Source organism: Peromyscus leucopus, chromosome 20 (genome assembly GCF_004664715.2).
Source record: "Peromyscus leucopus breed LL Stock chromosome 20, UCI_PerLeu_2.1, whole genome shotgun sequence".
In the NCBI taxonomy this organism is placed as follows: domain Eukaryota; kingdom Metazoa; phylum Chordata; class Mammalia; order Rodentia; family Cricetidae; genus Peromyscus; species Peromyscus leucopus.
In genome coordinates, this window is record NC_051080.1 from 3,282,335 (window position 1) to 3,343,282 (window position 60,948).

Genomic DNA, 60,948 nt, shown 5'->3' on the forward strand with positions numbered 1-60,948 from the left:
GTAACTTTAGGGAATGGGGGGACTTGCTGTGTCCTAACCTTTTGCCCTCCTGTGTGTGTCCGTCCCAAAAGTAAACTGTCACCACTGCCCTCCTCTCCTCTAAGGGGGGACAGCGGTCCCTCAGGCTTCCTCCTCTCTCTCCAGCCAGATGACTTTCCGTGTGGTTGTTGGCGATCACAACCTGAGCCAGAACGATGGCACAGAGCAGTACGTGAGCGTTCAGAAGATCGTGGTGCACCCCAGCTGGAACAAGGACAACGTGGCTGCGGGGTAGGCAGGACACTAAACCGGCTGTGCGCTGGGGTGGGGACCCCCGCCTGGCCACTGGGCCCCCGTTTCCCTCACTTGTTCTCAGAGGGTGGGGGGTAGGGGGGGAGTGGGGTGATGGAGGGATGGCCTGAAACTTCCTGTGTGGCTTTTGTAGCCTGGCCTTGTTGAGTGGAGCCTGGAAGACAGCCCCATGTCCTGCCTCAGGCCATGTGCTGGCCTCTCGGCCAGGAGCACACCTGAATGCCTGAAGAGCTTCGGGTTTATCTCTTGTGGGTGGGGCCGCACAGCTGGATCATGGGAGGACTTGTCTGTTTTAATGTCTCCATTTTTCTGGGGGTGGGTGTTTTGGTTTGGTTTTGGTCTTTGGAGAGTCTCTCATGTAACTCAAGCTGGCCTTGAACTCACCGTGTAGCCGAGGTTGCTTGCACCCTGCCTCCTCCCGAGTGCAGGGGTTCTAGGATCTCAGCACCACCCAGGGCTTTGTTTGTTCTTTGTTATTTACGCCCTCTGTGGAATATACTTCATCCATACAAGGAAATTTTGTTTCGTTTTGGTTTGGCTTTGGTGTGGGAAAAGGAACCTAGAGCCTTGAAAATACCAGGCAAGTACTCAACCCCTGAGCCCCACCCCAGCCCTGGGGAATTTTCTTAAGGTGGGTTGTAAAGTTTTGGAAAGGTAATCATTAACTTGGTAGTTAGGGAGCTGCCCTTAATGGGACAGTCTGGTAAGCCCAGCACTTGAAAGGCTAAGGCAGGATCATCAGCAGTTCAAAGTCATTATCAACTACATGGTCAGAACAAAGACAGCCTGTGATCAGAACGACCCAGGTTCTAAAACACCTAGCCCCATGTCTACCAAAAAATAAATAAAAAGTAACACAAGAGCCGGGAGGTAATTCAGTGGCAAAGTGCCTGCCTGACATGCTTGAGGCTCTGGTTCAATCCCTGGCACTAGAAAAAAAAAAAAATGGTGGTCACAGAAGGGGATGTTGGTGCAAGATTGTGACCCAGTCCAACACCGGCCTACGTGTGACCCTGAGCGTGACGCCCCCCCCCCCAGCACCACAAAAGATTAAAAAGGTCTTCTGTTCTGTAGAGAGTGTAGGGGTGGCTTCAGGTAACTGGCATAATTCTGACAGATGTTTCAGACTCGTCCCTGTTGAGAACTCTGTAATGGAGATCACACCACCTGCGGGTTTTCATGGCTCTGGCTGTCCACCACCCCAGGGGGCGGAGCAGAGCCAGGCTGCAATTCCAGCGTCCTACCAGCAGGTGGTGCTGCTACTCATCGAATGTCCCGCAACCAACTGCTTCCGAGTTTACCCCTCCTTTAAGTGTGTGTGTCTGTTTGTCTGTATGTGTGTGTCTGTGTCTGTGCGTGTGTGTGTCTGTGTGTCTGTGTGTCTGTGTGTCTGTGTGTTCACGTGTGTGCAGGTCCAGAAGTCATCAGATTGCCCAGAGCTGGAGTTACAGGCAGCTGGTGCTCAGGACTGGACTTGAGTCCTGTGAACAGCAGACCTGACCGTGGGTAAGCCACCTCCGTCTCTCCCACAGCTATGACATCGCCCTGCTGCGCTTGGCCCAGAGTGTCACACTCAATAACTACATCCAGCTGGGGGTTCTGCCCCAGGAGGGAACCACCCTGGCAAACAACACTCCCTGCTACATCACAGGCTGGGGAAAGACCAAAAGTAAGTCGTACATGCTCCCACCGTACACCACTGGGATGTTGATGAAATGGGTGAGCTCCTTGGGCATTATTTTCTATGGTTCTAGACATTTACAGCCAGAGACAGACGACCTAGAGAACCACAGATCAAATCACTGATGCAGTTGAGTCAGAGGTTCACAGACTCTCATAACCAAAGAAAGAAAAGAAAAACTTAGCAGAGAAATTATTTTGTGCTGGCCCTTATCTTATGCATTAGGAAATTGGGCAGAAAAGAAAGCAAAGCACTTGGTCATGTGACTGGTTACAGGTCTCTGCCCCTGCACAGACAGGTACCCCACTGAACTGAAGTACACAGACCTGGGTGGCTGCAGATCCAGTCACAGGGCAGAGGAGGCCTCTGGTCCCCTCTCCACATCTTGGCGGGAATGTTACCCAAATGACGTGGAAAGATGGGAGAGCTGTGAACAGAGGCGTTAGGAACGTGGAAACAGAAGCCTGGCAGCCACAGGCAGGAGGCGGGTTCCGGGAGAAGAGTCGAGGCCTTACTTGAGCACAGTCTATTGGGAAAGCCGGGGGCAGACACAGACAGGCCTCTAATCCAGCTCTCAGTTCCTGTAATAGCACCGTGGTTCTCCAACGGGAAAGGACCGTAAGGGCCTAGAGAAATGGCATCAGATGCAAAATGGCTGTGAAGACTCAAAGGAGCCAGATAAAGGAAAGCTGTACTAAGCTCCTTTTAAAAATGATTCGTGTTTATTGTTTTTAACTATGCATGTGTACGTGTCTGCACATGTACGAAGTGCAGGGCCTGCAGAGTTCAGAAGAGGGTGTTTGCCCAGAAGGGTGCTGGGAACTGAACTCAGGTCCTCGTCAAGAACAGCAAGGGCTCTTAACCAATGAGTCATCTCTCCAACCCCTGAACTCAGCTCTTAGGAAGTGGGGATAAATCGCTGTGGCACAGGCCTCTGGTCCCAGCACTCAGAGCCCAGAAGCAGGCGGATCTCTGTGAGTTCAAGGCCAGTTCTAGGACAGCTAGGGCTACAGAGTGAGACCCTGTAGAAGAAAGAAGAGGAGGAGGGGGAGGAGGAGGAGGGGGAGGAGGGGGGCGGAGGAGAAGGAAGAGAGGGCAGTAAGACGCTGGCTACCTGAGCTGTGGAAGGATTCCTCCCTGTGCTGACTTCCAACGTGCCGTCCCGTTCAGCCGACGGGCAGCTGTCTCAGAGCCTGCAGCAGGCATACCTGCCCAGCGTGGACTATACCATCTGCTCCAGCTCCTCTTACTGGGGCTCCACAGTGAAGAGGACCATGGTGTGTGCCGGGGGAGACGGGGTCCGCTCGGGATGCCAGGTGAGTGCCCGCCGTGAGCCCCTCTGGACTCTCCGCCTTTTGCTCGCCCTCAGTCCCTCACCTACTCTTGCACCCATGGATGGACTCAGCTGTCTACTCTGTCTCAGGACCTCAAAGTGGGAAGGACTATGAAAATGCCTCGTTCCTTAGCCTTACCTCAAAAGCTGCTCTGGGGCCCTAACGCTCCCGTGCTTATGTACGTGTATAGTCTTTAGAAGTTGCTTGTGACCTAAATTCTTTTAACGGTAGCTGTGGGGCTGGGCCTGTGGGGAGGGTGGAGGTTAACTGTGTGAAAGGCAGCTTCCAATCCCATTGTACATCCCCTTTTCTTGCACGTCCTCGCCGCTGCCCTTTCCTCTGGTGTTGGCAGGAGTGGGTGCAGGTGGGCACAGCAGAGGCACCCGCACCAAGCAGTTCTATGTCTTACACAGTGCAGAGAATTCTCAACTCAGATAAGACATATCACAGTAAACCATATCACAGGTTGCTCAGTGCTTCAACCTGGGTGCATGTCTCACACATGCCAGGAACTGTGCTGGGTGCTGGGAATCCAGAGAGGGTTAAACAAGGACAAGTGAGCCAGGCGGCGGCGGTGGCACATGCCTTTAATCCCAGCACTCGGGAGGCAGAGCCAGGCAGATCTCTGTGAGTTCGAGGCCAGCTTGGACTACAGAATGAGATCCAGGACCGGCACCAAAACTACACAGAGAAACCCTGTCTCGAAAAAAGGAAAGAAAGGAAGGAAGGGAGGGAGGGAGGGAGGGAGGGAGAAAGAGAGAAAGAGAGAAAGAGAGAAAGAAAGAAAGAAAGAAAGAAAGAAAGAAAGAAAGAAAGAAAGAAAGAAAGAAAGAAAGGCAAGTGAAGGAACCTAGAGCAGTATGGCGTTGTATCGCTGCGGAACCAAGGGTGGTGTCGTAACACTGTGGCTAAACATTTTGGTAAAGACAAACAGAGTCACATGGCGGCCCCCGATAGTCACTACCTCTCTCTGTCTGCTGGAGTCGGGAAAGACCTACCTTCCCCGAGAACTGCAAGGAGTCTTGAAGGTTCAGACCAGTGACCCAGGTGAAAAGAGGAAAGTCACTCAGAGGAAGGGGCGACATGGAGGAAGACATCCGGCTCACAGCACCAGGGGAACAAGAGGTCTTTCCCTTCGGCTAGAACGAGCTAGGATCAGAGGCGCCCAAGCCATGTCCAGCCTGCCACCTGGTTGTCTATGGCCGGTGAGCTATTGGCTATGGTTATAACCTTTGGAAATGGTTAAAAAAAAAAAAAACCCAAAGGATAATCTTCCAGCTGTGAGCCCAATGACACAAGCATAAAGCCTGGGTTCCCTCAGTGTCACATAGATGGGACGTGGATGTGTGTGTGTCTATAATCCTAGCACTGGGGAGGCAGGACGGAGGCCCAGAGCATCAAGATCATCTTGGGCTACAAAGCCAGGTCAAGACCAGCCCAGGATACTTGAGATATTATCTTGAGAACAGAAAAAAAATAAAACAAGAAAATGGAGCTTGGGAGAGAAAGCCAGGTGAGATGCCCTTGGGAACAAATGTGATCCCTCACCTCAAGGAAAAGTTGCGGAATAGTAAAGAGAGTGGGTTGGGAAAGATCCACAAGAACAGGAAGGCTTGACTGTTCCAGGGGTGAGTGGAGGAGAGAGAACACACCCAGATCCAAGGGAGGGCTGTAGACGAGAGAGAAAAGCATGCAACCGGATCTACAGACCCGGAGAGAGACTGACACGTCATCCCCTAGCTGCGATGGATGAGGGCTGTAACTGTTGGTCATGGCCAGAGTATCTGTAGACGGTGAGGTCAGAAACACAGTTGACAGGTAAGGATGGAAAGACATTCTTCAGGGAATGTGGGTCACTCTTCAAGAACCTGGACGACATTAGAGACCGCAGTCGTGGAAAGACGGCTCTTTCACTGGGGAAGGAAATTGAGTGACAATGGGCAGAGAGGAAGGTGTCCTGGAGACCAAGAAGGATAATGGACGGCCCACGATCCCAGGAAGGAAGGGAGGAATGGAATGGGAATCAGAGTCCAGGTGGAGCTGGCTTTAACTGGGGGCGGGGAGTGGGAGGTGGCAGATGTTCCCAGAACGTGAACAGGTTTGTAGGCAGGTGTTATGTTTTATTGCTTCTGGTTACTCATGAACTAGGAAGTCAGCTTGACTGCTTAAAATGAAGGGGCAAAGGTTGCGCATGCCTGGGATAATTACAGTGAGCGGGAAAGGCCTGTCCTTCATGGCGGTGAGGTTGGCCTAGGCTCCACTCACTCTTTCTCAGAGACCTAGTCAGAGGGGGTGGATTAATTCTGGACTGGGTTCTCTACCTGACCTAGTCAGAGGGGGTGGATTAGTTCTGGGCTGGGTTTTCTACCGGCCCGTGGCAACAGCACAGGAATTGATTGCAAGGCCCCAGCTTTGTGGAAGGGGCGGAGAAGTCTGCAGGAGGCTTGAGTGCTGGTTACAACAGGAGGGAAGGACCAACGGGTCTCGTGTAGCCAGTGCTTTTCCAGTTTCACTGCTAAAACTTTCACCGCTAAAACACTACGATGTCGGGCGTGGTGGCGCAGGCCTTTAATCCCGGCACTAGGGAGGCAGTGGCAAGTGGACCTTAGGGTTCAAGGCCAGCCTGGGGTACAAAGTAAGACCCTATCTCAAAATAAAAATAAATAACAAGAACAATAGTACTTTAAAAGAGAGACAGGCTAATGCACAGTACAACCAACTTCTTCCAGGTCTCCTTTCCTTCCTCAAGTCCTGAATAATTCACACACACACGCTCTCAAAGGGCCTTCAATTCTGAAGGTCTAGAGAATTTATTTTCCCCAAACTGATAAGTCTTTGTAATAAATGTGTCTCTGGATCCTTTCTTACTGGAGATCCCCCAGATAGTAGGCCTTTGAGGTTTTCAGAGGCCTAAGTGAGTCCCCTCCTCCTCCGGGAGGATCTGTGGCTCTCTCTGGCTTCAGTTTATACATCCACACCAGGTTCTTTTGCAGCTTCTCAGAACTTCTGACCTAGATCTCCAGCCACGCCTTCCATCTCGTCCAGCTCATTCCCTTCCCATGCCAGTCAGCATCAAGCCGTGGTGTCCTACACTCTCCGTTCTCCCCCATTCCATTAGTTCTGAAATACTCGCAGAAAATTGTTGGGGGGTGTGGTGGAGAGATGACTCTCTGGCCGCCCAACATCATTAACTTCAGCTCCAAGGGGTCTGGCGCCCTCTTCTGACCGCAGGGGGCTCTAGGCAGGCACGTGATGCAGACACACACACACACACACACACACACACACACACACACACAGGCAAAACATTTGCACACATGAAATAAATCTCAACTTTCCTCCCCTTGATTTGCTAGAGCATGGGTAGGAGAGATTTGGTTGTGTGTGTGTGTGTGTGTGTGTGTGTGTGTGTGTGTAAAATCGTCTGAAAACATTTTTCCCTGAGTAGTCAGGGCTGCAGTGAGCTCTTTGAAGAATTAGCTCCAGTTTTAATTTTCTGGTCACTTCCCCTAGCTCTTCTTGTGCGTGTTTCTCTGTGTGTGCAAGTGTGTGTTGGGGGGGGGGGCAGAGGACAACCTGTGATGTCATTTTCAGCCACTGTCTACCTTTATTTTTGAGACAAGGTCACTTACTACCCCCTAATTTACAAAATAAGCTAAGGTCCAGGGTCTGCCTGCCTTCACCTCCCCAGCACTGAGATTATAGGGGGCTTTTTTTTATTTTTTAAATCTGGATTCTGAGGATCAAATCCAGGTCTTTGTGTTGACTTTAACCACCTTCCAAACTGAGCAATCTCCCCACCTCCTTTTCTTCTGAAGTTTAATTTTTATTAATGTTAAACATATTGCTTGTGTTCTCAAATGAGACTACGCATCTTAATAGTGAATAGTAGAAAAGAACAAGACAGTCATTTGTCGTATTGACACCATCCCCTCCCCAGAGGACACCACTTTCAGCTAACCTTTTTTTTTTTTTTTTTTTGGTCAGGGACTCTCTATAAAGCTCAAACTGGTCTGGAACTCACTATGTAACTCAAGCTGGCCTCAAACTCACAGATTCCTAAACTCTAGGATTACAGGCATGTGCCACCATGTCAGCTCAGCTAACCTTTTGAAATCTGCTTCCATAGGTTAAATATATTAGCATACATTTACACGCACGCACGCACAGGGCTAGAGAGATGGCTCAGCTTCTTGCTCCTCCAGAGAACCAGAGTTCAGTTCCCAGCACCTGTCAGGTGCCTTACAAGCTACACTTGCCCATATCTCCGGATCCAGGGGGCCAGACTCTCTCTGGCCTCCACATGTGCATACACATAATAAAAAGTTAAAAGTAAATTCAGCCAGGCATGTAGTTCATGCCTTAAAAAGCTAATTAAAAATAAATGTATGTATGGGCACTGTGGGCATGTCTGGCCCTTGGGGAGGCAGCAGAGTCATGGACAGTGGGAAGCCACCACATGGGTGCTGGGAACAGAACTGGGAGTCTCTTTGAGAGCAGCAAGTGTTCTTAGCTACTGGGCCATCTCTCCGGTCCCCTCAAAGCCCTGTCTGGAGAAAGAGAAGGGGACAGGGAGAGAGGAGGGGGAGAGAGAGACTCGTGCGTGCCTAGCCTGTGTGAAGGAAGCCATGGGGTCCACTTCTAGTCCCACCTGAGCAAACAGCAGCAAGTGTTAGAGCCAGTCAGCAAGCTGGCTCAGCAAGCCTGCCAGCCTGAGTTCAGCCCTCAGGACCCGCCATGTGGAAGGAGGGCGCCAACTGCGGAAAGTCCTCCTCTGACGGCCCTGGGGAAGAGCGGCAGAGATCTGAACCTGCGGGCCACCCCTGTTCCCACCGCGGGGTCCAAGTTGGACCTCCACTTCCTGTGCATCCACACAATGGAAGTCTTCCTCTCTCAAGGCCATCCTTAACCCCACCCCACCCCACCCCTGCAGCACTCATGTCCTGCCTCGGATTTGGGGGTCGGTGTCTCATTGCTATCTTTCCCCTCCAGAGTGGTGCATATAACTTCAAGTTATTATTGCTTTTTTAAAGTGTGTGCGTGTGTGTGTGTGTGTGTGTGTGTGTGTGTGTGTGTGTGTGCTCGCACCTGCGCCCTGGCGCACAAGTGGGAAGTAAGTGAGCTGCACTTTTGGAATCCTGTTGCTCTTTCTGGCAGGGTGACTCTGGAGGTCCTCTCCACTGCTTGGTGAATGGCCAGTATTCTGTCCATGGAGTGACCAGCTTTGTGTCCAAACTGGGCTGTAACGTCTCTAGGAAGCCCACAGTCTTCACGAGAGTCTCTGCTTACATCTCCTGGATGAATAATGTGAGTTCCTGAAAATGCTGAGCTGAGGCTCCCCCGTGACCCAGGCAGTGTCTGCCTTCGGCAGGGAACCCCAGGCTGGGGAAGCCTTGTCTCCCTAACTCCCTTCCCTCCCTCCACAGGGGCTCCCCTTCACACCCCTCGCCCTTTATAGTTTACTCTAATCGGAATCAAGCACACAGGTTGCTATCCGGAATCAAAGCCAAGGGGGGCGGGCTTCAGAAAGACCCGCACTCCAAGCACCCAGCTCTCCCTGAAGCGTGCCCTAATTTTCACCTGTGAAAGATGTCTTACTGCCTAGCTGTTCTAGCCAGGGAGCCACACAGCACGTCACTGTGCCTTCCAGCCACCAACCACGTTCTGGATCCTTGCTCCATGAATCTTGGCTCACAGCCATTTTAACATCTGCCCTTGCCGGTCTTAGCTATGTGGCTAACCCTGAGGTGTCTTGTCACATAGGAACCCTGTTTTCTGTTGACCACCCCATAAACCAGTGCATTGCCATACTCACCTAGAAGCCCCAAGGAAGTCAAGTGGGCAGAGGTTACTGACTGAGAACATCTTTTCCTTCAGGTCATAGCCTCCAATTGAACATTTTCCCGAGTCAAGACAACGAGTCAACATTTGCCTTCCCAAGATGGTTCTTAGCTCTGCGATGAGACTTGAAGTCAGCAGGAAGGAAAGAGGGTTGGGGTCATCACTCGGTGGTAGAGCACTTGTTTAACATGTACCGAGCCCTGGGTTCATCCCCAACACTGCAACGGGGGGAGGGGGGGTGCGGGTGGTGTGGCTCAGCAGTGGAAGCCTTGTCTAGCATGTGAGAAGCCCTGGGTTGGGTTCTCCAGCACCCAGGGAAAGGAGGGGGTGGGGAGGAAAGACAATTCTGAGACTATTGAACCAGATACAGAAAGGCAAATAAAACTGAATGTATTATCACATTGCGTGTTTGTTTTTATGATTAAGCACCCTACAGGAAATCCAGTTGTGAGTCCTAAGGTGAATTTCACCACAACCATGGCCTGGCTCTTCCCTTTGCTCTGTATTGGGAACAAGTGCTCACTCCAAGGATGTCCTAGAGGTGTGGGGTTAGGAGGTCAGGTGCCAGCAGACTAAGGGAGCCGAGACAAAGTGGGAAGGGGAGGGAGGAGAAGAGATACCAAAGAGAGAAAAGAAAGGGGTGAGAGGGAGGGGGAGACCAGAAAGGAAGAGGCAGCCATTCAGGGCTGGAGTTGAGCGTGAATCAGCACTTTGAGGTGGAGACTAAAATAGGCAACCGGATCTTGAGCTCTAGAAACCCCACACAGCCAGGAAACCGATAACTCTGTGTTGTCCTGACCAGCTCAGGGTGTCAGGAATGGCCTGGGAGAAACAGAGGGGAACCGAAAGGAGAAGTTTTGGCCAGTGAGAAGCAGCTTTTCACAGCAATCACTAAAGAGCAGATGGAAAGGTTGGGGGAGGAGACCTGCAGCAGGGGGGCTGGCTGAGGCAGATCCCCCCCTGCCTGCAGCAGGAGAGACAGTCTCTACATCCGTGTGTGTGTGTGTGTGTGTGTGTGTGTGTGTGTGTGTGTGTGCTATGACCTCTACCCCAGTGTGTGTGTGCTATGACCTCTATATCAGTGTGTGTGTGCTATGACCTCTACATCACTATGTGTGCTGTGACCTCTACATCACTGTGTGTGCTATGACCTCTACATCACTGTGTGTGCTATGACCTCTACATCAGTGTGTGTGTGCTATGACCTCTACATCAGTGTGTGTGTGCTATGACCTCTACATCAGTGTGTGTGCTATGACCTCTATATTACTGTGTGTGCTATGACCTCTACATCAGTGTGTGTGCTATGACCTCTACATCACTGTGTGTGCTATGACCTCTACATCACTGTGTGTGCTATGACCTCTACATCACTGTGTGTGCTATGACCTCTACATCACTGTGTGTGCTATGACCTCTACATCACTGTGTATGTGCTATGACCTCTACATCACTGTGTGTGTGTGCTATGACCTCTACATCACTGTGTGTGTGTGCTATGACCTCTACATCACTGTGTGTGTGTGCTATGACCTCTACATCACTGTGTGTGTGCTATGACCTCTACATCACTGTGTGTGTGCTATGACCTCTACATCACTGTGTGTGTGCTATGACCTCTATATCAGTGTGTGCTATGACCTCTACATCAGTGTGTGTGTGCTATGACCTCTACATCAGTGTGTGTGTGCTATGACCTCTACATCACTGTGTGTGTGTGCTATGGCCTCTACATCACTGTGTGTGTGTGCTATGACAGGCTGGACTGGAGTCAGGATGCCTGAATTCCTGTCCTAATTCCACCACAGAGGATTTGGGGTAATCTAGGAGAATTATCAGTCCTTCCTGTTACAAGAAACAGTTTTTGTTTTATTTTCTTGTTGTTTTCTATCAAAGGTAGTTAGCCCATCAAAGGCCATGGTCCTTAAACCAGCCCACGCCATCTTGTGGCATGCCTGTTTGCGTGGCCCGTAGGCATCCCCAAGCTTGATCTTACTCTTCCCTCAGCACCAATGAGTCAATTGCACCAGAGAGCTTCTTAGTCCGGCACAGTAGTGCACATCTGCAAACCCAGCACTCGGAAGGCTGAAGCGGGATTGCCTAAGTTCAGGCCCTGTCTCAAGCAAACACTAAGAAAGAAAAGTGTTTCTTAGGAGGTAATAGTCAGGACACTTTGCTGAAGTTGTGACGTCCTGGGAGTGACACCCTGGCTGCCCTTTTTATCTTCTCCCAGCATCTCAGCAGGACCAAGAGTCTCTGTATTTCTCTGCTCTTTCCTAGTCTATAATGAAGTCCTTCCATTTTCTTAATCTGCCTTTTCCAGGCCATCATCGAAACTAATGTCCATTCCCTAACTACCTAATGCTTGAAAAATTTGTATCCATCTCCATAAACGAATCAAGCGCATTACCGGATGATCATCCGATTGCCAATCTACCGCCACACTAAGCACCTCGAGACCGGGGGTTGCCTTTTATGCTTGGCTTTCCGGTGTACTGCAATGCCTGATGCACTGCTGACCTTGAGTGCAGTCTCTATTTGCCTGAAAGAAACTGAGAGCAATGGCAGGCAATTTGGGGCAGGCCTCCAGCTTCCCTCTGCATCCCACAGGAAGTCAGTTATGACATCTTCCTTTCCTTGAGGAGATTTTACCAGCTCTCTGAGGTTCTGGAATAAATGGTTACCCCCAAACCTCGTATCCATCCATGCCTTTCAGCTAGCCCCTCTAAGTGATCAGGCGGAACGTCACTGGAAGAAGACCTATCCCCCAGAGAAACCATAGTTGTAATCTCTGTTGCCCACCCCAATTTGTATAATCTGTGTCTAAATTCCCATTCTGTGTCCGTCTAACGTGCTGTGCTTTGACCCGAAAGGCTTGCTTGCCACTGTCCAGTTCAGGCTTCTCCTGGTCTCTCCTCCTCAGCACTTTATTTATTCCTTTTTGGCTTTTTTGAGACAGGGTCCCTCTGTGTAGCTCTGGCTGTCCTGGAACTCACTTGGTAGTCCAGGCTGGCCTCCAACTCACAGAGATCCACCTGGCTCTGCCTCCCAAGGGCTGGGATCAAAGGTGTGCGCCACCACCGCCTGGCTGGCTCCTCCTTCTCCTCAGTACTTTACTCATGACATCCCCTTTCCTGAGGACATCATCGCTCTTTCCAGTCTTCCTCTCAAATCCAGATCTGGATTCTGCCCACCTTCTGTCCCTACAATTTCCAGGCTTACAGCCAGCTAAACATGCAACCCAGGCTGAGACATCAATATCCATACAGCCCATGGGTGGTTTCTGGTCCACTAAACGTCCTCACTGAGTGGAACTCAGTCTTTTCTGTCCCCTCCTTTCAGTCCTTTTCAGGTCCCGTTCAGCTTTTGGGAACCAAGGGTACACGTTCGAAGACCCTGTTCAACGGGCATCCTTTTCCCACCCCAGGGCCAGCGTTTCCACGTTGGTCTTGTGCACCCACCAAAGTCCACCATAAACAAGCCTTTCTTGGCCAGCTTCCTCAGAACAACCCAGCTGCCCTCTCAGCTCCAAATGCCCCTGTGGACGCCAGCCTGTTGCCTGGGGAAGCACTTGAGGCTGGACAGTGGTCTGCCACTGTGGTCCTCCCGGGCAGCTGGACGGTGGCGTGCCCAGTGGCTAGCTGGACGGTGGCGTGCCCGGTGGCTGGCTGGACGGTGGCGTGCCCAGTGGTTAGCTGGACTGTGGCGTGCCCGGTGGCTGGCTGGATGGTGGCGTGCCTCAGTGGTCCTTGCAGGGAACTGGATGATGGTATGCCCAGTGGTTAGCTGGACGGTGGCGTGCCCAGTGGTCTTTGCAGGGAACTGGACGGTGGCGTGCCTCAGTGGCTAGCTGGACGGTGGCGTGCCCGGTGGTTAGCTGGACGGTGGCGTGCCCAGTGGTTAGCTGGACGGTGGCGTGCCTCAGTGGCTAGCTGGACGGTGGCGTGCCCAGTGGTTAGCTGGACCGTGGCGTGCCCAGTGGTTAGCTGGACCTTGGCGTGCCCAGTGGTTAGCTGGACGGTGGCGTGCCTCAGTGGTCTTTGCAGGGAACTGGACGTTGGCGTGCCTCAGTGGTCCTCCCGGGAAGCTGGATGGCGTGCCCGGTGGCTGGCTGGACGGTGGCGTGCCTCAGTGGTCCTCGCAGGGTGGGGTGGGGTGGTCCAGGCCGCCCAGGCCCTGCAGGCTGCAGGCAGGGTGTGAAGGCCCGCCCCTCCGGGCCTGGCGCGAGGCATGCTGGGAGGCCGCACTTCCTCTCGGGGGCCTCTAGAAACCACAGGACCGGGCAGCGCCCCCGCAGCCGGCAGGATGGCAGAGGGCAAGGCGGGCGGAGCCGCGGGCCTCTTCGCCAAGCAAGTGCAGAAGAAGTTCAGCAGGGCCCAGGAGAAGGTAGGCAGCCGGGCCTCGGGGGCCCGGGCCCGGAGAGGGGTCCTGCGCCCAGACACCCAGGGGGAGCGGGTGGCTTTGAACACGGGCCGAGGTGGGAGCAGCAGCCGCAGCCGCGGGGACGGCTGCCCCCCGGGAGCCCTCTGCAGCCCTCAGCCTGGCCCAGAAAGGGCGACAGGAAGGCACAAGCGCTGGTAGCCCCCGGGGTCGCAGACTGTGTCCCAGCCGTAAAGCAAGGAGCGCGTTTCCCAGGTGATGAACCCATCGCAGGGTCCTGGCCCCCCCCAGAGTAAGTGACAGCGGCCCCGGGGCCAGTGAGTCGGCCCACTTAGTTTGTTTCAGGGATTCACCGAGGACCGGGATAGTCCACACAGTCCCCCACACCCCCCCTGAGTGTTGTTTAAGCTGGTGTGAATGGAGCCAGTGGGCAGGAGCAGAGACGGTTCGTGGCATCCTAGGCTGTGTGTGTACCGAGTTCAAGACCAGCCTGAGCTACAAGAGACTCTATGTTGGGGGTGAGGAGGAGCTGTGCCCCGTGGCCTGTCCTGCTTCTTAGGCCTTCCCTTGGTGGTGACCCAGGACCTACGTGTGCCCTTCCTGAAACGGCCACCTATTCAACTGACCCCTATAACTTGCCCATCCATTCAGATTATAGGGACAGCCAGGCGAGGTGGCACAGGCCTTTAAATCCAGCACTCGGGAGGCAGAGGCAGGCAGATCTCTGTGAGTTCGAGGTCAGCCTGGTCTACAGAGTGAGATCCAGGACAGCCAGGACTACATGGAGAGACCTTGTCTCAAAAAAAAAAAAGAAAGAGAGAGAGAGTTATGGGGACACTCTTCACGGTTTATTTGCTTGTTTTTTGAGAAAAGGATCTTAAAATGTAGCCCAGGCTGGTCTTTGAATCCTGCAGCCTCGGTCTTCAAAGTTGCGTGTGTGTGTGTGTGTGTGTGTGTGTGTGTGTGTGTGTGTGTGTGTGACTGTTCTCAGCACGCTTCAGTTGTTTATTTTTGGAGACAAGAGTTTCTTGTACTCCCAAACTCACTATGCCTTTGAACTTCCCGTCTCCCTGCCTCCCTCTAGCTTCTGAATACTGGGATTACAGGCGTGTGCCCTCACACCTTTTGGCCGCTGGGGTTTGAACCCCGAGTTTCTGCCAGCTGAGTTCCATCTCAGCCCTTTCCCGACGCCGTTAAAGGTATTTTGATTTTGCCATCCGGAGCATTGTCTTTGCTCAGCCACCGCCTCCCGACCCCCGAGTAGAAAAGGTGGTTGTGGGGAGAGGCAGGCGCTAAAAGAAAAGAGCGCACGTTCTTCGTGCAGTTACTGTCTGTGTAAGATCTGTGTTACCGTCCGGAGGTGGCACACTGGCCACCGGAGAGGATTAAGGGCGGCCGGCTGTGCACAGGCCATTGCCAGGGGAGACCGGTGGGACATAGTTGTAGATGCAGTTCTTGGTGTTGGCCTCCCGCGAGGGCGGGGAGGGGCTCATGCTAGCCTCCCTCAGCTGGAAGGCACTCTTACACTTATCGGAGGAACTGCTGACCACCCACAGTTCCCATTTTAAATTCAGCCAGTACTAGGAAACCTTCCACCCAGTCCTTGCCCGCTAAGTTCCCACAGACGTGCACATCTTAGGCAAACAAACAGACTCTAAGCTTCCGGCAGACAGGAACTCCTCTAAATCACCTCATAATGCCCCCTGGGTCCAGCTCAGCCTCCCGAACAAAGGAATCTATTGCAAATATTTGACACATTAGACTCTTGGGGATATAGGCTGCATAAATGTTAACAGGGAAAAGAACAGAGGAGTGGTTTTTAAAAATGCCCTTGCTCGGGGGAGACCCGGGCAGTCCGCCACAGAGAGCTAGCTCACAGACAGGGAAGCAGCTGACGGAATGTGAGGATGCATCCTCGCGCTGCATTCGGTGGGAACCGGGAAGCAGAACGGAAGGGTGCTTCACTCTGTTGTGTTCAACAGTCGGCAGGCCTCTTCCCCCTTCAGAGGAGCATGAGCCTGTGCAGAAGTGGTTCCTCCTCAATCAGCTCCTCCACAGAAAGGGTCTGCGGGGACTGCGGCCGCACAGATGGCCGCACAGATGGCGGAGAGGCTCATCAGGAATGTGGCAAGGGGAGAAGAAGGAGGTAGGAACTGAACTTGGGCCACCAGGCTTAGCAGCAAGAGCCATGAGCGGCTGAGAGCCATGAGTGGCTGAGCCACCTTCAGCCCAGAGTGTCGTCTTCACGGGGACAAAGAAGTAGGCTGAGGATTTTTTTCCCCATGAGACAGGGTTTCTCTGTGTAGCTTTGCACCTTTCCTGGAACTTGCTTTGGAGACCAGGCTGGCCTCGAACTCACAGAGATCCGCCTGCCTCTGCCTCCCAGTGCTGGGATTAAAGGCATGCGCCACCACCGCCCAGGCAGGCTGTGGATTTTTAAAGGTGTGTCCCTCCTACTCTATAGAAGAGTTAGAAGAATGAGTCAGAAGACCCTGGAACATGTCCCACCCACATTCACCAAGTGTCACCACCTCTCACATTCACTTGCTAACCCTTACTTCTGCTCTCCAAGTATCTGAAATCTAGCTTGTCAGCTGCCTGGCCAGGCTCACTAGAGTCGAATTCTCAGGGCAGGACTTTAGGGATTGCTATTGTGAGCTTTCATTAGGAATTGATCATGAAGTGGAATTTAGCCAGGTGTAGTGGTATACACACCTGTAATCCCAGCTCTCAACAAGCTGAGACTGGAGGGTCACTGTAAGTATGAGGCTAGCCTAGGCTACAGAGTAAGACTGTCTCAAACACTCTAACAGACACACATACAAATGTATTCTTTCAGCAGACATCTGTTGCATATATACACATCTTGTTCCTTCAAGGGTCTAAGAACATCTCCACTGCAGTATGTAACCCAACACAGACACCTGTTGCTATAGCAACAAGTGACTTCAGGCCCAGAGAGATGATAAATATTTCCAGGTTCTCTCTTTCACCTTTCCAGTTAATGGTGGGTCTGTGGCCACACCCTGAACACGCCCAGTCCCATCTGATCTGGTAAGCTAAGCAGGGTCCATCCTGGTTAGAACTTGGATGGGACACGCCTGGGAATTCCAGGTGCTGTCTGTGCAGCCCTGGCTGTCCTGGAGCTCGCTCTGTAGACCAGGCTGGCCTCAAACTCAGATCCCCATCTGTCTCTGCGTCCCAAGTGCTGGGATTAAAGGTGTGCGCTGTAGTCTTTAAAAAAAAAAAAGTGGAGCCCGGCAGTGGTGGCGCACGCCTTTAATCCCAGCACTCGGGAGGCAGAGCCAGGCGGATCTCTGTGAGTTCGAGGCCAGCCTGGGCTACCAAGTGAGTCCCAGGAAAGGCGCAAAGCTACACAGAGAAACCCTGTCTCAAAAAACAAAAATAAATAAATAAATAAATAAGAGTAAAATAAAAAGTGGTGGTGGGAAGATTCTCAGCCTCCGTGCCCCATGAAGCCCTGTAGCCTGGGTCTTCTGCTGTGCTCTGTGTTGACTCTAAATGGAGTTTTCTCGCTTTCCACCCCCACCTAAGAAACAGTAAGAGGGCAAAGGAAGGGAGGAGCAGCCAAAGGAAGTGAGGACTGTGCCACCCCCACCAAGGTGGTTTTTGCAACTTTCTGGGGAAGAACTGTGTTTGTTGTTGGCGAGGGGGAGGGTGGAGCCGGGGAGGATGGAGACCGCACATCTAGGGAGGGTAAAGAGGAGGTGGAGTTAGAGCCGACAAAGACAGACATGGCCGAAGGGAAGGAAACACCTGCCGCCACGCATAGGCAGGGAAACAAAACTAGACCCAGCTAAGCCGGGCACGGTGGTGCCCACCTTTAATCCCAGCTCTCCGGAGGGAGGCAGGCAGAGCTCTGTGAGCTCAGATCTCTGAGTTTGAGGCCAGCTTCATCTACGTAGTTCTGGGACAGTCAGGGCGACACAGTGGGACCCTGTCTCAAAAAGACAAGAAACAAAACCAAACAAAAACTAGACACAGTTATCAGGCAGCTGGAGAAAGCAGCCTACATACATAGTCTCTTTTAATCCCTCAGTAGCTTCAAGACAAAAATGTCTTTCACTGTGTATCCCTGGGCAGAACTATCTTATAGCCAGTCCATAGGAAGGCCACGGTATGAGTTACTATGTGTCTGCAGAAGCCTTGATCTTTTGTCGGAGCTGAGGACCAAACCCAGGGCCTTCTGCTTGCTAGACAAACGCTCTACCACCGAGCTAAATCCCCAAACCCTTTTTTTGGTTTTTCGAGACAGGGTTTCTCTGTGTAGTTTTGGTGTCTGGCCTGGATCTCACTCTGTAGACCAGGCTGGCCTCGAACTCATAGAGATCCACCTGGCTCTGCCTCCGGAGTGCTGGAATTAAAGGTGTGCGCCACCGCCGCCGGCAGAAGCCTTGATCTTAATCACCACAGAGAGAGCATAAGATGTGAGCAACATTAACCAACTCCCCTCTCCCGTAAGACTGCAGAGGCGGGTCAGAGTGTCCACATAGAGCCTTCTGCACAGGTCTAAGACACAGCTCCGTGATTCAAATCCCTTCATAATGAGATCCCAGTCAGCCTATCTAATTCATTGGCTGCCCCTCCCATAACACACCCCGAACGAGCCACACCCTCCCAGAAGCTGTATGAAGTTGCACACACCCACATTTCTCACTTGTTAGTCAGGACCCCTCTTGCACTCAGTCTTTATACATCTCAGTCTAGCAAAACCCCACATCCAGGCCCATGCACCTGTTTCACCTCCTTCCTACTAAAGGGACTGGATGGCCTTCTGCTGGGTTCTGAGCTATAGAAAAAGGCAGAGTAAGTATCCAAGGAGTGGAGATTTAGAAGGGAACAGAGACACATGAATACAAAGAATTAAAAATAGTGGAAAATCATGCAAGTACCAAAGTGTCAAGCACTTGGAGGGAGTCATGGACTTGTTGACGGGATAAAGCAGGTAGAGATTAGGGTGAGGAAGGTTTAAACCGGCGTTTATTATTTCCTTATTTACATTTGTTTTATACTTGTACAGCAGACAAAGTATAGGAGTCATTAGGATATTCAGCAAAGAGAATGAAGTCTGTGACAATTAATAGTGGGGCTTATCCAGGAATCTTCTTTTTCTTTTTTTTTTTTAATTGAAGAAATTTTTCTACTCATTCTACATATCAACCACAGATTCCCCTCCCATACCTCCTCCCAATCCCCCCCCCCCGTTTTCCCCCCACCAACCTACCCTCCACCCCCTCCTCCAAAAGGGTAAGGGCTCCCATGGGGAGTGAACAAACCCTGGTACGTACATTCAGTTGAGGCAGGACCAAGCCCATCCTCCCTGAACCAAGGCTGAGCAAGGTGTCTAACCATAGTTAATGGACTCCAGAAAGTCAGCTCCTGTGCCAGGGACAGATCCCGATCCCACTGCCAAGGGCCCCTCAAACAGACCAAGGTACACAACTGTCTCCCATATGCAGAGGGCCTAGTCTGCTCCCGTGCAGGTTCCGAAGCTGTGGGTCTAAAGTTCATGAGTTTATTCGGGATTCTTAAAACAAAGAAAGAAAGAATAAACGGTTGCCTAGTAAGGCCTGCTGAGAGGAATGCGGAGAGCTGAAACTCAGGAAGGGTCAGGGCACTAGGGACTGTCCTATGCTCCAGTTACCAGTGGTCCCTAATGGACTCGTCGTGGGTATCTAGTAAAGGGGAGCAGATGAGGAAGAACTGTTAGAGGACATGAAGCCGCATCGTCAAGACCTAGTGCAGCGGGCTGGAGAAGACACAGTAAGTGCCCGGTCTCGGGCTCTGCCAACGAAACCAGAGAGAATAGGTGTTTCCAGAGGCAGCACAGTAGAGACTGGGTGAGAGGAAGAGGCAGAAGTTGATCCCACCAGGGGGATCTGTTTGGGGTGTGCACGTGTGTGCCGCATCACACACGTGGAGGTCACGGACAACTTTCGGGAGTCAGTTCTCTCTTCCACCATGTGTGTCCCGAGGATCCAGCTCAGGTCATCCTCAGACCTGATACAGGTCCTTTACCCATGAGCACTGCCCAGACCTCAGTCCTTTCTTCCTTCTGGATAGGTGAGTGGCCCTCTGAGAACAAAGGGTCTTTCCTGTTCCCACGACTCTGAGACTGGAGTGATGGTTGGCACTCTCCTTCCTTAGTTGATGAAAGATAGACATGGGTACCATTCATCTCCAGCTGGGCTTGAAGTGTATTGTATCAGAGGTTCTTAAGGTTTTCCACGGGGCCTTCAGGAGAAGAGTCCCTTGCTCATCTCTCTAACCTCATCCATAGAGAGGAAACGGTGACAATGGCTGGAAGAGGGACTCTTAATTTAAAAGAATCTTCATGGCTCATGTTTATCTTTAACAGCCAGGCATATTTTCTCAATAATCTTGTTTCAGTGAAAAGTCCTCTTCTATGCACTTTTAAAATCAGTTTAAGAACTGGGTGTGGTAGCACAGGCCTTAATCCCAGCAGAGGCGGGCAGATCTCTGAGGTTAAGGCCAGCCTGGTCTACAGAGCGAGTTCCAGGACAGCCAGGGCTATGCAGAGAAACCCTGTCTCAAAAAACAAACAAACAAACAAATCACTTTTTGGCTGGAGGTGCGGCTCAGCCCAGCACCAGAGCAAACATTCAAAACACATTGCTCAAATAATGAGATTCCAGAAAGATACAACTTATTTATCAAAAGGGGGGAGGGGACACGACACTGTGAATGAGAATGAACAGGCAGATACCCCCCATACACACACACACACATACACACACACGACCCCCCCATACACACACACACATACACACACGACCCCCCCATACACACACACATACACACACACGACCCCCCCATACACACACACACATACACACACACGACCCCCCATACACACACACACACACACACACACACACACACACGACCCCCCCATACACACACACACACATACACACACATGACCCCCCCATACACACACACACACACACACACGCCCCCCCCATACACACACACACACACACACGACCCCCCCATACACACACACACACACACATGACCCCCCCATACACACACAGACACAGACACACACACACACGACCCCCCCATACACACACACACACAGACACACACACGACCCCCCATACACACACACACACACACACACACACACACACACACACGACCCCCCATACACACACACACACACACACACACGACCCCCCCCCCACACCCACACACACACACGACCCCCACCCCAGGTCTCCCACTCTGAGAAGACCCACAAACCAAACCTTGTTTTTGTTAGCAGTGTGTCACATTCCTGACCCTGCTGAGCAGAGGGGAGACTGGATCTTTAATTACACCCAAGGCCATCAGGTAAGAGACTTGACTGTAACCATGCGGCCTTTCTGTCTTTTATTCCAGGTTCTGCAGAAATTGGGGAAAACTGTAGAAACCAAAGATGAGCGATTTGAACAGAGTGCCAGCAACTTCTACCAACAGCAGGTACCCTGGAGGGCGGAGAAGGGAAGTATGGAGGGCGAGTCCCTGCAGACTCTAGAGGCGGGCATCTTCTCAGCCTGCGGCTCTCCTTTTCTCTGCGGGCAGTGGGACTTGCCTTTGCTGTTGCTGTTGCCCTGTGTGGTCAACAAGGGCCCAGTCTTCTCTGCATTAGCCAGGCACGGTGGCTCTCGGGCATGCCTCAGCACAGAGACTGCTGAGGTTCTTGGTAATACACAAGTTATTCACTTAAACAGACATCTCATGGCGGTGCACTTCCAACACTATTGAGTGTCGGGTCAGATGTCACAGGCCAGGAACACAGGACTGCTGGGCCCACACCAGACTCCAGCAGTCGTTTGCGGCCCTGCCCCATTTATTTCCCTGCAAAACGTATGTTCATGAGCACAGATCAGAAAGTATATGCAGAAAAAAGAAAAGGGAACAGGCATGGTCACTTATAATCTCAGCACTGGGGAGGCCGAAGCAGGAAGGTCACAAGTTCAAGACCAGCCTGAGTTACAAAAACAAACATAAAGCTGGAGAGTTTCAACCATAGAACCCACAGGGTGGAGGCAGGGAACCGAGTCCTGCAGGTTGTCCTTTGATCCCCATGTTTCCTTGGCTCTGAACACACACACACACACACACACACACACACACACACACACACACACAAAATAAAAAGAAAAGAAAATGATTTTTAAAACAATAATGATTCTGTAGGCTCTAGCCATTCTTATTTCATATCCTAGAGTTGCGATATCTGTGTGTATAAGACCTAAATATAATCTGTTATGGTTAAGTGTGAAGTTTCTAAAAAGATTATTTTAGGGTTGTTTCTTCTTGGGGTTGGATTATACCAAAATCTTCTTAGTTACTTGACCCCGCTTGGCCGGGTGCTGGAATGGACCCGGGTCCTCCGGAAGAGCAGCCAGCGTTGTTCACCCGCATCTCTCCGCCTTCCGCCCTGAAGCCTGCGTGTGTGGAGAGTAGAGCTTGTCCACGGTCGCCTGGATTGATGTTTTGTTGTTGTTGTTGTTGTTGTTTTTGTTTAATTTTATTTTTTGAGACAGGGTCTCTCTCCATAGCTCTGGCTGCCCTGGATCTCACTCTGTAACCCAGGTTGGCCTCAAACTCACAGAGATCCACTGCCTCTGTCTCCTGAGTGCTGGGATTAAAGGCGTGCGCTACCATACCCGGCTTTTTGCTGGCTGTTGAATGTGTTCTGTTGCCTGTGTTCTCTGTAGATGTAGAGATGTGGGAGCTTGATTAGATTGAGGTTTTCACCTTTGTTTGGTAGCAATAATATTCATAGGTGTCCTTAATTCTCCCACCAGGAGTCTCATGCCTGCTTGTCTCCTTTCACGCATGATGTGAATAGCTGTGAGCCATGACTGGTGAAGAACCAGCTCTTTATTTTCAGCATATGAAATTCATTCTCTGACAGTTGCTCACATGTGTGTACCGTGTTTTGATCATTTCAACCCCCCTCCCCCATCCATTTCAACTCCGTATCAGCTGTCACCCTCGGCTGCCCAGTTCTTTTAAGGCCTTCCCGCTTTCCTGGGTTCCAGAGTAATCCCCATGGTTTGTTTTGAGACTGTATCTCATGAAGCCCATGCTGGCCTTGAACTCACTATATAGCTGAGGATGGCCTTGAACTTCCAATCCTTCTGGGATGATCGGCGTGCGCCACCACGGGCAGCTCTGTGCACACTAGGCGAGCGCTCTCTGTCGAGTGCCCTCTCTGAGTATTGTTTCATTGCCGCCCTCTGGCCTCCCCTCACAGGACAGGAAGAGGTGTTTTTCCTCAGGAAGTACTGCAGTCTGTTCCTTTGTAGTTGTGATGACACTCGCTAAGGTTTGGGGGCGCCATCTCCTATTGTTCTGCAGAGTGACTGAGAGCCCCCAGCAAGCACCTTCTGTCCTCAGTCCCGAGTCTGCTGGACCCAGGTCCGCAGAGCTGCCTGCTGTGGTGAAGCTTCTTCAGAGAGTAGTTCATCAGCGGAGGCTGGGGGCTGTCTGTATGGCGGGGAAGCACTAACTCAGGCTCTTTAGGGCGAAGTTTCAGAGGGCAGCCGTGATGAGGTCAGCAGATCTGGAGACATTTATAGACAGGGAACGGAAGCCAGAGAATGGAGTAACCTGCCAGTTCACCAGACACCCAGCCGAGTGAGAAGACAGGGCTGTGTTGATTAGCCCAGACATTCAAGGGAGGATGGCGGGTCTGGGAAATGAAATGGTGCGCAGCACTGGTTCCCCGTCCTGAAGCCCACCTCCGACACCACCCCTCCCGTGATCACTCCCGTACTTGATCTCTTCAGAAGGAAGAACAGGGTGTAAAGAAAGAACGATATGTGGGGCTGGAGAGGTGGCTCGTTAGTTACGAGTGATAACTGGTCTGAAATGTTGAGCTATCTCCAACCCTTTTATTAATTTTTATAACTTCAGAGACTCTTTCAAAGCCTTTAAAATCTTGAGTACTGAGCGGGCAGGATGGCTCTGTGTGTGAAAGCACTTACTGCCAAGCTTGATGACGGAAGTTCAGTCTCCAGAACCCACATGGCAAAGAGAACCACCTTCTACCGTTGCCTTCCGACCTCCAGAGGCACCGGTTATTAGATGGAATTTTCCTTTTTTCCCTTATCTTTTAATTTAAAAGGTCACTAGCCTTTCTAGTAATGAGAAGTTCACAGCAACCATGTCCTGATGTACCGTGTAACATCTTTTAGGTTTCAAATACTCGGTTCCCTGAGCTGGTTTGTTCTGACCCATAGGCTGGCCTGCAGCATCCCTTTGAAGTGGGCCACACCTTAGTTCTCTCCCACACTCAGGAAGTCAGGCTCCAAATGCCAACCATCTGGCCTTTCACGTCCTCTCCTTCTTGATCTTAGAAACTGGAGTTTACTCACGCAGAGGAGAAGAGAGTGCGGGAGGAGGCTATAAACAGTGCAAGGAGGAGTGACTGGGGAGTGACTGGGGAGTGACTGAGGAGGCCTCTGAGGAGCGCAGCTGGGGTTTGCCCTCCAGTCAGCAGGGAGCAAAAGTTAGATCCCTGGCTGGCAGGATGGCTGAGTGGGCACCGGCCAGGCAGGCTCGATGTCCTGAGGGCAATATCCAGAACCCACATTAAAGAAACAAGTCTGGATGTAGTGCCACACATCTATAATCCCAGCACTCTTGTTTTGTTGGTTTTCTGGGACAGGGTTTCTCTGTGCAGCCTTGCCTGTCTTGGAACTCACTCTGTAGACTAGGTTGGCCTCGAACTCAGAGATTTGCCTGCCTCTGCCTCCTGAGTTCTGGGATCAAAGGAGTGTACTACCACTGCCTGGCAATAAATAATTTTTTAAATTATTGGAGAGATGGCTCAGCAGTTGAGAGCACTTGCTGTTCTTGCAGAGGACGGGATTTGGATTCCAGCACCCACATGGCCACTTACAACCATCTTAAACACAAGTACCAAGGAATCCAACACCATCTTCTGGCATCTTTGGACATAGGCAGTACATACATATACATACAGGCAAGCAAGACATTAATACACATACAAGCTGTTGTAACGATTTCCTGTGTGGATAAGAAGGGCAGCCTTATCTAGAGCTATTTAACATGAAGAAACACTTCTGCGGCAGGGACTCCTAGTTTCTGTTTTCTGGAGGGACTGAAGAAGCAGAGCATAGGGCTGGAGAGATAGCTCAGTGTTGACGACCCCAGCACCCCAGTCCCCAGCACCCACATCTGACGGCTCACACAGAGATAGCTCAGTGCGGATACCACTCTAGTAGAAGACCCAGGGTTCAGTTCCCAGCACCCACATCTGACAGCTTACACTTCCTGTAACTCCAGATCCAGGGGGCCTGACTCCTCCGGCCTCTTTGATACCTGCACTCAAGTTCGCACTCATAGGCAGACAGACAGACTATCAAAAGGGCTAAAAATGAATCATTTAAAAAGAAGAGGCGGATGAAGAGGAGAACATCTACTGGAAATCCCAGCACTCGGGAGGCAGAGGCAGGCGGATCTCTGTGAATTCGAGGCCAGCCTGGTCTACAGAGCGAGATCCAGGATAGGCACCAAAACTACACAGAGAAACCCTGTCTCGAGAAAAAAGAAGAAAGAGAGAGAGAGAGAGAGACAGAGATGAGGGGGGAGAGGAATAGAGAGAAGGAGAATTCAGACACCAGAGCAAAGGTGTGGACATAAGTGGCAGAGGGCGTGAGTGAGCAGGAGAGGAGGAGATCAACTACGGCCTGGGGGAGGGGCGGAGGGAGGTAAGGGAAGGAAAGTGCATGGAGGCAGGAAATGTCTGCGTGAAGGCTGGGGAAGAAAGGGGCCTGTTGTAGAGATGGGGCGAGGGTCACCAGAGCCACAGACAGGACACTCCCTCCAGGCCTTGGGCATAGGCTCTTGTCCTTGGAAGAGAGAAAAGGCAGAAGATAAGCCACGGCATGGGGGCTTCCTCTACCCAGCTCATGCGGTGACCCCCAAGGACGACCTGCAGCTGGCAGAGTGATGGACGGCAGCTCTGGTCACTGGGAATCCCTGAAGAAATTCCAGGCGTGGGCTCGGGCTTTACCCTACTTTCCGTGGTCTTCCAAATAGATCTTGTTAGTGACCAACGCTGCTTTTTGCTTCCAGGCAGAAGGCCACAAGCTGTACAAGGATCTGAAGAACTTCCTTAGTGCGGTCAAAGGTGAGTGTCCAGCCTGGAGAATGCAGGAGCTGGGCAGGCTGAGGTGGGCAGAGCAGCCTGACCCAGGGTTCTCAGTGCTGCCCTTGACCCCTGAGACTCCGTGGGCCTCAGAGTGACTTCCTATGCCAGCCGCACCCAGCTTCTCTTACTGACTTGTCACCGTGTGTGATTACATCATCTGCTTTGGGGGCACCTGGGGGTAGTAGGACTGACTGAGTTCTCTCCTTTCAGTGATGCATGAGAGCTCAAAGAGAGTGTCAGAGACCCTGCAGGAGGTCTACAGCAGTGACTGGGATGGGCATGAGGAGCTGAAGACCATCGTGGGGGTAAGGGCAGCTTGGGCATGACACTCCTCCCCTGGGGTCTGCTCCCGTCTCCCCTCAGCTGAGCGTCTGTATCCTGGGAAAGAGGAAAACGCCTGGTTCAATTTCTGTTGCTCAGCATCCACCTCTAAGCAGTAGATTGCAGCTGCGTCTCCCGGCTTCCCTCCCGTAAGGTCACAGAAATGTCCCCCCCTTGAAGATGGGCTGTTTATGGAAAGCAACTGCGTGCAGTTAACGGCTCGCTCGCTCCATGTACTCTAAGCTTGGGGCCAGGGCCTGCTCTTCACCCTCTGAAAAACTCCTTAGGCGGAACCCATCTCTCTTCTGGAGAATCTGACATGATATTCTAAACGTGTGCTGCAGGAGAGCTCTCTGCAGAGGGAATTTGGGGGTTTCTCTGGTGGGTGGTGGTCGTAGACGCAGCCGCTCACCACCCTCTGCCTGGGTCCCACAGAACAATGACCTCCTTTGGGAAGACTATGAAGAGAAACTGGCTGACCAGGCTTTGAGGACCATGGAAAACTATGTGGCCCAGTTCAGCGACATTAAGGTAACTCAGTCTGCTGAGTGGGACGGGTTTGGAGACAGTCCACACTAGTTAGAAAACACATCAGGTTTACTTTCTTAGACATGGAGCTGGCAGAGGGTTAGACAAGACCTCAGGCTGACAGAGGTGCTGTGAGGTTGTGTTTACAATTAGATTTCAGTAAATTACACTTTGGACTCAATTGATGAGTGAACCTGATCCAACTAGGTCAAGGCATCTGTCTCTTTTTTTTACCTTAAGATTTAGTTTTCTTATATTCAATTATGTGTCTGCCTGAGTGCTGGGGTGGGGTGTATGCACATGGGTACAGTGCCCCAGGAGGTCAAAGATACCAGATCCCTGGGGCTGGAGGTACAGGAGGCTGTGACCCACCTGACATGGGACTGAACTTGGGTCCTCTGAAAGAGCAGAATGTCCTCCTAACTGCTGAACCATCTCTCCTGCCCCAAAGCATTCATTTCCAATAGGATCTTGCTATGTAGTCCAGGCTAGCCTGAAACTTGCCATCCTCCTGCCTCAGCCTTCTGAGTTCTGAGATTACAGATGTATATCACCATGCCTGGCTAGGGCATCCCTTTTAGATGTGAGAAACAGTTAATGGAGCTAAAGATGTCCATTGTATAGAAGAATCTATTAGAGGCATCTTAATATTATCTTCAAATACTTTAAATTCCTACAGGTGAAAAGAACCCAGTCCATCCCAAAGTGTTCTAGAAAGCAGAATTAGAATTTAGGCTAGTGTGGTGGTGCACGCCGTTAACCCCAGCACTCGGAGGCAGAGGCAGGTGGATCTCTGTGAGTTCAAGGCTAGCCTCGGCTACAGAGTGAGTTTCAGGACAGGCTCCAAAGCTACACAGAAAGTCTCAAAAAACAAAAAACAACAACAAAACAGACAACAACAAAACAAAATCAAACAAATTTTTAAAATATTTTTGCTGTTTTTACTTGTGTACGTGTGTCTGTGTGTCGCATGTATGGGTACCCACAGCATCCCGAAGAAGGCATCGGGTCCCCTGGTGCTGCAGTTGTAGGTGCTTGGAAGCCACGTGACATGGGTGCTGGAGCCAGACTCCGTCCTCCGTGAGACCAGTGTTTGCTCTTAACTTCTGAGCCATCTCTTCAGCCGCTCTAAAAAATTTATTACATTTATTCATTTATTTGCTATGCGTGGTGTGTGTGTGTGTGTGTGTGTGTGTGTGTGTGTGTATGTTTACCACAAGGTGTATGTGTGTGTGCCACGGTGTGTGTGAATGTGTGTGTGTGTGTACACAAATGTGTGTGTATGTTTACCACAGTGTGTGTGTGTGTGTGTGTACATGCATGTGTGTGTATGTTTACCACAGTGTGTGTGTGTGTGTGTGTGTGTGTGTGTGTGTACATGCATGTGTGTGTATGTTTACCACAGGGTGTGTGTGTGTGTGTGTGTGTGTGTGTGTGTGCGCGCGCATGCGCGCGCGCGCCACAGCACAACAGTGTAGGTCAGAGGACAGCTTTTGGGCCTCAGCTCTCTCATCTCCCACACTGTCTCAGCCATGTGACTCAGGCCGTCAGGGTTGGAGGCCAGCACCCATCTCTCTGGCCTCAGAAGTAGGATTTTTTTTATTTATTCAACTGAGTTTATTAATCATCTACTCTGTTGGCACTGTGCTGCTTTTAGATTAAGAGGAAGCTAACGTCGGCTTCCAAATTCATGTTAATGATTAAGCTTAACTTTTACGCTTAAGCTTTTCAGAAAATAAGATGAGATAGTTTGTTGTTCTGTGTCCAAGCAGAAGGTGAATTAATTACATCGCTGTTTTTTTCTTTTTGTTTGTTTGGTTTGGTTTTTGGAGCCGGGGTGTTACTATGTAGCTGTCTTAGTTAGGGTCACTATCACTGTGATGAAACACCATGACTAAAAGCAACTCGGGGAGGAAAGGGTTTATTCAGCTTACACTTCCACATCGATGTTCATCATTGAAGAAGTCAGGACAGGAACTCGAACAGGGCAGGAACCTGGAGGCAGGGCCTGATGCAGAGGCCATGGAGGATGCTGCTTACTGGCTTGCTCCTCATGGCTTGCTCAGCCTGCTTTCTTACAGAACCCAGGACCAGCAGCCCAGGGGTGGCCCCACCCACAATGATCACTAATTGAGAAAATGCTTTACAGATGGATCTATGGAGACATTTTCTCAGCTGAAGTTCCTCATTTCAGATGACTCTAGCTTGTGTCAAGTTGACCTAAAAGTAGCCAGCAGAGTAGCCCAGGCTGGCCTTGAACTCACAGATATCTACCTGTGAGTTTTAAATGTATTTTAAATACATTTTAAATCTTAATGCAGGTTTCTCTACCTGAGAATCCCTGATAGATAATTTTCCTGAGATCATGGGGGAAACTGTCACACAATTCAGTGGTGAAGTTCAAGAATCTTGTTTCTCTGCTTGGTACTCGATTACACGTCTTGGCCACTGGAAAGTGAATCACCCTTTCTCATCACCCTGAACTAGGAGAAAATTGCCAAGCGGGGCCGGAAACTGGTAGACTATGATAGTGCCCGACACCACCTGGAGGCCGTGCAGAATGCTAAGAAGAAAGATGAGGCGAAGACTTCCAAGGTAAAAACAAACAAAAGACCTGCCCCTCCCCCGAGTGGTAGCAGGCCAAGATGAGTGCAGGAATGATGGATTCCTGCGTCCTGAAGGAAATCCACTTTCTTTTGCCCTGTTACTGTAAGGGCAGTCGGAGTCCTGCGGCTGAGGAGGACTGGAGTCTGGGCAGGGAGAGGAGAGGCAGTGAGGGTGATGGAGGCGGCTTTTAGCCCCTTTTTTATCCCCCAGGCAGAAGAGGAGTTTGGCAAAGCCCAGGCTGTGTTTGAAGATCTGAATCAGGACCTGCTGGAGGAACTGCCTGTCCTGTATAACAGGTAATGACTGACGTTCAAGATGGCCAGCTGCTAAGGCCAATGGAGCACAAAGTCACCTGCAGCCCTGTTCAAGGGTGGGACGTGGGTGTAGCTTCAGCCCTGACACTAATTCGCTGTGTGATTAGGCAAGCATCCTTATCTCTAGACTTGTGACAGAGGTAACCATCCTTGCCCCACCAGCTTTTCTGGGTTGAGGACAAGGTGTTTGTTGGGTAGGAGAGATCTTGTCTAGCAAAGTGCTTTGTCGTCACATGACAAGGACATGCCTTCATTGCACAAATGTACCTGTTTTAAACCACCATGGTTCACAGGCGTCCAGATTCACATAGACCATGGGATGGTGACCCACACTAACCGCACGTTATGGAGGACAAACATGTTTTAGAGTCAAAGCTTCCATAGTGGAAGAGAAACAGGGACTGAAACGTCACTGTATCTTACTCCTATTGCCCAAGTTCGCTTTGCAGCCGGAGGATTGTATTGCTTAGTGTGTCTACAGCCTTTCTTGAGTCGTCTAGCTGTGAAGCCCAGGCTGGCCTTAGACTTTCAGTCCTCCCGTCTGGACTGCCCAAGTGACAGGATCACAGGCTTGGCCACCATGCTAAGAGGCTCTGATACAGTTTTCATTGACTGCTTTTATGTGACTCTGATTTTTTGTTTGTTTGTTTTTGAGACAAGGTTTCTCTGTGTGGCCCTGGCTGTCCTGGAACTCACTCTGTAGACCAGGATGGCCTCAAACTCAGATCCACCTGCCTCTACCTCTCAAGGGCTGGCATGTGCCACCACACCCAGCCAGATTACTTCTGTGTCAGCCTGGGCTAATATTGTCTCCCTCACCTTTCTGCACTCCTGGCCCAGCTGCCATGAGTCAGATTCCAGACCACCTGCATCCAGGATGTCTTTCTCTGGAGCCCTGTTGGTGGCGAGCTGGGCCCCCCACCGCCCTTAACCATGCTTGTTTGTCTTCCTGTAGTCGGATCAGCTGTTACGTGACTGTCTTCCAAAACATTTCCAACTTGAGAGATGTGTTCTACAGAGAGATGAGCAAGGTGAGAAACCCCGGCCTCGGTGGGATTCTCTAGTAAACCCACAGTGGGCCTCGTTTACACAATGTCTTTAGGTATTCATGTTGGGGGCACAGAGTGGCTTTTATCGCCTGATGAAATGATTGTGTTGAATGCTATTAAAGTGCACATCTGTGCACACGATCAGAGCTGTCTTCTCCATCTCCCTTAACTGACTGAACCCAAGCCCTAGCATGGACACAAGGTTAGGCCTGTGCCAGGGAGTTGACGGGAGAGCATTGGTGAAGGCCCTGGCTGCTGCTAGCGGGTCGGGAGAGCGGTGTGGGAGCATGAGTCATGTTTTCAGGTGGACGCTCTAGAGGAGGACCAGTGTCCGTGAGAGGCAGCCATAGGACCACGGATTCTATACTGTTTCCATGTTAGAGTCACAGACGGCCACGGTTCCCTCCACCGTGTACTGCTAACTGAGGATTTACTTAGTGAACGTTAACATGAGCTTTCATTCCCTGAATCCCCTGAGACAAGCTCAAGTCAGACCCCATCTTGAGAAAGCTGCCTCTGCTGCCCTCAGGGCACCGTGGACCAAGGAGGAAGGGAGTAGGCATGGGCCAGACGGGCAGTGCTGGAGGACAAAGGCCGCCAGACAAGGACCGGGCGGTTTTGATTGGGAACGCTGACTGGGGAGGGAATGCCATGGGCTCCCATGTGTCTGGCATCTCTGCTTTCTTCCCGGCTCTAGCTGAACCACAGTCTCTACGACGTGATGAGCAAGCTGGAGAAGCAGCATTCCAGCAAAGTCTTTGTGGTGAAGGGACTGCCGAGGTGAGCTACGGGACTCTGGCCAGACTCAGCAGGCGTCCGTGTCCCCGCCCCCACGCCAGGCCTGCCTCTTGACTCCTGGCCATTGCTGTTTACTCTGTGCCCCATGGAAGTTATCTGTCTTCTCATCAAGTACTTCAGATATAACGAAGATGAAGAACAATAACAATCACATACCTGCCACCAAACGTAGGGGACCAGCTGCTGTGGCCAGGCCCAGTGGCACACTCCTGGCCCTTGGGAGCCTAAACCAAGACAGTCATAGATTGAGACCATCCTGGCCACATAGTGATGTGGAGATTCAGGCTGGCCTGTGCTGCAGAGTGAGACCTTGTCATGGGAACGGGGTGAGGAGGACCTTAAACACAGCTGGAGCCCCAGTGCCCCTTTCCCTCATTCTGCCCCACCTCCGCCGCCGAAGGTGGCCATGCCCTAAGTCCAGGCCTTGCTGTGTCTACCTATGTCTTACTTTCATTTCATACATATATTCACATGTAAGAAAGATATTTACACATTTTTAAATTTTATTGCACTTATTTGTTGTGAGAGAGGTACCTGGAGAGGTCAGAGGACACTTGTGGAAGTTAGTTCCCCCTTTCTCCCCTGTGAGGCCGGGAATTCTTTGCAGCTCCAGATTGCTAGCTCTCCTGAGTGGCCTTTGGGGCTGCTGGAGAGCTCGGGGTTCCTGCTCAGTGACACCCCGTTGACTCTTTTCCTGCTTTTCAACAGTTTAACCTTCTCTGAAAAAGCAATTTCCCTAGGGTTTTTGTTGCTAGGGTCTGGATTCTAATCCCGTAACTACATGCATTGTAAATATCTTTCCCTTGACCTCTCCATCACTTCTCTGTGTTCTGTCTTTTTCCTTTGTGGGTTCTTCATCGTGGATAGTGGCCCTCGAATACGATGCTTGCTCTCACTGAGTCTTGAAGGTGCGTTCAGCTCCTTCTGTGAAGATGTTTGATATGGGTGTTAGGGACCTAACGGCAAAGGAGCCCTGGCCTTCCAGTGTGTTTACAAGATGGTGCTGGCCCAGGAAGCCTGTCTCCATAGGCGGTGCTGACTGGGTACTGAGCCAGGGGGAATCGGCAAAGAGGAGCGAGGGCCTGTGTGCAGATCCTGGCGAAGGCTTCAGGGTGGCCGCGAGACCGGCCTGGTGACCAGAGGAAGAATGGGGCTCGTGTTTAGGGAGGATTATAGACTTCAAAAACAGTTGCTAACGGGTCAGTGTAGACACCTTTGTAGACATATTTTCTTTTGTTACAAAAACAATTTTTCTTTTCTCCAGCACTGAAAGTCAGAGTTCTCTGTCCATTCTCCCCAAATTTATTGTCAACTCCATTGATGTCCCAGGATGCTGAAGAGATAGCAACTCTTTTCTTGTTTTCAGCCTTCTAAACTTACTGTTGGGAAAAGCCTTAGATCACACAAAGCCTTCCCCATCAGGATTTGAACCCATGTCTCTCCTCCTCCTGCCCTCATACCCAGGACACAGCAGGGTCGGAGCAGATCAAATTGCGTCTTTTCCGGGTCTCCTGATCCAGTCTCTTTTTCTTTCCATACTTGTATAAAACTGAGATTGTGGGGCAGATGGAATTTTGTGGTACTTTTTCCTTCATTTTTAATGTGCGTACCCGACAGTGGTGCCCACTTTCTCTCCACCTTAAACCGCTCTCTTCTGCGTGGGTGATAATTACCGTGGTCGTTTAGGCGACAGCCATCCTGTGACCCTTCTGAATCTGGATGTCCTTCCTTCCACAGCAGCAGCCGGCGCTCCTTAGTCATCTCTCCCCCAGTTCGAACCTCCACAGCCTCCAGCCCTGTGACCTCGCCTACCAGCCCCTCGACTCTCTCTGTGACCAGTGAGAGTGAGTTTGTCTCTGCAACAGGAGAAGTGCTGACCTCTGACCCCGCGGACGGAGAGGACAGCTGTGAGAGCAAGGAGTCCTTAAAAGATGAGGAAGTGGAAGAAGGCCAGTCTGAAGCAAGTTCTTCAGAGGAGGAAGAGCCTCTACCAGCCTGCAATGGCCCCACCCAGGCCCCACCCTCTCCTGCATCCCAGGAGGAAGCTGCCCCGAGTTCCCCAGCTCCGTCCCTGGGCAGAGGTCAGACCCCGACGGAGCAGACCTCCCCCCCAGAAGTAGTCCTCCGCACCCGCACCTCCAGTGAAGGAGCTGAGCAGACCAAAAAAGGAGCCTCTATCCAGAGGACGTCGGCACCCCCTAGTCGGCCCCCGCCACCCAAAGCCCCTCCGAGCCCCAGGCCTGCCTCAGGCAGTAGGCCCTGCAGCCCTCCAGCCTCTGGAGAGGCTTCACCCCTGAGCCCCAGGCCTGCCTCGGGCAGTAGGCCCTGCAGCCCTCCAGCCTCTGGAGAGGCTTCACCCCTGAGCCCCAGGCCTGCCTCAGGCAGTGGGCCCTGCAGCCCTCCAGCCTCTGGAGAGGCTTCACCCCTGAGCCCCAGGCCTGCCTCGGGCAGTGGGCCCTGCAGCCCTCCAGCCTCTGGAGAGGGTTCACCCCTGAGCCCCAGGCCTGCCTCGGGCAGTGGGCCCTGCAGCCCTCCAGCCTCTGGAGAGGCTTCACCCCTGAGCCCCAGGCCTGCCTCGGGCAGTGGGCCCTGCAGCCCTCCAGCCTCTGGAGAGGCTTCACCCCTGAGCCCCAGGCCTGCCTCGGGCAGTGGGCCCTGCAGCCCTCCAGCCTCTGGAGAGGCTTCACCCCTGAGCCCCAAGGCCCCCTTAGAAGCCTCTTCCAATCCAGAAGCACCCGAGAAGCCACTGAGGAGCCCTGAGGCCGTAGAAGAGGAAAGCACCGGCTGTCCAGGCCCAGAAGAGCCCGGTGCCTCCTCCCCTGCGAGCGCTGTCCAGGCAAGTGAGGCTCCCGCTGGGCCTTTTCTGTTTTATTTGGTTTGGCTTTTTAAGCTTTCATTTCATTTTTTGGAGACAGGGTCTCTCTATGTAGCTGTGGTGTCTAGGCTGGCCTCGAACTCACAGGGATCTGCCTGCCTCTCCTCCTGAGTGCTGGGATTGAAGACGCACCACCGAGCCCAGCTTTAATAAAAATATTTTAATATTGGCTTAAGCATGAGGTTTAAGAAAGAGGGACACTCAGACAGTTAAGAACGCTTGAGAACACAGGTGTGGGCTTCTTCGAGAGAGAGTTGCTTTTTGTTTGTTTTATGTTTTGTCTTGTTTTTTATAATTTTTTATTTATTTTTATTTAGTGTGCATTGGTGTTGTGCCTGTATGCATGTCTGTGTGAGGGTGTCAGATCTTGGAGTTACAGACAGTTGTGAGTTGCCATGTGGGTGCTGGGAATTGAACCCGGGTCCTCTGGAGGAGCAATCAGTGCTATTAACCACTGAGCCATCTCTCCAGCCCTGTGTGTTTTGTCGTTTTAGACAGAAACTCACTACATAGCCCTGGCTGGCCTGCAACTCTGGAGCTCACTATGTAGAACAGGCAGGCTTCGATGCCCAGTGCTCCTGCCTCTGATCCCGAGCACTGCCATACAGGCGTGCAGGTACCTCCATGCCTGGCTTCTGTGGGGTCTCTGTTCCTCAGCTACAGTCAGACTGCTCCAGAGCCAAGGACAGTCATTATTTCATGGTCTCCACATTTCTAGATGGGCTGGGGACACATATGGGTGCTGGAATTGAACCCAGGTCCTCTGGCAGAGCAGCCAGTGCTCTTAACCACTGAGCCGTCTCTCCAGCCTCTACTTAATCCTGTGGAAAGCTTATCGTAATGAAGAGAACTGGGCTGACAAGATGGACCAGCAGGTAGAGCGCTTGCCCTGAAAGCTGGAGTTCATCCCTGGGGCCCGCTGTGGAGGGAGAGAATTGACTTCCTGAAGTCATCCCGACATGACGCCTGTGTGCTACACACACACACACACGTGTGGACAAATGTAGTAAAAAACTGAAAAGTAGGATGGAGCTGGGCATGTTGGCACATGCCTGGATCCCGGTGACATACCTGAAAGATTGAGGCAGAGAGCTCCAGAGTTCAAGGCCAGGTGGTTACAGATAACAAGATCCTGCCTCAAAAAGTCTAAGCAAGCAAGCAATGAGGCTGAGGGAAAAATTTTGTTTAAATGTTGGAAAGGGAGCTACACAAAGGCTGACAGGAAAACAGAATAGGATGGGCTGCCTTGAAAAAATGGTCTGTGGTCAGGTGCATTGTAGAGGGTCACGTGAGAAGACTTTTACCAGCCGCAGTCACGAAGCAAGCCCAGACAACAGTCCAGGCACTTTCCTGGAAGATGGGTTAAGACAGTGAACAGTGGTCTGGTATTTAGCTAAGTTAGATGCTTGCCTGGCATACATAAGCCCTGGATTTGGTACCTAGCGCTCCATTAACCGGGCATGGTGGCACAGGCCTATAATCCCAGTACTTCAGAGGCAGAGGCAGTAGGGTCAGAAGTTCAAGGTCACCCTCAGCTATATGGTGAGTTTGGAGCCGCTCTGGACTATGTGAGACCCCGTCTAAACAAATCGGGCTGGAGAAACATCTCAGCAATCAAAAGCACGTGCTGTATAATCCTGAAGACTGGAGTTCAAATACCTACCTCATCCACACAACAGGCTATGACCTGTGCAATGCAGCCTGTGACCAGCTACAGGGGAGGGGAAGTGGGGCATGATGGGAAGATCCCTGGAGCTTCCAGCCAAACCTAACAGCAGTGAGACTAGGGAAAGGCTCTCTGAAGACAGTGAGCTGATAGAGAAGGGTGTCTGCACCCCCCTTCTGGCTTTATACAGGAGCGCACGCACGCGCGCGCACACACACAAGTTTTTAAATGGCAAAGAAAAAACAGAAAGAATTAATAAAATTTAGTAGTGATAAAAGATAGGAAGAGGTTGAGGATTTAGCTCAGTGGTAGAGCATTTGCCTAGCAAGCGCAAGGCCCTGGGTTCGGTCCTCAGCTCCAGAAGAAAAAAAATAAACAAACAAACAAAAAGATAGGAAGAAATGATAAGTGGGAAAGGACCTAGGAAACGGGGCCTGAACTGCAGTGTTAAAGAGAGTGGTCCAGAGAAGGTGACATTGCACCATGAAAAAGGCCAGGACACGGGCCATATGGATATCTGGGAGAAGAGAATGAGATTCCTGATACCCCTTAAGTAATACCATCTTACACTGCAGTTTGGCCAGGCTTCCTTGGGAGCCTCCTTTGTCTGAGACAGGGTCCAGGTTGTGGGGCTCTGTCATCCGGGGTGGGCTGTTGTGGGGCTCTGTCATCCGGGGTGGGCAGTTGTGGGGCCCTATCATCCGGGGTGGGCTGTTGTGGGGCCATGTCATCTGGGGTGGGCAGTTGTGGGGCTCTGTCATCCGGGGTGGCAGGGGCCACTCCTGCATCGTTTACTGTGACCTGCAGGTTTTTTCAGAACCCAGTGAAGTGAGGACAAAGACGAGGACATAAATTCCTCTCAGCTGACTCAGTCACCAGCAGATTGTGCCTCCAGCCTGGCTTTGGGAAGCACTGAAGGCCCCACCAGGGCAAGATAGGAAGCTTTTCCATGGCAGTGTGCCGGGTAACAAAGGTGCAGGACGCTGGACAGTTCTAAATAGTAGGATTAGAACAAGGTTTTGAGCAGGTGAAGTATGGCCATGTCTCACTTTTCTACTTTGAAAAATACCACCCCGAGACGAGAGTGTGTGCAGCTCGCTGGTGGAAAACTGTCCTAAGCATAGACGAGGTTCCGGGTGTGATCCACAGTGCATGAGAAGAAGAAAGATTCAAAATTACTGTAATTAGTATTATTGTTGAGACAGCATGTCATGTGGTCCAGGCTAGCCCTTTAAACAGTTTTTAAAGGTATTTTATGTGAACGGCTGTTTTCCCCACATGTATATCTGTGCACCACATGTATGCCTGGTGTCCATGGAGGCCAGAAGAGGCTCTCAGATCCTTTGGAGTGAGTTGTAGAAGGTCGTGAGCTACCATGGGGCTACTAATCGCATCTGTTTTTCAAAGGAGGGTGTTCGGGGTCTTTTTTTGTTTTTTGTTTGTTTATTTTATTATGCAGTGCTCTGTCTGCATGTGCACCTGCAGGCCAGAAGAGGGCACCAGATCTCATTATTGATGGTTGTGAGCCACCATGTGGTTGCTGGGAATTGAACTCAGGACCTCTGGAAGAGCAGCCAGTGCTCTTAACCTCCGAGCCGTCTCTCTGTCCTTCAAAGGAGGGTTTTATAGTGGTGTATTACTCAGTTGATGGAATCAAACTCAGAACTTATGCATGTTAGGCAAGTACTCTAGCGCTCAGTGACCTGTGTCCCACTCAAAGGAAAAGCATGTTTTGACATTAAAGTGTGAAGATCCTCCTGACACAGTTCTTTACAGTGTGTCTGTGGCCCAGGTTCCTCACTGTCCCCATTGTGGGTGGCTCCGTGGTAGGTAAAGCCTGAGGACCTGAGTTGGGGTCCCAGCACCATGTGACACATGGGAACTGGAGACAAGAAAAGCCCTGGTGCTTGGTGACCACTCAGTCTACCAAATTAGTGAGCTCCAAGTTCAGAGAGACCCTGCCTCAAGGAGTAGGTCAAGGGGCCAGGAGGATCACTTAGCAGGTGAAGATGCCTGCCACTGAGGCTAATGACCCAGGTACCTCAGGTCACATGGAGGAAGGAGAGAACCCAGTCCTCTGATCTCTACACACCATTGCATGTATACACACACACACACACACACACACACACACACACCCCACACACACACCCACACACACACACCCCACACATACACACACACCCCACACACACACCCCACACGCACACGTGCAGACACACTAAAGAGACTATTAAGCCTCTTGTCTCTGCTGATCTGTGACCACTTGTTAGGATCACTTACGAGTGAGCGCTGCAGCGTGGTCCTGAAGACGGTCTCAAAGTGACCGGAGTGGTTGGAAGACTCCCTCATGTGCAAGAGCGGCCACACAGGTCACAATCGCAAGGTGTGTCTGGTCGAGGGAACAAAATCTAGAACCAAAGACCTGACTTTCTGGCCAGCAAGTCATGACGCCCTTCAGATCTTTTTTTTTTTTTTTTAAAACCTGTAAAAGAGCACAGATAAAAGCTCATCCTGATGCTCGAGGAAATGGTATCAGATGTTCGGCTGTTGTGTTGTGTATGTGTTGTAAAGTCTAAGACTCAGGGGACCTTCCCTGGGAGACTGGGACGCTGAACTCTCGCTCACTGACAGAGCTGTTGCTTTTGTAGGACCAAGGCCCTGAGCCTCACCTCTGTGCGGATCCAGGAGAAAACAGCATCACGGCACCCGAGCCTCAGGAAGAGGTAAGGAGGTCTGGGGACAGCGAGTCGGTGGTGTGCATGCCCAGCATGCAGAAGGCCTGGGCTCACTCCTCAGCACGTCCTTTAAAAGTGGTGTTATACAGAAAATACAAAAACACGTAGACTTACTCACACGCACAGTGCACACAGTAACTCAGAATGTGAGCCGAAATGGCCACATAACATGGAGCCTCAGATTCTGTAAGCCCCAAGAAACACCCAAGCAGTTCTCTCAGTAAATGGTGTCCACGTAGTGGGCAGGTTCCTCTGCCCATCTTACCACAAAGGCAGTGACGCTGTGCACAGAGCCCATAGCTCCTTCCTGGGGTGTCCCAGCAGCCAGCGCCATAGTGCCACCCCGTGCAGAGGCCATCAGTGCTGCATGAAGTCGAGTTCAAGAGAAAGAGGTGGGGCAGGGCGGCCGGTGGCGCACGCCTTTAGTCCCAGCACTCGGGAGGCAGAGCCAGGCGGATCTCTGTGAGTTCAAGGTCAGCCTGGTCTACAGTGCGAGATCTACGACAGGCACCAAAAACTACACAGAGAAACCCTGTCTTGTAAAAAACCAAAAAAATGCCGGGCGGTGGTGGCGCACGCCTTTAATCCCAGCACTCGGGAGGCAGAGGCAGGCGGATCTCTGTGAGTTCGAGGCCAGCCTGGGCTACCAAGTGAGTCCCAGGAAAGGCGCAAAGCTACACAGAGAAACCCTGTCTCGAAAAAAAAAAAAAAAAAAAAAAAAAACAAAAAAAAACAAAAAACCAAAAACAAAACCAGAGAGAGAAAGAGGTGGAGTTTCTACTCCTCCTGAGTAGGGCAGCATCTAATGCAACCTCGTTTACCTCCCAGGCACTGACAAGTGAAAATGCATGACTCTGAAGAGAAACTAAGCTACCTAACCCCATCTGCCCAGAGAAGTCAAGGAGGCGAGCCACACCCACTCCGTGTTCTCAGGCAGTGTGAGTGCTTAGCCTCAGACCTGTCATCGCTGGAATCTGAGGAGCAGCCACAGGGAGAGGGAACACTTGACTCGAGGTTTGAGCATTAATAAAAGCAGGGCTGTAATAATGCTAACGCCAAGCATCTATAGGCATGTCCACACATTCTCAGAGGAGGACCTATGTCCAGCTATCCACTCACTTGGCAAAGACTTAAAGCTGAAAGATTTTCAGATTACTGAATAAAGTGTGATTATGACTAAGTGTGGAGTCTTGCCCTGAGCACCGTTTTCCACTTAGACTCGGGTCATGATTCCTGCCCCGGGTGCAGAAGGGTTTAGTCATACATCTGACCCCTGTTCACTCACCTCCTGGCCGAAGGCTTGTCTAAGTGCCTCTCCATGCTGGGGAATTCCCCCAGGAGCAGACACCGGGAACGGCTCTCCTCCAGAGCTGTGTGTCACCTGTGCCGTCCAGGGCCGGGAGAGTCGGCCAGATGGGAGCAGCTGTGAGCACAGGAGGGGAGGTGTGGACAGGACCGTGGTGGGGACGACATGACGCGGAGTCAGAGTCCAGTCCCCCGTCACGTGCTTTCAGTGCAAACTTCATGTGAACAGTGACCTTCAGGTCCTTCCTGTCACCCAGCCACCTTTGTTCTCGCTCACCTTTTTTCCCCTCCCCTTTTGATCTTTTAAAACAGGGTCTCCTGTAGCCCAGGTTGGCCCTGAACCTCTGCTCTTCTGCCTCCACCTCCGCATTCTAAGATTACAAGTGTGTGCTGTCATGCCCAGCCTGCCTTTGTTCTTGGTCCGATGGACGGTCATCAGTCACTGAAATTCCTGAGCGTGGAACAAGGACCTCCTCGGCCAAGGACGGTGACCATGAGCAGACCTGCAGTTAACAGTGGACACACGGTGACCATGAGCAGACCTGCAGTTAACAGTGGACACATGGTGACCATGAGCAGACCTGCAGTTAACAGTGGTCACATGGTGACCATGAGCAGACCTGCAGTTAACAGTGGTCACATGGTGACCATGAGCAGACCTGCAGTTAACAGTGGACACACGGTGAACATGAGCAGACCTGCAGTTAACAGTGGACACATGGTGACCATGAGCAGACCTGCAGTTAACAGTGGACACACGGTGACCATGAGCAGACCTTCAGTTAACAGTGGACACACGGTGAACATGAGCAGACCTGCAGTTAACAGTGGTCACAGGACACACAGTGAATACTAGTTTTGAGAAGTTATTCAAGGTTAATCTTGAGAAACGAGTCTGGCAGTTTCACTTTCTGAAGCTGACTACAGAAGGAAGCTCAGGAAGCTTGCTTATCTGGATCCTCCGGTTGCGAGAAATGGACAAAATGGAGCAATGGAGAATACCTTGATAGGTGGGCAGTTCACAGGGCTGAAAGAACAGCTTGGTGCAAGAAAGACCAGCTCAGCCCAAGGAATCCGTGGAGGGTGGGGTCTGCTGGCCTGGCCGCGGCTGCAGCTACCAGGCGCCTCCCTGGACCATGTCCTCTCCAGACCCTCCAGTACTGTAGAGAAAGGACCCGGCTGGTTCCTTCTGCACAGTGTGCCTTTCCACAGCAAGGAAACAAGAACCGCGACTGCCACCGCTCTGGCGGGGGATGGCATGACATCACGGTTTCAATGATGCTGAGAAGGAAAGTGGTGGGGCTGGTGAGGCCAGCCTTTTAACGATGATAGTAATTACAAACCACTGTGATTTTTACTGTTAGGGCGGTTTAATGGGTATGTACATGGGTGGAGGCTTATCCAACTCTACAGGACTACTATGGACTGTTTATTATACATCAATTATGTCCTGAGCTATAAACACTAGTTTAGGGGGCCCACAGTCCCCTAACACAGACACAGAGCTTTAGGTATGCACAGGATTTCCCAGTAGGTGTGTCCACACGGGAGCTGGGGCTCTGTGCTTCTGTTTGGGAGTGATTGTTTCCATTTTACTTACATGTATAGTGTATAATCTAGCAAAGGGAGAGGCTGGTAACTGGGTTATTTTTTCATCAATCAGGAAAATGCTTCCCTAATCAGTGCCTCCCAAACCCTTTGATCCCCAGAGGACCGGGCGCAGAGATGTGCCTGGCTTTCTCCATCAGCCTGCAGACACCCCTGCAGGGTCGGGGGACAGTCATTCCTTGCCCTGTGATGAACTTGTGGACGTACAGAGTGGCCACCAGGATGAGCAAGCAAGTGAATCCAGGGAGAGTCAAAACCCCATCTGGGCACAGTTTCCTGGACCCAAACCCTTAGGAATCATTTTTCTGAAATCAAGCCCTGTTACTTTGTTTAAAAACCACGTCCTTCACAGGCTCTCTCTAATCTGTACTGTGTACTCCAGGGGTCGGGGGCCTGTGTGTGCTTCCCAGCAGAGAGGTTTTCAAATGACCCCACTGCCTGCTTTTACTAGCTCCCCTAAAAAACATGGCTCCTGTGGCATTCCAAATCACCACTGGAGGTGTGTGTACCGGGGTCCATCGGAGGGTAGAGAAGAGGCTGAGGAGGCAGGCTCCTCCTGTGTTCCTCCATAGTCACCATGGCTAAACCCTCGGGGCAGCAGACTGAGCTCATTTGGTGGAGTGCTTGTCCAGCATGCACGAAGCCCTGGATTTGGTCCCCAGCACCACATAAACCAGACATGATGGCACACAGGTCAGCCCAGTCCTCGGGAGATGAAGGTAAGACGGTCGGAGATTCAACTCATCCTTTGCTACATGCTCCGTAGAAAGGTGTGAGGCCACTGTGGGAAACATGAGCCCTGTCTTTACAAAAAGAAACAAACAAAACATCTGCGAGATCCAGCTCAAGCCTTCTGTTACAGGGCCTTTGCTTTTTGCTTTGGTTTTGGTTTTGCTTGTTTGCTGGCTGGCTCCTCCCCAGACAATGGGAACTCTTTCGGGGAGTGGGCCACAGCCAAGTTGTAGGATTTCCAGTCTCTTGGGAGGGAGAGGTCTGGAGCTGCTACAGCAGAGGCACAGCTGGAGTGGAAAACGCACTCAGTTGTGAACGTGGCACTTTATTGGCATGTGACCCTACTAGCGTCTCCAAGGAGGTCGGGGAAAAGGCCCATGTGCTTAGTGAGGGTGGACAGCAAACTATTTATCCAGACATGGTCCCCGAAAAAGGCGAGCGCACGGAAGCCCACCACCCCAGCAGCCGCACACAAAAGCCAATCAAATGAGGTGAAGATGAATATCACTTGTCTCCTGTCTGCCCCGAGGTCCCTGGAGGTCTAGGGACAAAAGGCTGGTTGCTCCAGTTTCTGAAGCTTACATTTCATCCTTGGAGGACACTGGAGGTCCACATGAGGCTACAGCCATTATCTGTCCCCACACCTCTCCACAGAGGACTAACGACAGATGCCCCCAGTCCCTGGCGGTCTGGGTAAGAGGACTAGAGCTGGGTGTGATGTGCCGACCTGTGACCCCAGTACCACCACAGCAGCAGCAGCACAGACTCTGAGGCCAGCCTGTGACGCAGAGAACCAACAGACATGACACAGTTGGATGGACAGGGTACATCCAAGAGCGTAACACACGAGTACTTACCAAATTCCTCACCCTACGCTAAGTCTGGTGGTGTTCAACATGTGCATATAGAATGCTTCTTTTTTCCTGCAGCCTAATGCTTTTTAATATATTTAAATACCTACAGGAAAATCATGTATCAGTAAACCTTTGAAAAATATTTATTATGAGCTACACAGAGACACCCTGTCTCGAAAAACAAAGTAACAAAAAAGAAAAATAGCATTTGTGTGTGTGCACGATGTGTGTGTGCGCGCAGGCAAAACATGCATGTGGGGATTAGAGGTCAACTTTGTGGAGCTGGTTCTGTCCTCCATCCTCCATCGTTTACGTGGTTTCCAAGATGGAACTCAGCTGTCAAGCTTACAAGGCCAGTGCCTCATCAGCCCCAGCAAACAGGATTTTGTTCGTGCCTGCATTGCCGGTGGAGGCCAGAAGAGGGCGTCAGATTCCCGGGCACTGGAATTTCAGATGGTTGTGAGCCGCCCTGTGGATGCTGGAAGCTGAGCGCCCACTTTCTCCAGTTACCCTCTGCCCCCAAACAAACATTTTAAGGTTATATTTTAAAAGAATAAAGACACTTACGAGAGCCAGGTGTGACTGGTCAGGTCCGACCCTCAGTGGGTAGCCAAGATCACACTAGCCATTGTTGAGTGAGCACCTAATTATGTGTCCATCAACTCGTTCCAACCCCACGGTAACACTGCGGATTCACACAGCTTTGCCCCAGGAGAGAATCAGAAGTAACTTGTTTTAGCTTACACAGCGGGGCCAGCTCCAGAGCCCGTGTTATATAGAATTACGTCCTCTTAGTCACTCGGTTCCCCTAGTTAATTTTGGAGCATTTCCTGCCACTGATGTGAGTCAAGCGGCCGCTAAGCGCAGCACGGATGAATATTTAAATGAAGACGCTTGCCCTGGGCTAGAACCAGGGTTGTGAAATGGCTTGACGGGAATGACCACTTTCAGTCCCCATTTCAGGGATGAGGAAGCCGGACGATCGAGGTGTTCAGGAATTTGCCCACAGCCACTCAGCTGGCAAGCGGCTGCGCTGGGGCTTTTAATCCTTGCCCAGACCTGGGCCACACCTCTCGCCCTCTCGGCGCTCCGCGGCCTCCCACGAAGGTCGCACGCGGAAGGCGCAGGTGGGGCCTGGCTGCTCGCCCCGCTGGGCTCGCCCGCGCGCCTGGGCCCCGGGAGGCGCTCCCGGGAAGCCACCCTGCAGTCGGGGACACCGGCGGATCCGCGCGGGGGGACCTGCCACCGCAGGTAACCGCGGGGGACCGATCGCACTCCTGCGGGGCGCCCCCCGCTCCCCAGCCCGCGGGCGGTGCCGACCCCCGCCGAGCCCGGCACGCGGGAGGGGCGGCTCCGGACAGTGGCCTTTCCTCCCGGGGGAACCTGCCGAGGGCGGCCCCGCGCTCCTTCCTGTCCCACCCACCGCGGCCCGGGCTCGGCGGCCGCTCGGCGCGGGGTCCCGGGCGCGGCCTGGGCGAATCTCGGCCGCTCCCACCCCGGCGAGTTCAAAAGGACGCGCGGCGCCCGGCCCTGCCCGGCCGCCCGTCCGACTGGAAAGGTGAGCGCGCGGCCGGGGAGCCTGGGGAGCCCCGGAGCCGCCGCGCCTGGAACCGGACCCGGGCCGGGGAGCGCACGGCTGCGGGGACCCTCGACGGCCGCGAGGGCGCGGGCCCGGGGCGCGCGGGGTCCCCGGGGAGCGGGGCGGACCCAGTGGCCGGCTCCGCGGGGCTCCCGGCCCTGGAAGCCTTAGGTCGTGCAGGTGGCCGAGGTACCCGGGTCGCGTTGGCGCGGAACCCGCTGATCTGCTCCGTTGCCGACCCTCGCTAACGTTCCCAGGCCTGGGCAAAGGGTCGCCAACGTGACACGTCCCAGATACACCTGGGTGGGGATCTGCTCTTGGGGAGGGATTTGCTTATGGAAATTGATTAGACCCTCGGGGAGAACCAAAAGGAAGAATGGGGACACATCCACGGGGGAAGGGACTCGGGAAAACCTGGCGCCAAAGGCCCTCCTGGGATCTCCAGGCCACGCAACCCCAGGACCCCATCCACCGCGTTCTTTTCTGCCCTTCCCACAGATCTGACCCTGCGACATACTCTCCCCTGGGCAGCGATGACCAGCCTACCGGCTACGCCTTCTCCTGGAGGTAAGCGATGGAATAAATGGGATAAGAGAACTGTTCAACAATCCCCACCCCACCCCACCCCTGAACCAGTCCCGGAATTCCGCGAGACCCCAGTGTAGACTGGAAGACTGTCCTCCGTCCTTCCCGGGCTCACACAGGAAAAGGCCCCCGGAGGAAGCAGGATTCAGCTGTTGTGTGCCCTTTAGTGCGGCTTTATTCTAAGGTTTGGGCCTGGCCGGTTCCAGGCTCGGACAGTAGCCTGGACTTAATACGTTCTTTTAGGCCCAAAGGAGCCCCTTTTACATTCACCCCCGTAGCTAAAGGTGGAGAAGGATCTTCTGGAGGATCTTCTGGAGGGCTTGGATATAGCTTGGTTGAGTGCTTGCCAGGCATGGTTCAGTCCCCTGTATGGAATCAGTCTTGCAAGATGGAACCCATTGTGATGGCTTTTGCCTGTGCCAGGAGTACCAGAAATTCAAGTTATCCTCAGCTACGTAGTGAATTCAAGTCCAGCCTGGGCTACATAAGACCTTGTCAGAAAGAGGGGTGGGGTAGGGGAGTGTTTAACATGCTGGGAGCCAGGTGGTGGCGGCCTGTAGCCCTGGAAAAGAGATCCTACCTTACAATTCACTTCTAGCCCAATTCAGGTGTGCTGGGCAGGGAGCTTAGGTGGTGAGTTGACTCGTACCTTTCTTTCCTAATCAGGCTGGGTCTGGCCCACGGCTGGTATTTACATATAGATTGTTTCCACCTTGTGCTAGCCAGGGCGTGGGAGGAACACACCTCGATCTATATTCCTTTGTTCTCTTGTTATATAGTCTCATTTTTCATGAGAACAAACGTTCACTTCGGGGGATACTGCTTTTGTTGATCTGAAGACAGGAAGGAGAACCCCAGGGAAGGCAAATCTAAGGCAGTTTCTCCTGGGATTAGTAAATCTGAGGCACACGATTCAGACATATCTGGTGAGAAGAGATGAGCAGACAGACAGAATAGACTTCTAGACGGGTAGGCAAAGGCTACCGAGTGGGGCGGGAGTTATGCACCGAATTCTCTAGGTGAGGGGCGGTTCAGCCTTTTTATGTCTATTTATTTCACTCAGTGCAATTCCTGCAAGGGTCCTCCATGATGTAGTGTGTGTCAGATTGTCCTCCGTTTTAAGTCTTAAGTAACATGCAATCATGTATGTGTATATTTTGTTTAGCCACGCATAAGTGATTATCTGGTTGCTGTCTGCTTTCCATCCTGTTGGATATACATCCAGACGTGGCGTTGTTGTTATATGGCAATTATATATATATATATATATATTTTTTTTTTTAAAAAAAAAAAGAACCACCATACAGTTTTCATAGTAGCTGTGTTTATATCCTCACAAGCCGTGTGCAAAGGTTCCGATTTTCCCTTGTCCTCTCTGACACTTGTTATTTGGGGAGAGTGTGATGCTGGCTGTCTCCGTGTGTGTGAAGCTGTATCTCATTGTGGTTTTGACTGTTTCCCTGATGACTAGTGATGTCCATGCTTGGCGATCACCCGGGTGTCTTTGGAGACTCGTCTGTTCAAGACTACACTCATTTTTTAAGCATTTATTTATTCACGTTGTGCACATGTGTGTGCATGTGCTCATGTATGTCCCCCCCCTCCTCAGCTCACACAAGCTGTAACACACATGTGGAGGTCAGAGGACAACTTTCTGGGGTCAGTTCTCTCCTTCCACCGCAAGGGTTCCTGGGAGGCAGGTTGTCAGGCTTGGCAGCCGGTGCCCTCTCCTGCTGAGCTGGCTCCTTGCCCAGTTTTTAATTGAGTTGTTGTTGAGTTGTGTATTTGTGTTCTTGGTTCAACAAGTGAAGTGAGCGGGGTGGAAGTTTAGGACGCACCAGTTCCCTGCTCACGGCGTCAGGTGTCCAAGCCCAGGAGTGGAAACAATCAGCAGGATTCCCTGCAGGGACGCCAGGGTCCAGCTCCCGGCACCCCACCTTCCTGTGGTGTTCCCTTCACATCCCTCCTCCTCGGGCCGGATTCCCTAAGGAGTCCTTCAGGAATGCCGGTCCGCACTGCACCATGAGGCTCTTCCTCTGTCCCGTGGACTCTTTCCTCTGTTTTTTAAAAAAAGTTTAAAATGTGTGTTTTTCAACCTTACCAGGATAAGACTATGGTAGAATATAATAATGTTTGCCTTTTAATCCCAGCGCTTGGGAAGCAGAGGCTGGAGGATCTCTGTGAGTTCAAGGTGAGCCTGGTCTACAGATTGAGTTCCAAGACAGCCAAGGGTACACAGAGAAACTCTGTCTCAATAACCACCATCCCTCAAAAATATAATAATGTTTATAATGAGTACTTATGGATGAAGATATTGTAATGAATAATTAATTGGCTGATATAGCAATCTTAATAATATTTAAAAGCTCATTATCTTGATTTTTTTTTTTTTTTTGGTTTTTCGAGACAGGGTTTCTCTGTGTAGCTTTGCACCTGTCCTGGAACTCACTTGGTAGCCCAGGCTGGCCTCGAACTCACAGAGATCCACCTGCCTCTGCCTCCTGAGTGCTGGGATTACAGGCGTGCGCCACCACCGCCTGGCCCCATTATCTTGATTTTAAAGGAAATTTAAGTCATTAAAATGAAATCATTAAAAGGCGTGTCCATAAGCCCCTGAGATGATTGTGGACCAAGGTGCTGGAGCACCTGTCAGCCCCGTTGCAAGTAGGGCAGAACGGAGCCCTGCTGTGGGAGCTCTGTCCACCCCAGCAGGGGAAGCCTTGCCCGCCCCGTGACCACCGTGGCTTCCCCCCGGGTGGTCCTCACCATGCACTAGACACTTAGCACTCTTCACCGAACGAACTTCTCGACGCACCAAGCAGGCTTTATTATTTTATCAAAGCAGAAACTGAGTTTGAGGAACTTCAGGAGTTTTCATCGATTAAGAATACTTCCCAGTTTAAAAGAGAGAAGATTTCCCATGGTGCAGCTCATCAGAGCAGAAGGCACAGAGCTTTGTGCCAAGTCGAGCTGCTCCCAAATCCTGTCCTTTCTGCATGGTCTACTGCTCCCCAGGCCTCCTTCACCCAGCCGGCCACCAGAGCACATGAGAGGGACAGAATGCCAGAGTGGGTTCCCATGGAAAGGAGGATTGTGGGAGCACCCCTGTCTGGGCAGGTCTAGAGCAAATAAGCAGGTTGGCAGCTTTAGGTGGCGACGGATCTGATACCTCCTTGATAAGAGACTTGGCCTAGCCTGGAGACGAGACGCACAAAGAAATCAGCTAGTATCTGGGTCAACAAAAAGAAAGGTGTGTGAGCGGATCTGGGTGGAGCCTTCGAGCTCGGGGCCCTCTGCCCTGGCCGCCTGCCTACTATGAAGGGGAGATGGAGAGTGGCGTATTTCTTTCTTTGGGAAAACTTGACGGGAACTAGGGATCCAAGTTAAGGGCCTGACAGGTGCAGAACCCACACTAGCACCCACACACCCACAGCCCACGTGCCTCCTCTGGGTGCCAGGCGTTCTGGATTTAGATTACTTTATTGTTGTTGTTGTTGTTTTCATCTTAAAAGTCGCAAATAGCCAGTTGTGATGGAGCGTGCATGTAACGCCAGCACTCGGGGAGGCTGTGGACCTGCTCTCGTTTGCAATATTGATTCACAGGCAACTAAGGTCAACAGGGCACCTTAGGTCAATCCATCGTGGATAAACCTTGTGTCAAACCTTTGAATCTCCATAAGCCCTCCCCATCCTCACTCATAAGGATGATCTTGAACAAATAAAGGTTCCCAGAAAGGAACTTCCACCATCTCCCTGTTTCCTGCTGAAGGTGTCCACCTCCACCATCTCCCCGTTTCCTGTTTCCTGTCCAGGCTCTCTGCTTTCTGTGACAGTGGATTAGCTGTCTGCAGCCAATCCCTCTCTCTCCCTTCAAGGACATGGCTGTAGACAACCCACCGACTGTGCATTATGAATTGTTTGCTCTGTCTGAGTCATTCCTGAGTCCATACAGAGACCTGCTGGCATTTCCCCATTCTAAAAGCAAAACAATCAACTCTCTCAGGCTCCAGCAGCAGCTCCAGGTCTTTATTCACCTTTACAGAAAACCTGTGTAAGAGTATGTGCTTTAAACCCAGCACTTGGGAGGCAGAGACAGGCAGATCTCTCTGAGTTTGAGGTCAGCCAAGGCTGCATAGTAAAATGCTGTTTTTTAAAAAAAAAAAGTTCAGTCATGGGGTGAGAGTGGGATGCCTCAGTCACCATGCATGAGTACCCAAGTCTGGCAGCTCCCCGGCACTGGCAGCTCCCCGGCACTGGCAGATGCGGCCAGCAAAGCAGGCCTGCCATTCTGGTGCTGGGGAGGTGGAGATGGGATCTCTGGGGCTGGGGCTCGCTAGCCAGTCAGTCCCGCTGAATCCTAAGATCAGGTTCAGTGAGACACCTTGCCTCAAAAAATAAGATGGGGTTATATACCTACGTTGACCTTTGGCAATGCACACGCACACACAGAGTTTATATTCTCCCTCCAGTTCCTCCTTCTATTTTTCTTGAACCTACCCTAAACCACAGCTTTGCCTTCCCCCAGCACTTGTCTTGTGAAGGTCCAGGTGCTTGATCGATCTGGCTGCTGAGCACTGACCTACGCACCTGCCGTGTATGTGGCCTCCCCCAGCTTCCTGTCTTGAGTGTGCTAATGACTTTAATTTTTTTTTATAATTTATTTTTATTTTGTGTGCACTGGTATTCTGTCTGCGTTAGTATCTGTGTGAGGGTGTCGGATCCCCTGGAACAGGAGTCACCTGTTGTGAGCTGCCTGCCGTGTGGGTGATGTGCTGGGAATTGAACCTGGGTCCTCTTCACCACTGAGCCATCTCTCCAGCCCTGACTCTTTAAATTTTATATATGTGTTTCTCACAGTGCTGGGGATCATACACTGTGTAGGCTAGTCCTCTACCACTGAGCCACATCCCCAGCCTGCTTTTTTTTTTTTTCATTTCTTACCTAGTCCAGATTTATTCTTGATTCTTGGATATCCGATAGGCAGTCATGTCCTGTCCCCACTCTGCTCCTCCTGAGAGCGTCCCCATCCCAGGTAACAGCATCTCTCTCCTCCTGTTACTCAGGCCACAGACGTGTGCCTCCACCCCACCTCCAATCCCGTCCTGTTCCGCTTCCAAACAGATCTGGCCACTTTCTCACCGAGTTCCTGGCAGACCCAGTCAAGGATTTCTGGTGATAGGAACAGGCTCCCCCATTTGGGTGTTCCGTGGGCCTCAGCGTCTGCCTCCACCTTCAGCCTGTCCTCCGAGCCGCAGTCAAAGGGACCCCTTAGAATCAGTCTGTTTGAATTACATGTTGCCGCCTAACTCAACCCGAAATTCATTTGCTTAAAACGGCAGCAGCCGCTTGGGGTTTGAAAGGGTTGGGCCGAGCACCCGCCACCCGGAATAGAGAACATTCACCTGGCCTACAAAACAACAAATCCCAACAGGTTATAATTCCTCACAGCTCTGGTGATGGTGTCTCCTGCACTCATGCATGGAGCTGCAGTGGACCGGAACGTCCACAGTGGCTGTCAGCTGAGCCTGGGGACTGGGTTTCCCTACACACACACACACTCTCTCTCTCTCTCTCCCTCCCTCTCTCCCTCTCTCCCTCTCCCCCCTTTCCCCCCCAGTGGACCAGACTGAACTTCTTCAGGATACAATACCCTTAGGATTTCAAAAGTACAGTGTTTGGAATTCCAAGGTCCTCCACCCCATATATTGCAGCATAGTCTACATTTTTAAAAAATGGAGATGTTTTTCACCTTTGTGTCATGTATACAAATGTTCTGCTGCATTTCGTGTGTGTGTGTGTGTGTGTGTGTGTGTGTGTGTGTGTGTGTGTGTGTACACCACATGCACGCAGTGCCAGCACAGGCCAGAAGAGGGCGTCAGACCTTCCAGGAACTGGAGTTCCGGAAAGTTCCTTGTGGGTGCTGGGACTCAAACCGGGGTCCTCTGGAAGAACAGTCAGTGCTTCTGCAGCTGAGCTGTCTCCAGCCCCCACAGTCTGATTTTAACAAGATCTGTGGAAGATGAACATTTAACGAGCATGGCATGGAATGACCCTGTAACAGCTTCTAAGCCCCCCGGACAGCTGCGGCCCGTATTGCAGCCCACAGGCCCAGGTGCTGTCGGTCCGAGGCTTCATCTCTCCCTCCCTGCTGATCCCTCCCCGTGGCCCCTTTAAGGTGCTGTGTACACTCCAGCCCTCCATCACTACAGACAGCCTAACCTTGACCTTGCTGTCTCAGCCGCTTGCATGGTTGCCCCTTCACCGTCTCCCATGTCTTTATTCAGGCCGCCTCTCGGGAAAATTCCCCAACTACCTTATTTAAAGTTGCAGCTCCTCCCCACATCACACCCTGCCCTCTTCGGGCTCGTTTTTCCACATATCTCGAACCAGCAACCACCACGTATTCCTTTAACTTCTTTCCTTAGGGTGTGTTCTGTCTTTCCCCAATCCCATGGGCTCACCTGTGCTTTGCAGATCCTGGAGCCCCCCTCTGGTCTTCCCTTGTAGTCCGTACATGGGGGGGGGGGTGCGCCGGGCGGGCGGGGGTGGGGGGAGGGTCGCTTCTCAGAACACCACCCGTGCAGGCTGTGCTGGCAGGAGAATCACAAGTTTGAAACCAGCCTGGGCTGTGCATCCTGTCCTTAAGTGAGGGAAGGGCATTAGAGAGATGGATCCGTGGTTAAGAGCACTGGCTGCCGTTCTAAAGGACCTCGGTTCAATTCCCAGAACCCACATGGAGGCTCACGACCTTCTGTAACTCTAGTCTTGGATCCCAAGCCCCCTTCGGGTCTCCATGGGTACTGGGCATGCACACAGTGCACAGACAGACACCACATCTACGCATACACTTACAAAAGCATACATTTTATGAAGAGAGGGTTTGGTTTGTTTGTTTTGTTTTGGGATTTTTGAGACAGGGTTTCTCTGTAGTTTTTGGTTCTTGTCCTGGATCTCGCTCTGTAGACCAGGCTGGCCTCAAACTCACAGAGATCCGCCTTGGCTCTGCTGGAATTAAAGGCATGCGCCACCACGGCCCGGCGAAGAGAGGGTTTTTAAACTGTGATAAAATCGTAGTAACAAAATGTTGTGTGTGTGTGTGTGTATCTGTGTGTTGCTGGGAACCGCACACAGCCATGCACACACTGGACGAGCACTCTGTCCTCCTCTCATTCTAAACTTACAGTCTGTGCCATTTAAGGACGTTTACCATTGACATTTCAACATGCCAAACTGAAACTCTACCTGCTAAATGTTCTGTCTCTCTGCCTCTGGAATTTGATTCCTCCAGGTCATCAAAATCAGTAATATAAATGCAATCGTACAATATTTGTCTTTAAAACAAGCAGGGTCCCCAGTGAGCAGCCCTGGCTGTCGTGGACTCTGTAGACCAGACTGGCCTCTGTCTCTGAGATCCTTCTGCCTCCCGAGTGCTGGGATTAAAGTCTGTGCGTCACCAGGCCTGTCCAGCGTTTGTCCTTGTGCCTTGCTTACTTATCAGCATGTTGTCCGGGTCTTTCTGTGTTGTCCCACACGGAATTTCCTCCCTCCCTTCCTTTATTTTTAATTTTTATTTTATGCGTGTGTGTGCCTTCAGAAGCTAGAACTAGAGTTCCAGGTGGTTGTGGGCCACCATGTGGGTGCTGGGAACTACACCCTGGTCCCCTGCAAAAGTAGCAAGTGCTCTTAAGCACTGGGAGGTTCTCACCCCCACCACACCCCACCACCACACCCCCCACCCCCGGCACACCTCCTGCATTCTTTAAGCCGGGATAAAGCTCCAGGTCTGCATTTGCTGCATTTTGTTTATCTGTTTGCTGATGGACATTGAGATTGTTTCCACCCTGGGGTTGGGAAGCAGCGCTGCTGTGAGCATGCGGTGACATCATTCACTTGTTTCCTGTAAGTGCATACTCAGAAACCAGACTGCATATCGGAGCTCTTTTTAAATTTTAGGAGACTGTGCAGGTAATGGTTTGGAGGTGGGTTTTTTGTTGTGTGTGTGGTTTTTTTTTTTGGGGGGGTGGGGTATTATTATTTGTTTCTGTCTTTGGAAACAAACAGGGTTTTGCTATATAGCTCAGGCTGGTTTTGAACTCTCAATCTTCTTGCCTTAGTTTTCTGAGCACTGTGACTTCAACTGATTTATTTTCCTTTTTGAAAACCTTTATTGTATGTGTGTGTGTGATGGGTAGATGTGGGTGTGGGTGTATGTGTGTATATGATGAGTGTGTGTGGGCACATGTGCCATGCACACCTGTGGAGGTCAGAGGACAACTTTGTAGAATCAGTTCTTTCCTGTCCTCTTATACATGTTCCAGAAACCAAACTCTGGTCATCAGATTTCTGTCACCGTGCAGTGAGCACATTTACCCTCGAAGCCGCCTGTCACTGGCCCCTCAGTGGATTTACAGGCCGGGTGAATTTGCCCTTTTTGTTCATTGATCCGTGACCAGAACCTAGCACCAAGTACACACTCAACCACTCAATTCTTAATGATTTAACTTTTTATTCTATTCTATTCTCTATTTACTTATTGTTTTTGAGACAAGGTCACACTATGTAGCTCTGTTGCCTCCTGAATTCTGGGATTAAAGGCATGCACCACTACTGGCTATTGAATTCATGTTTTTTAGGCATTGAGACAAAACCTCTCTGTGGAGCCTCAGCTGGCCTTGAGCTCATGGCAATCCTCCTGCCTCAGCATGGATTATAAGTGTGCCTCACCACTCCTGGCTTAATTTTTTAATTTCTCTATCAACCTGGACTCTGAACCTAAGAAGTCTGTAATAGCTTCCTGGTGAGGTCTCCATCCTGACTCAGTGTCTGTTGCCTCCAGTTCCAGACCCCCAAAGCAGGCAGGCCTTGGTAACTTGACCCCATCAAGCTCACTGGTTTGCAGCCTTAGTCTGCGCAGGCGCCTCAGAAGCCCTGCATCAGGGACAGAGATCGGTTACAAGTTCTGTAAGTGCCTCCGGCTGTCATTCAGCCTTTGTGTTTGTGCTTCCTGGGCCATTTCCTTTCTCTTCTTCCTGATTTGGAGACAAGGTCTCATTATGTAGCCCACACTGGCCTCAAACGGCTCACAGTCCTCCTCCCAGTTGCTGGAATTACTGTCCCATGCGCCACCACACCCAGCCCAGCTTCTCTTCTCCTCAGTCTACTTCCTCATGTCCTGTGACTCCTGCTGCTCCCTGCTGACAAAGCCATTCTCTGTTTGGAGACAGACAGACAGACAGACAGACAGACAGACAGACCTGCCATGGGATCCTGCTTTCTCTCTCTAACCTGATACCTTCAAGTCCACACATAACACTTTTGAGACTGTCCTTGTAATATGCCTGCCACCCTGAGCTGCATGGAGCTTCCTGATGCTGTTCTTCAAGTCTCTGGAAGCTTCTAACTTGGGCATTTCTGCTAGAAAGCTTGATGTGCATTTTTTTTTTTTTTAATGACTCACATTTTGAAATCACACTGGAAATGAGAGGATTACAGGAAACACGGGAATAGGTAGACCATTAACACTTCTGGACCTTTATAATAGGCTCCAAATAAGTACGGTAGCAACCTCTGTACAAACGTTGACTAGCATTTGAACCTTGAGTCCTGGTCAGTCCTTCCCAGCTCTCCCTTGGGCTGAGAGACCCCTTAGAGCTTTCACTTTTTGTTTTTGTTTCGTTTGTTTGAGACCAGTCTCCTTATTTAGCCTTGGCTATGTAGATCAGGCTAGCCTTGAACTCACAGGGATCCTCCTGCCCCTGCCTCTCTTAAAGGCATACAATACCTTGCTCTGCCGTTTCACCTCTAATAGAGACCATCTTCATTTAAAAAAGAAATCTGTCAGTCACGGCAGCTCACGCCTTTAATCCTAACATGCTAGGAGGAACTCTTGAGTTCCAGGCCCACAGCAACTACATAGTGAGACCCTGCCTCTAAATAAATAAATAAAATTTTAACAAAAAGTACATTTAAAAACTTTACGGCAGGGCATGTACTTACTTAGTTGGTAGAGTCCTTACAAACCCTGAGTTTTACCGCCCCCCTCTCGCCCCCCAGCACTTCATAAAAACAAGCATGGGATGGGCGCCTCGATCCCAGTACTCCAGAGGTGGAGGCAGGAGGTTGAGAATAGAGAACTCCTCTCCAAGCCTTTACAGGGTCCCAGGGTTTGAACTCAGGTCACCAGGCTTTACAGCGAGTGCCTTTTCTTGCTGAGCCATTTTGCTGGCTGTCATAGTTTAAGATGATTTTTTTTAATGTGTGGTGTGCATGTGTGTGTGCATGCACACTTTCATGTGTGTGCACTTATGGGTGTCTGTAGAGACTAGAATCAGGTGTTGGATCCCCTGGAGCTGGAGTTACAGACACACGCACGTGCACACGTGTGCACACACTACAGCTGAGCTTCACGCTAGCTCTTCAGGTGTTCCCATCGGGTGACAGCATTTGCTGCCAGGCCCAGTGACCCGAGTTCAGTCTCCTGGACCCTGTGGAATTAGAGCCGGCTCCCTCAAGTTGTCTTTGACCTCCTCATAAATTAGGCGGATCTCCGTGAGTTCCAGGACAGCCAGGGCTTTGAGGAAACACCCTGTTACTCCACCTGCCCCCCCATCCCAACCTGCCCCACCCCCCAAAAAAAAACAAAAGTTAAGGGTTGGCCTGGCCTTGGGACTGGAAGGGCAATTCCTGAGGCTCTTGTTAGCCTCGGTGAAAAAAAACCCTCAGCACTCGGGACCTGTTTTGGCCTAGCTCACAGCAGCTGATGTCACTTCCCCGTGCACAGTGGTACCACATCAGGCCCTAAACAGGAATCCTGTTCCCGCCTGTTCCTTGGACCTGGGCTCTGCTGGGAATAGTCACTTCAGTCCCAGTCCTGGTGCCGTCAAATATTGATTGCTTCCTTGGCGGTCGCCCCGGCAGGAACACCACATCAGCCCCCCCTGCTGGTGCTCCTGTGCCCCTGGGGTGTGCTCTTTTGTTGGACTTTCTGCAGTTCAGAACAACGATGTGACCCATGGGGTATGGCAGAGTGTGAGCACTGTGGAGCAGCTGGTCCTGCTCTGTTCTGCTCCCAGCATGCCTAGCGTGGTTTCCGGCAAAGCCAGGTGGGACAGTGCTGCTGGTTTGCTTGTGCCCATCCGTCCTTCTGCGTTCTCTCCCCCCTCCCCCCACCCCTACTCACTAGGAACCCCATGTCTTGGGCTCTTGAGGGTTGTGATTATAGGCTCAAGCACTAGCCAGGTTCAATAAACTATTTGTTGAAGAAAATGGCGGTTCCAGAGTTGACCAGCCTGTCCTCCCCTGGATTCCTCTATCCTGCAGTGACCTTTACCAAGTTACTTCTTCCAACAGTTCCATCAAAATGCTAATTAGGAAAAGATGATGTGGTATCACAAGCCTTGAATCCCAGCACTGGGGAAAGAGAAGCAGGCAGATCTCTGTGAGTTCAAGGTCAGCCTGGACTATGGAACAAATCCAGGCCAGCCGGGGCTACCTAGTGACCTAGACCTTTAAAAAGACTAGTCCATAAGTTTTCAGACCACAATTTAGTAATGACTCTGAGTAATGACTTGGGCCTTGGAGCTTAAGGGCCATGCAGACAGATACAGGGTGGGGTACAGGACACAGTGTTGGGGAAAAGCCCCGTTCCAAGTGCAGAGCCTGTCCTAGAAATACAAGGTGTAGCAGGCCTGCTTTTGGGCCGCCAACCAGCTTCCAAACAAAGGCACTGAGAATGAATGAATGCACAGCCTTATCTTAGGCTTGTCCCACCGGCTCTTATAACTTATTTTACCCTGTTTCTCTTCATCCACGTTTTGCCTCGGGGCTTTTTACCTTCCTTTCATTCTGTATGTCCTGCTCTGTGTTTTGCTGCCTGGAGGCTGCCCGGCGGGCCGTGGGCGTCTCCCTCTCTTTCTCCCTTGTTCTCTCCTCTCCTCTCGTTCTCTTCCCTCCAACCTAGACTCCTCCTCCTACTTATTCTCTCTGCCCACCAGCCCTGCCTATCCCTCTCCTGCCTAACTATTGGCTGTTCAGCTTTTTTTTTTTTTTTAAGATTTATTATATATATAATGTCTGCATGTGTCCTTGCTGTCCAGAAGAGGGCGCCAGATTTCATTACAGGTGATTTTGAGCCACCATGTGGTTGCTGGGAATTGAACTCAGGTCCTCTGGAAGAGCAGCCAGTGCTCTTAACCGCTGAGCCATCTCTCCAGCCTGGCTTTTCAGCTTTTTATTAGACCAGTCAGGTGCCTTAGGCAGGCAAGGTGAAATAGCAGCACATCTTTACATAATTAAACAAATGCAACACACCTTTACATAGTTAAAGTAATATTCCACAACGAAAAGGTTTGGGGCAGGTTAGTATTACTTTATTACTTAAAAATAATGTTTATAAAACAGGTGTGTCGGGCTGAGGAGTTGGTTTGGTGGGCAAGGTGTTTGCTGTACAAGCATCAGCATCCGAGTCCAGATCCCCAGAACCCGAGAACCCGGGTAAAGCCAGGTGCACAGTGCACGTTTCTTTTGCTTTAGACAGGTCCTCACTAGCGTCGGCTGGCCTGGAACCCACAGAGGTTCGCCTGCCTCCGCCTCCTAAATTCTGGGATTCAAGGTGAGCGCACCGTGCCTGGCTGTGGCGCTCACCTGTTGTCTCAGCACTCCTGTCGTGAGATGGGAAATGGAGACAGAATCTCCGGAGGCCAGCTAGCCTGGCCTGGGCGGCAGGGAACAAGAGACTGTGCCGAACAAAGAGGAAAGGGAGAATGGATACCAGAACTTGCCCTCAGCCGTCACAAGTGCACCGTGCTATGCATGTGCCAAAATTCACAGATGTGCACACATACAGACAAGTACACCCCACACGCAAGATCAAAGAGTCTGTAGGACACATAGATACACTGATAATGCATAATATAAATATATGCATATACACACAATATTTGATGCATTCCTTAGACTGCTATATCCTCAGGTCACTACGTTACAACCCTATAAACTAAGTACTGTAGTCTCCCGTTAGCATCCCAAGTGATGCCGGCAGAAGTTAGGTGATTTTTTTACCCCAGGGTGTACAGCTTGTTAAGGACAGAGATCACATTGGAAAAAGCCCCTATTCTCTTTGTTTTACGTTTGAGACAGGATCTCCCTGTACAGGACGGGCTAGCCTGGAACTCTGTAGCACAGGAGGCCTTTGAACAATCATTCTCAGCCCTGAGTGCTGGGATTACAGATGTGTCACCACACCTGGCAGGAACTAACCCCCTCTCCTATTTAAGTCTGTAGCCCTGGCTGGCCTTGAACTCTGAGATCCGCCTGCCTCTGCCTCCTGAGTGCTGGGATTAAAGGCGTTCGCCGCTACGCCCTACTCAAACCTGTTTTTAACCATTGTATTAGGCAGAGAGAAATTCATCAAAATGTTCTCTTTTGGAAATGGTTTGTTTTCATCTCTATGTCCAGGATTTTCTGTTTGGAGTTTCTGTAGAGACTGGTTGGTGAACTTTTATCTGTATGTATATGAATGTTTTGCCTGTGTGTCTGTTTGTACACTGCGTGTGTGCTTGCTGCCCAGAGGCTGGAAGTTCAGCTGCGCTCGAACTGGAGTTACAGATGATGATGAGCTCCCGTGTGGGGGCTGGGGATAAAATCCAGGTCCCCTGGAAGAGCGGCCAGTGCTCTTAACCACTGGGCCATCTCTCTGAGACGAGCTGAGCTTTTGAACAGCGAAGGCGAAGTAACAGAATGGCAAGACCAGGGCCTCACCGTTTCCTTTGCCCTCTGACTTCCCAGAACTGATGACCACGCCAGTCCTCCAGGCCCATGAAACCCTGTCCCCACAAGCTGAAGAGGCCAGCACAGCACTCATTGCAGGTAACAAAGCCAGCGTGCCAACCCAAGGGGTACCCTGGCACCCAGTGTGACAGCTACGGTTTCCCCAAAAACCACACCAGGGACCAACTCCATTACGGGGCCTATTCTGGCATGTAGGTCTCACACATGCAGAGCTATGCAGAGCTGTGCAAGCTGCAGAGACATGACCAATGACAGGCTGGGAGTGGCCATGAGCAGGCTCTGGTGCATGTGGACGCTCAGCTGGAGTGCGTGGGTTGGAAGGAGGGTACATGTGGTTTGTTGAGTGGGTGAGGAAGAGCGGGGCAAACCAGAGAAACTCTCATAGGAAGCTGTGTATTTAAAACATCCTTCCTGTTGGCGTGAGCTATTTATTTCCCTGGTTTCTAGCCTGATCATCAGGAACTGGTTTGGGAGGGAGTTGAGTTTTGTCAGAAATCCATATATTGTGTGTCGGTAGCTAAATACCAAGAGACTCTGAATGCCATGTCCTGGGAAAGCTGGGTTTGAGGGGACCCGGCTGGAAGTGATGGCCTAATTCAGGTGGCCCAGTGAAGTGCTGAAACATGTCTCGCTCTCCCTTCCCAGTCGTTATCACCGTGGTGTTCCTCACCCTGCTCTCGGTGGTGACCTTGATCTTCTTCTACCTGTACAAGAACAAGGGCAGCTACGTCACCTACGAGCCTGCAGAAGGCGGTGAGCCCAGCGCCGTCCTCCAGATGGAGAGTGAGTCAGCCAAGGGCAGAGAGAAGGAAGAGTACTTCATCTAATGGTTCCCAGCACTAACACACTGACTCTGTAAAAAGCCAGTGAGTAGCATGAAGTGAGATGGCAAATCCAGTCACCTCCCTGGACACAGCCCCCAACACCAGCATCACTGACTCCAGGGTCCAGGGACATGGAGAAAGCTGCTTAGGACACCCATAGCTGGACCTTGATAAGGACAGTGCTCACAACTGGCCAACAACGCGAGGTCATGCCTGCGTTGGGAGATGTAGTGGGAGGTCACAGGCTGGTCCACTTTGTCCCCTCCTGGTTGCCTAGTGATAGCCTCAGTGTAGCTTCCTGGAGGCTAGACACCACAGGAAGGGACGGGGCAGGAGGGGTGGGCTTCTGAATGTTACTCCTTTGGTCTGAGCCCTGCCATTTCCCCCAACAGCCTCAAACTTACTGTTTTTTTAATCCAGATTAAACTTATTATGAAAGTCAGATTTTCATTTACAAGAACTAAATTTTGACTTGTTTTTGCTTAAACTTTTTACAGCATTTTCTTTGCTTATTTAACGTCTGTTATGTGTTGTCTCTCAGTAAGAACTCTGTTCTGAAGTTCCCAGAACTATCTCAGGAGTTTGTCCCAGAGAAGCATCAACTGTCCCATCAGAAACACATGAGAACTAAGTGGGTTTGACCTTAATCCTGGCAAGGGCCACAATTTCCCAGATCCCTGTGTGTATACAAAGGGAACCAGGAAAACCTGGCCACATTTCCCACCAGTAAAGCGCTTCCTTTAGAAAGACAGGGTTTCTCTGTGTAGCCCTGCCTGCCTGTTCTGGAACTCGTTCTGTAGCCCAGGCTGGCCTCGAACTCACAGAGATCCGCCTGCTTCTGCCTCCAGAGTTCTGGGATTAAAGGTGTATGCCGCCACTGCCTGGCCAGGCTCCTCAATCCGAGCTCCTTGAATACTCTGGAATTAAGCTGCCTTCATTCTGAGGTATTAAAACTCTAGTGTAGATTGCAGGAACTGCAGTGTAGAGGTTGGTTGGCTTCCGCTTTGTGAGTTGGAGACATGGTCTTGCT

The 60,948-nt window shown here is 51.4% G+C and overlaps 3 protein-coding genes across 8 annotated transcripts in view; all 3 read left to right on the forward strand.

The window, feature by feature from the left end:
* The window catches only part of Cela1 (chymotrypsin like elastase 1), a 15,617-nt gene extending 6,069 nt beyond the window's left edge, over positions 1-9,548 (forward strand). Inside the window, exons 4-8 of the mRNA XM_028874390.2 lie at positions 145-270; positions 1,824-1,960; positions 3,143-3,288; positions 8,464-8,613; positions 9,184-9,548. Coding sequence (XP_028730223.1) covers positions 145-270; positions 1,824-1,960; positions 3,143-3,288; positions 8,464-8,613; positions 9,184-9,201 — 577 coding nt within the window. The 3' untranslated portion in view covers positions 9,202-9,548. The remainder of the gene's footprint in view (positions 1-144; positions 271-1,823; positions 1,961-3,142; positions 3,289-8,463; positions 8,614-9,183) is intronic.
* A 3,846-nt stretch (positions 9,549-13,394) lies between these two features.
* Positions 13,395-39,823, forward strand: Bin2 (bridging integrator 2). 5 transcript variants are annotated; one of them, XM_028874547.2, is made up of 13 exons: positions 13,395-13,533; positions 20,956-21,036; positions 25,672-25,726; positions 25,958-26,052; positions 26,504-26,599; positions 29,084-29,191; positions 29,414-29,499; positions 30,473-30,548; positions 31,264-31,346; positions 33,102-33,978; positions 34,045-34,200; positions 38,557-38,631; positions 39,472-39,823. In XM_028874547.2, the coding sequence occupies exons 1-13, from the start codon at positions 13,453-13,455 to the stop codon at positions 39,493-39,495; spliced, it is 1,893 nt and encodes a 630-aa protein (XP_028730380.1). In that variant the 5' UTR covers positions 13,395-13,452; the 3' UTR covers positions 39,496-39,823. The 5 variants fall into 5 exon arrangements, with proteins under 5 accessions (XP_028730380.1, XP_037053253.1, XP_028730378.1 ...); XM_037197358.1 differs by having other exon boundaries at positions 33,102-33,912; XM_037197359.1 differs by having other exon boundaries at positions 13,396-13,533; positions 33,102-33,602; positions 33,801-34,200.
* A 4,170-nt stretch (positions 39,824-43,993) lies between these two features.
* LOC114696667 (small cell adhesion glycoprotein) lies at positions 43,994-60,405 on the forward strand. 2 transcript variants are annotated; one of them, XM_028874553.2, is made up of 4 exons: positions 43,994-44,393; positions 45,220-45,288; positions 59,092-59,172; positions 59,740-60,405. In XM_028874553.2, exons 2-4 carry the CDS (start codon positions 45,255-45,257, stop codon positions 59,919-59,921), a joined length of 297 nt encoding a protein of 98 aa, XP_028730386.1. In that variant the 5' UTR covers positions 43,994-44,393; positions 45,220-45,254; the 3' UTR covers positions 59,922-60,405. The 2 variants fall into 2 exon arrangements, with proteins under 2 accessions (XP_028730386.1, XP_028730388.1); XM_028874555.2 differs by lacking the exon at positions 43,994-44,393 and adding an exon at positions 44,510-44,700.
* The last annotated feature ends 543 nt before the right edge of the window (positions 60,406-60,948 follow it).

Bases quoted from the DNA above. Each gene is read 5' to 3' on its own strand.
- Bin2 (XM_028874545.2), top strand. From the start codon at position 13,453: ATGGCAGAGGGCAAGGCGGGCGGAGCCGCGGGCCTCTTCGCCAAGCAA. The intron at 30,549-31,263 runs GTGAGAAACCCC...TCCCGGCTCTAG, and splicing joins TCTACAGAGAGATGAGCAAG to CTGAACCACAGTCTCTACGA. The intron at 31,347-33,101 runs GTGAGCTACGGG...TTCCTTCCACAG, and splicing joins GTGGTGAAGGGACTGCCGAG to CAGCAGCCGGCGCTCCTTAG.
- LOC114696667 (XM_028874553.2), top strand. From the start codon at position 45,255: ATGACCAGCCTACCGGCTACGCCTTCTCCTGGAG. The intron at 45,289-59,091 runs GTAAGCGATGGA...CTGACTTCCCAG, and splicing joins GGCTACGCCTTCTCCTGGAG to AACTGATGACCACGCCAGTC. The intron at 59,173-59,739 runs GTAACAAAGCCA...CTCCCTTCCCAG, and splicing joins CAGCACAGCACTCATTGCAG to TCGTTATCACCGTGGTGTTC.